Raw genomic sequence first — 72,089 nt, forward strand, 5'->3', positions numbered from 1 at the left:
GCGCTCTTTCGACGACCGGAGGGTTAGCGACTCACTCCACGGAGGTTAGGGTTAGGGTTAGAGTCGGGTGTCGAAAAGATGACATGTAGTAACAGCGACACGCTCCCGACGATATCACGATAAATTCAATCTTATTATTTTTAGTGTTTTTTATCACGATAAATGATAATATCGCGTATCGTCCCATCCCTGATTCAAATCATATCATTTTATTAATCGGTTAACCATGGCCATCATTTCTCTCTCTTCTCTGTTTACATTGATGTTCTTCTCTTACTCCTCTCCTCTCCTCTCCTCTCCTCTCCTCTCCTCTCCTCTCCCAGTTATTGTCTGCTGGGCATGTGCTTATTAAAATTACTGAGCCATTTGGACTTGGACACACGATTAGCTGGAGGGCGGGGAGACAAGGAGATGGGTAAGAGGAGAGGGAGAGAAGCAGAGGGGGAGAGGTGTGTTCGGTCGAAGCAAGCGCTTCCCTCCAAATTACATGAAATCGATGCTGTTGGATGGAAACCTTGTATGTCCAAAACTGTTCCTATAGTGAAAATTGCTGATCCACAAGCTCATTGAGACTTTGCAGACTGGCTATTTTTCACTAGCGACTCTCTTGTATGATGAAGTATGGAATTAATTGCGACCGTCAGGTCGCAGTTACTATCAAAACCTCCACCGGCTGTCAGTCAGTCCGTCAGTCCGTCAATCCGTCTGTCTGTCCGTCACGTCACGCCATGTCACACTTTTGCCCTACTCATATTTCTGCCAAAATTTGCCACACACTCCTTGGCTGCCAAACCACAACCCCCACACCTCATTTCTCACATGGCCCTCTTCTAGCGCCACCATGAGGCTGATACTTGCAAAACACATTTTTGGACACTGCTCCTACAGATTTTGCCCAAAAATCTCGCAAATCGGTACACAGTATGTCTACACTCATGTCATCAACATGGATCTGTCCTATTTAGCGACACCATCAGGCAGATCTTTTCAAACACATTTTTGGACACTGCTCCTACAGATTTTGCCCTAAAATCACGCAAAGCGGTACACACCATGTCTAGAGTCATGTCATCAACATGGATCTGTCCCATTTAGCGACACCATCAGGCCTATTTTTACATGCGACCTGACAGTCGCTTATCTCCCGATTAGGGAGTCTTACTGATTAAATATGGAGATACGAGTTTTGAGGTTTCTGCCCGACGTCAACGACACGTTATAGCACAGTGACATGAGGTTGGAGGATATTATATTCTTATTAGAGAAAGTGATGAAAGGAGAGGAGAGAAAAAGAGGATATTGTCTAATAACAGTCATGTTTTTGTTGTTTTGCCTCTCTCCTCTTCCTCCGTTCTCCTCTCTCTCTTCCCATCTTTTTCTTCTCCTCTGCTCTCCTTCCACCTCTCCTATAATTCTCTCTCTCTCTCTCTCTCTCTCTCTCTCTCTCTCTCCCCCCTAACTTTGACTCCATCCGCTCCTCCCTGCCTAATAGGGCGGCATTGCCATGGTAACATGGTGAGCACGCTGAGCTGGCATGAGCGGGAGAGGGATGGTGTGTTCATGAGTATCCCCCCTCTCTCTCTCTCTCTCTCTCTCTCTCTCTCTCTCTCTCTCTCTCTCTCTCTCTCTCTCTCTCTCTCTCTCTCTCTCTAACTAATGTTTTATGAATTACAGATTAATGCAACAGCCATTTGAAAGTTTAAAGTGGAGTGGTGCCGGAGATAAGATTAGATTGTGTTCCGGTAATGTGCGGTATAGGCCTACTTTTACCGTGTCAGTTCCAACACTGAATATAATAATTTACTGGTATATTATTCTCAAAAACTATTCCACGTGATTTAGTTTTCCTTTCTTTTTTACAACTTTTCTAAACACATGTCAACACGCACGCCGAAATGACACAGGCACTTGGAGGAGGCCTTTTGTACTCTATATGTGCGTAAGTGTGTATGAATGAATGAATGAATGAATGAATGAATGAATGAATGTAGAGAATGAATGAATGTATGAATGAATGTACAGTATGAATAAATGGACTCCTGCACATCCAAAATAAAACTGTTTACAAGGTGCAGGGAGAGAACTGCACACTCCGGGGAATAGAGATGGACAAATTAGAACTAGGGCTGTCAGAGTTAACTCAATTCATCGCAATTAACTCAACATTATGTTAAGCGCGATTCATTATTTTAATTGCAATTAATCACGTTCTTTCTTTTTTTTTTCTTTTTTTTTCATTTTAGTAATTTGTCCTATTCATAGTTTAGGACACAAACGGTGAGCATGCTCCTTATGTTTTGCTGTTATGTGTTGTGTATTTCCTTGGTCATTGTAGATGTTACAGTACCATTACTGTTGTTAACCTACATCTCATACAGTAGGGAGAACGGGGTAAGATGAACCGCTGGGTAAGATGAACCACCCCCTTTATCTTTAAAACTATACACGTGAGTTGTCATTTGACCTTAACATAAGAACACAAACATCATTTCCACCTGGATGTGGAGTTGACAGACACATGGGCAAAGTGGAAAGCATATTTCTACCCCAAAAAGTGTTTTTTGCTGGTCGAAGTATTTTTTTTTTTACTTTTGTGGTATAATGATTTTTATGTTAAAGCAAATGTACCCAGGTCTAAATGTATGCATGTTGGTGATATCCCAATGTATACAACTATGTGAATAATTTAGCTAAATATGAGCCTTAAGCCTTAAGCTAGCCAGGTTTTGTCAAAATCGTGGCGTGGGGCAAGATGAACCACATGCCTTGGGGTAAGTTGAACTATGGGAATCACCATTCATATTTTTTATTAGGTATTTTCTACTCAAATTATGCTGAATGATCTTTCATTTTGATGAATACACTAATTTAAGAGACGTTTTTAATATTATATTAATAATTGCAAACTTTATTTAATTGGTTTTAATAGTTTTTCTTACAGTTTAAATAACCGTAAGAAAGGAAATAAGACTATTTGCAAAAGGGAAATGCGTTATTAAAATATTTCTGATAAGTAAATACATTCTTTTGTTCAAGTTTAAACTGTTAAAGCTTAGAATATCACGTGGGTCAACCAGTGGCGTAGCCATGGGTGGGCCTGACTAGGCCTAGGCCCACCCATTTCGTTTTTGTGCCCACCCAAAAAAATAAAATAAAAAATAAAAAATTATATATTTTATTTTATTTTTTTTAATTTTATTACATATATTATATTTTTTATAGCATATTAAGTCATTTTGATGATAGTCGCATCCTTACAACAACTAAAATAACATAACATCATCATGTGGACGCTATAATGTGCAACAAGCGTCCTTCCCTGCTCGCAGCCAAGCATGTCTACTGTCTAGACTAGTGTGTCATGTAATTCTAATTTAGTCCATTTACTTCCTGTAAGTAGTCGACTTAAAAATAAAACCAATTGCTTATATATCATCATATTACGGCAGGGTCTTATTTTGAAATCCACCGTTACAGGAAATGCTTAAGCGTGTTGGGCTACTTGTCAAGAGTTGTTGCAGCCTGCACAATGTATACAGGATTCACGTGGATTATACTGACTCAAGCTTTTTGACTAATCTAAAGTTCATATTCATGATATGAAACCATGCTCCTGGGACTTAAAACAATACACAGCGTTTGAAAGCAGCAATAGGTGAGTGAGACTGGTTAATTACGTTCTGCTGGCTTGGCTGTTTTTGTTGTGGGAGAGGGAGAAGCGTCAGAGCTCTGATAAAAAGTTGACGGTGCAATTAAACATTTCGGTCTTTTCTCTTCATAGTTGTTTATTTTGTCTTGCACCAGTGACTAGGCTACTGGGTCAGTCTGCAATATCTCTCTGTGATACATTAGCGTTGTGCTCCGTGTGTATAGTCTTATACTAACAGGAGTGTTGTCAATTAAAATAAGCATCTCATGCCGTCATGTTACCGGCTTCTTCTCTAATATGCCATTCTGTTTTTGCACGGCTGGAATGACCCGCGCATCACTAGTGGACACCACGCATGAATTGATTATTTAATCATGCAAACCCGACCCAAATCGCACCAGAAGACCCGATCCGACCCGAAAAACATGGATTTTTTTTCGCGCGCCGCGCACCCAGGCCCACCCAGTTGGGCTCAGGCCCAGTCGCCGGTTCGATTCTGTCTACGCCACTGGGGTCAACTTACCCCTTTACTTGGATCAACTTACCCCTCACCTGGGGCAAGTTGAACCACATGACCACTTTTTTTTAATAAGTCATGTTTTTATGGTCCTTTGTCATAGACACTTACTTAAGATTTCAAATGATAGCAGACATCCTGAAATATGTCTAGATGTTTTGAATTTACTGCCATCTGACTTTTTCTTGCTTCCAGGGCAAAATAAGCAAAAAGTGGTTCATCTTACCCCGTTCTCCCCTACATCTTTACTAGCCTGACACTCAGCCTGAATTGACATTTCGTTTCACTCCAGTATTCAGTCTGAAAGTGCTTCCCTCCAGAGCTGATTCTGGGATGGGCGTTGCCAAAGAGGCAGTCTTCTGCGATTGGTTCACTGTCTGACCAACACAACAGTAGCAAAGCAGATGACGTAGTGTTGTTATGTGTGGCTGGCTAGTGGCTAGCCTGTTGCTTGCTAGTGCTACTTGCTAACCAAAGAAATAGCAGGAATAGGAGCACAACGAATTAGTAATCAAACACAACATAACATGTCTACTACTGATGTTTCATAGCGAGATCGATACGATTGCATTTTACTGCATTTTACCGCAACGCAATGTGTGCGGTTCCGTCTGGCGGCGGCGAATTGCACATGACTTCTGGGAAAACCCCACCCACGCTGATCACAAGACGCTGATTCACTACGCTGATTCACCGTGCGGATTTCCAAACGAGGAAAACCTCTTCAGTGAGAGCAACACCAGACTCCCTGAATCGCCAAAACACATTTTTAAAGGGGTGTGGCTAGCGATTCAGGGTATGAATCAGGCTACATCTTTACTTCAGCTACTTTCAATAAGGAGCTAAATGCTACTAGTAGATTGGAATGTAACAGGGAGTACTGTGTTCAATGCCCATGTGTTGTTTGTTGGGCTTGAGTTCATGATTTCAGAATATTTTTCTCCCTTGCTTTTGTTACTTGAAGAAGATTCTGGACAGTATTGTCATTGTTCCAATAATTATAAACATTTGCATAAAGAAAGGATTTGTCTACTCCCATGACCCATGTTGATAAGAGTATAAAAATGTATCTGTTTAAGGCAGATTTAGAGCGGACAAAAAATATGTTAGGAGACGAGATTTGGTGTAGAGGGAAACCAGATGGTCCTCAGTACATATCGTTTAACATTGTAGGTGAACTAATGTTGTAAAGCATTAGTGTGATCAAAAAGAGTAGAAAACAGGCTATATAAATGCAGTCCACTTACCATTCACACACACACACACACACACACACACACACACACACACACACACACACACACACACACACACACACACACACACACACACACACACACACACACACACACACACACAGAGGCCCTATTCTTAAGATGTGTTGCCATATAATGACAGAGAAAGACAATTCAAAATATTACACAGTCTCCATTATACCCCTTTATTGAGAAGTAAGCTTGGTCTCAGCTCTCCGAACTGTAATAAATGTGGCACAGAAGTTGGTACATATGCACATGTGTTTTGGAAATGCACAAAGATCCAGGTGTTTTGGAATGAGGTGAAGAACGAACTGGACAACTTGATTGGATATCCCTTGGACCTCTCACCTCTCCACTGTATGCTGGCGGCCAAGATCTCTAGTGCAAGGAGCAGGCTCAATGCTAAATTGATCACCATACTGCTCTATTTGGCAAGAAAGGCTATTCTCAAACTTTGGATACATGAAGACACTCCTACACTGGACGATTGGTATAGAGAGGTGTTGGGTGTGATACCGCTGGAAAAACTGACTTATACTCTTCGTGATAACATGGAAGGGTTTATAAGGGTATGGCAGCCAGTCTTACAAGCAGTGGTCCCCTTAGGGCTTCTGTGTACCCTACTGAACAGTCCAGGAAAAAAAGACTCTGGTTACCTGCAATATCCATCATGTCAAACCGGTGTCGTGTTTATTGTTTTTTGTCTGTCCTTTATTTTACTTTAATTGTAATGTCTTTTTCAGTACTTGCTATTGTCTTGTTGTGTGTTTTACAATGTTATAAAAAAATGGAGGTTCCACATACAGTGTACTAGTGTATCTACCGTACGTAAGCTACTGTAACAGAACCTCAATAAACAAATATATATTAAAAATAATGTGTTGCCATGTAATCCACATTTTGTCAGTGAATGTCACATCGACCTTGACTCGCACGTGTGGGTGTTTTTCATCGACATAATACAAAGTGGTTTTCCTGTGTGTGTGTGTGTGTGTGTGTGTGTGTGTGTGTGTGTGTGTGTGTGTGTGTGTGTGTGTGTGTGTGTGTGTGTGTGTGTGTGTGTGTGTGTGTGTGTGTGTGTGTGTGTGTGTGTGTGTGTGTGTGTGTGTGTGTGTGTGTGTGTGTGTGTGCGTGCGTGCGTGCGTGCGTGCGTGCGTGCGTGCGTGCGTTTATGTAAAACATTCTCAAGGTTAGTGATGTGTTGATTCTTAAAGAGTGGGTTCACCTACACAACACACTGTCCAGCTCTATTCTCTTCTACAAACTGTGCTTTATTGGCATGAATGTGTCATTGCCAAAGTGTTAAAGTATGTAACAAATACAAATCCATCATAATAAAATGGTACAACAGTAAGCAAAGATAATAAACACTTCAGTGTTTGTTAGTGTCGGCACCAATAAGACAAGATACGTTGTCCCTTCTCCTGACACAATGCTAAGTTCTGACCTTGCATTTGGGAGTTGAATTTCTCCCGTTTAGAATTAAGTGAATCTGCGGCTCAACCACTGCTGTCCATCAGTGACCTTGAATGGTGTTCAACTTTGTGAACAGTGATTATGGGCTGTTAAGTATGACATCATTTTGTAGGCAGAGGAGAATTTCTGCCCCCAGTTTCCGTGAATCGTTTTACTATTTTTACTATTTACACATTTTTCTTCTCTTTGTTGTTGAAAGGAAAGTGTTAGAATTATACTTTAGTCGTTATTTTTGTCTCGGATCTGTTGAAATAGCGAGGGACAGAAAATGCTCTGGGGGCAGAGTTCTCCTCTGCCTACAAAATGATGTCACGGCTTAAAAGCCCCATACCATTGTCGATTGCCTGGTGGTGGTCGAGGCTGCTAATGATGAGAGCAGAGAGATACCGGCTGGGACAATAAATAACCATTTCTGTCGAGTGTCATGTCTCTCTGCTTTTCTCTTTATTCACCTCTGTCTGCTGTCTGTCTGGTTCTTATCCATTTAAACCCTATGCCAGGGTGACTCAAATACAAATAATAAAGTTCGACAAATAAAGTTTCAATAAGACAAAGTTCCGCAAGGCCAGTCATGAGGAATATAAGATCTACTAATAATGTATCCACAACTTTCCAACATCCCATCGTGCATTGCGCAGAAGGCGAGCGGCATTTCCGGCGTCACAGCCGAGTGTGATCTACAAGCTCACACCGGTTGCATCTGCGACGCGACGTGAGCTTTTATGTCTGCTGTTAACCAGAAGTGTCCCGCAGATAATACGGAAACAGGTGGATACATTAAATAACTAAAAAGTTTAATAAAGATACAAGGTTTTGGGCACTCCGATCTTCGTCAGGTGTAACCGATGAAGGTCGTTACACTGTTGTATCTTTATTGAGCTTTTCTGGCTGTAAGTGAAGGCTTGTGTGAGGAATACTTTTTGTTCTCTTCTCATGTTGACTGGCTACTCCTTGTCCATCAGTGTTGCCAACTCCCCAGTAACGGAAGTAGCTAGTGGCTCTCCCAGAAGTAGCTGGAAGTCGCACATTGCGTGCACAAATTACCGCGCGCAAAATGTGGTAATACAAATGTTTTTTGGGGTAATATATTTTTAAATTATTAAAATTGGGTTTTTCACACTAATAGGATGCAATTAAAGTAACGTTTTGGAGTCTCTTTCTAAGTACAGTAAATCCGTAAAAAGTCTGTGTTTGTCTGCGTTCTTCCAGTTCGTACTCCATCCTATGGGAGGCGCTATTGCGCCACCAAGATCACAGAAACGTTTCACGTTCACTCCCGAAAGGTCAAATCCTATTGGCTGGAGGGCATGTCAATCATGTTATGACCTTCATAAACCGTGACTTCCCTGTCACTTCCTCTTTCCACTTTCCGCTCTCACTGAGACACCGATGCGATACTCACAACGCTCCTTCAACGAAATAACTACTAAAGAGAAGATTTAATCATCACAGAGTTAGCCTAAAGCGACAAAGTTGGATTTGTCCACGGGTTCCGTGACTTTTCTTCAGTCCTCGTTCCAGCTATCTACGTCCTAATCAGCGGTAAGAATTCTCCACCGCTTCTCAACTCGTGCGTTACGACTAGCTCTTTAGCCCGCGTTGCTAAGCTAAGCTAACCTGCACGTCTATACCGGCTCTAGCTACTAGCCCGGGTGCTAAAAATAGCTGAACCTAGCCAAACGATGAGTACACAGGAAGCGTGTTTTCCCGGTCCTCTCGCTGTCTGTGGAAACGAGAGGTGTCCCTACTTCCTCGCTCCAGACGACCCCCATCCTACCTGCGTCCGATGCCTAGGCTGGGCTCACGCTGTCCAGGTCCTTGCTCAACACCCGGCCTGCCAGCTGTGCTCCGGCCTTCCCCTGCCCATTCGGTCCATTTGGTTCCATTTGTTTTGCACACATTCAGAGTTACTTTCAGGAAAACATCCCATTGCACAAAAAAATTATCTTTGCATTTCATTTTGTCGTTGTGGCTGTGCGAGTGCACGCAACACACTGTGCGCTTGTAGATATCCACTTCTTTAGCTGAACTTTCGACCCAGAAAAGGGATGCCAGGGTCCAAGTTGTCAGCTGCACATGCAGAAAACACAGCTTAGACAAATAAAAGGAAACATTGAAATATTATGTATCAAATTAGCCAAAAATAAATAAGGTTGGAGGTGCGTTTTCTTTTTGATCGCGTATCCCATGCCTCTCTAAATATTCAGCAAATGCAAATAGCCTGTGTTCAAAGATACATTTGAGACCATCTGCATCACTCAACCACATCAAATCTAGCTTTTGAAAACCTGTTAAAGCAACCATAAAAAGCAGAGAGCCGATGGACGACCACCTAGAGCCAGGTCCTGCTGTTTTCTTCCCCTGCTGCCGTTGTGTAGCGCTTGCTCATCATGGGAGCTGTGTTGGATCTCTGTAAATACTAGTTCAGAGCAGCGACACGTCGGAAATGGTCACAGAATGATGCAGAGAAAAAGAGAATGATGCAGAGAAAAATTGCAGCAGTCCCAATCATCCCGTTACAGCAGGTCTAGTATTGACGGCCGATCGAGTCGCAAGAGATTCAACTTGTACAATAGCAAGCAACAAGTTGCAACACATTTCTGATCACACAAACACGTTGCTCCGTGCTCACATGAATCCCCCCTCCCATGATACTGTTGCAGGTGGTTGCAAGTTGCAACTCAGCTCATTGCGAATCTTTGGTCTGAACTACGCTCTATAAAGTGTCTCAAGACATTAAGACAGCTTGTTGTGATCACTTTTGCAAAATTATAGTAGACGTGTGTGTGTCGATAACCATCTGAATACTAGAATACGGTACTCAATACTTTCATACTTTCATACTTTGCATCAATTAGATGGAATCACTGCCCGTTGAGTCGATAGATAAATCCACTTGAACCATAACCCCGCCTCTCTCTTTCTTGTCCTCTTTCATCACTCTCTTCTTTTTCTTTTTTGCATGCTCTCTCACTCTCCCTGGAATTTACCTTAAACCAGCTCTAACCTGAGGTGTCGTATGGTCTTCCAGAACAACTTTGGTGCCGCCCGAAAGTCCATCTCCATGGACTCCCCGAACTCCTCCCACACCCGCTGCTTAGCCTCAGACACAGCTGTCGCTGCTGACCTTCGGGCCTGTTGGTACCCCGCAACTGCCTCTGGAGTCCCTTGGGATAACATACCCCGATAGGCCTCCTTCTTCAGTCGGACGGCTTCCCTGACCACCGCTGTCCACCAGGGTGTTCGAGGGTCACCGCCCCTTGAGGCACCTATAGGACCTTCTGACCAACACAGCTCACAGCTGCAGCTGCAGCAATAGAGGCTTTGAACATTGCCCATTCCTGTTCAATGTCCCCAACCTCCACAGGGATGTCAGAGAAGTCCCGCCGGAGGTGAGAGTTAAATTCCTCCCGGACAGAGTTCTCCTCCAGACGTTCCCAGTTCACCCGCACTACCCGCTTGGGTTTGCCGGGTCTGTCCAGAGGTTTCCCCTGCCAACTCACCACCAGATGGTGATCGGTTGACAGTTCAGCCCCTCTCTTCACCCGAGTGTCCAGAACATACGGCCTCAGATCAGCTGATACGATTACAAAATCGATCATTGACCTTTGGCCTAGGGCGCTCCGGTACCGCAGGTACACTTATGAGTGTCCTTATGTTCCAACATGGTGTTTGTTACCTCTAACCTCGCACACACACACGCTCACACACACACACACACACACCCACACACACACGCTCACACACACACGCACACACACACGCGCACGCACGCACGCACGCACGCACGCACGCACGCACGCACGCACGCACGCACGCACGCACGCACGCACACACACACACACACACACACACACACACACACACACACACACACACACACACACACACACCTCTTTCTCTCAAGGGCAGGAGACAATCAAAGAGAAGATTTAGCAGCTGACAGCTAAACCACCGCCATAGATCAAAGCGATAGATCAAAGATAGATATAGCTCTGGTCCAAAGCATTAGGTGTTCTCCTTAACGCTATGTGCCACCTACAGCTCTGGCCAATAACCAGAGTAAATAAAATAACTTTACGCCAAAATAAATTATGTTAAATGGAAGGTGGGGAGCTGACAGTATAGGCTTTCAACTAGGAATGTTACGATACACTCAACTCACTCAAATTATTTTCCAGACAAATGCAGACTCTTGCGATTGTCCATAGCAACCGTTGCTAAGCGGGCATATGGTCTGGCAAGCTTCCGTCACCTGTTGTAGCTGTCAATGTTATTTTTGCACGTGATAGGAATATAGGTGTCACCTGAAAGAGATGCAGGACACGTGTCACCTGCTTTTCTGCACTTTCATTTGTCTCTTTCTTTGCCTCAGTCTGGAACACAGATGTCACATGTTTCTTCTTTCCTCTTTAAATGTGTAACTTCTTATTTTCCATCATGTCTGTCTGCATCATTTTAAAGTACTCTCACTCTTAACAGTGGCCACTGCACAGGGCTTGATTTGTAAAAAGAAAAACACTCTGAACCGTTGTACCCTTTGTCAGTGCAGTACCCATGGCATCAGTAGTCCTATGATGTCATATTGATGGGCAAGTATGGGAATAAATGGAGCACGCACACACGCACACACACATGCGCGCAGACAGACAGACAGACAGACAGACAGACAGACAGACAGACAGACAGACAGACAGACAGACAGACAGACAGACAGACAGACAGACAGACAGACAGACAATGCTACTCAGCACTGCACTCACTCTAGAAGATGCACGTTTTTTTTTACATTTCTTTTTAATCTTTGATAATTTTCACCTGTGACGACATTCCCAAAATAGGGACGCCAGTGCTTAAAAAATACAGACTTAGTTCTTCAAGTTTCTTGTTTTTCTTTTATTCAGGATCATGATTTCTTATCAACAGAGAGAGTTATGATATTTCCTTATCCTTTCTCCTTTCCCCCATCTCATCAGGACGGCTGATTAACACTCCAAACAAAAGGGCCTGCCTGCATGCAGAGCCTCAACCCCTCCCTCCCTGTGGAGCCTTCACTGCACACCGCGCGCCATGCCTTCACAAGCACACAACGGTGCACCTCATATCCTCCATTGTATCCTGCTTACCCATTTAGAACGGGTACACATTATTGTGTATCATTATTTTATGCTTTAACTATTGAAAAATAGCAGATATACAAGCTCACAGCGCGGCTTGTAGATCTGCTATTTTTGAAAAATCGTGAAAATTAGAATTTTTACCCTATTCTATAAGTGTCTTTTGAATCCTAAGGTTTTTTTTGAAAAGTATGTTTCTGTGTCAGCAATCTGGCTCGCCATCGTCAAAGAAAAGATCCTTTTCAGTTAACTGGAGCTCAGTCTGTTCTTGCATGAGAGACTACTGTGTCAGTGGTTCTCAAACCTTTTCATGTGAAGGACCCCCAAAATGACATGTATTTGGCCACGGATCCCCATCTCAAAATATCTAGTTCCAGGGACCCCCCAGAAGCAAAATTTGAGTTACAAACGTTTGCTTTAAAAATACATATATTCAAAGATTTGCACACATTTTCACGACCTTTCCGAAAATAGCAGATCTACAAGATCGCAGCGCGGCACTCGGTGCAGCGCTGTGAGCTTGTATATCTGCTATTTTTCAATTGCTAAAGCATTCAATAATTCTCTGCCTAAATGGGTTAATTAGTGATTTGTATCACAGGGGAACAGAGCGGGATATCTATCTCTGACAACAGACTTTTTTTTTCTCTTCTTTTTTTACAACGCTCTGTTTGTGTCAGCGAGAGTTTATTATAGTGCTGCGGGATTATTATTAAAAAAACTTCAGATAGGATTATTGTCTCGATTGATTTCCTTGGTGAAGCCACCACATGTGCATGTGAGCGTGCGTTGTACTGTATGTGTGTACTGCGCTATATTTTATATACTGTATGTACTGTACTCCAGGGGTCCTCATAGATATTGCAGGGGGCCTCCAATTCTTTGTGTGATATATGGGACTTCTTCTTATTTTTTATTTTTTTTACATTAACCACTTGAACCCTCGCATCCCTATTCTGGGGGAGGGGGTCTATTTTCGGGGGGCAAAAATAGCTTGTGAGTGTGTAGATCTGCTGTTTTTGGCAAAGAGGTTTGGTGTGGAAGAGGAAAAGGTTGAGTTTGTAAATTATTGAGGGTTTAAGTATTTAAATGTCTGAAAACACATTTAACATGGATCCAATATGTAGGGGGGGGGGGGGGGGGGGTCCCTGCTTCATCTCTTTAACACACATTTAACATTAATCCAATGAGGGGTCCCTGCTTCATCTCTCTTTAACACACATTTAACATGAATCCAATGGGGGGTCCCTGATTCATCTCTCTTTAACACACATTTAACATGAATCCAATGAGGGGTCCCTGATTCATCTCTCTTTAACACACATTTAACATGAATCCAATGGGGGGTCCCTGCTTCATCTCTCTTTAACACAAATTTAACATGAATCCAATGGGGGGTCCCTGCTTCATCTCTCTTTTAGCTAAGGGGTCCTTGAAACACAGTAGGCTACAGTCAGCGGTGGAAACAAGTATTGTAAGTACATACTTAAGTACTGTACTTACAGTTTTGAGGTATTTCTACTTTACTTGAGTAGTTCTAATTTCAAATACTTTTACCTCTACTTCAACTACGTCTCGGATCCAACTATTGTACTTTTTACTCCATTACATTTATTTGAAAACTTTAATTATTGTTACTTTGTAGATTTTGATTCTTATTACAAAACGCACATTTACCACTTCAAGAACACAATGAACACAATTTTCCCGTATAGCCTGGCTGGGGGTGATGTTTGTCTGTTGTTTTGCCTGCCATGTTTTTAACCTGCTATAGTTTTTAACCTTCAAATAAAGAAAAACAAAGCTAAACCAAGGGTTTCATGCCCCCTTTAAATCCTTTTATACTCAGTAGCGCTGGGACTATTCTATTCTGTCACGCTGTTTTTCATGGAATCAAACTATGCCTTGTTTTTCCCCTTTTTTATTGAATTAATTACATATACTTTCAACTCCAACTTCAAATGTGCTGTTAAATTGCCCTTTTTAAACTGTGGAGTGTAATGTCTCACGGGGGTTTATGTTAATATTTGATATGTTAATGTTTGTTTTGCTGTCGGTAGTTGAATAATGTAGAGGGCTTGGACAGAGGATTGGCACACTCTGCTGTGTGCGTGTGTGTGCGTGCGTGCGTGCGTGCGTGCGTGAGTGTGAGTGCGTGTGTGTGCGTGTGTGTGTGAGCACTGTTTTAATAACCATTGTTCTCCATAGGCTTTAATCTCACCACGTGGCATTTTGTGTTTCGGTTTTAATTATTCGTTTAGGCTCAATGTGCAACTCATATGACTATGTTAACTGAATGACTCGTACTGTTTGACACATAATGCATGTGTGCGCACACAGAGCATACCAAAAAAAAGTCTTATGTACACATTTACACAGACCCGTACACACATAATTCTCCGACTATTTGGGCCAATTCATTCATTTATCTCAGTATTCTTCTAGCCTGAGATGGATGAGGCCAGGGTGTTGAGTTTCGCCATTTGGTCAGGTCGAGTAGGGCTCAGGCTGCAGAATTCCGTCTCTGTCCGGTTGAAACCACAGCATGTCCAAAACTGTTCCTTTATGTTTAGACCAGTTGTAGGCCAGTTGTAGGCCATGCTTCAGAGCCCGGACCAAAGATGTTGGAGCTTAGCTCCTTCCAGGAGCACCGTTCAAAAACAAACCCCAAAAAAGTGAACATTTCAACTACTCCGTGGCCCATGATGGGTATAACTAACGGACAATGAAATCTTTGTAACATTAACCTTGGTCCATCAGTATAAGACAGTGGTTCTCAACCTGTGGGTTGTGCCCCCCAGGGGGTCCCCAGATGATTAACTTAATGTGCAACATTGTCTTCTCACCCAAGAGTAAACAAACCAACATAAAGTTCAAGTGTATAGAGCAGGGGTCAGCAACCTTTTCGAAATGAAGTGCCATGTTTTTATTTGCTAGAGTGTCAGTGTGCCATGTCAACATAACTTTTAATGACAAATATGTTGACATATTTTGATTGGCAGGACATTGTTATAAGGATCATTAGACCCAGAGCAATAATCCACCTATTTCCCCGACTCCCTCCCCAGTCAGTGTTCAGAGTTTTAATGAATGTAGAATTCTGTGCAAGATGTAATTTGCTATAAATTTGCTAACTTCATTTAACTGTGCCAGTGTGCCTGTGATCACCCTTCCCTGTGCCAATGTTGGCACCCGTGCCTAAGGTTGCCTACTCCTGGTATAGAGGGTATATGCACATTACTAAAGTGACGACTTTAAAGGAGTAGTTCACCCCCAAAATGACATTTTTTCTATTGATTACTCATGCCATGGAGAGTAGAGTTCAATAATATGTCTTTGGTTTTTGTTACATTCCCAAGACAAAAATTTGATTCGAGTAAATTTACCTCCATTGATTCCGGATGGGGACCCGTTTCGAAATGGTTCGAAACGGGTCCCCATCCGGAACGAATGGGGGTAAATGTATTGTTATCACATTTTTGTCTTAGGAATGCGATAAAAAACTAAAAATATTATTGAACTCTAGTCTCCATGGCATGAGTAATCAATAGAAAAAGTCATTTTGGGGGTGAACTACTCCTTTAAGGACTTTTTAATACCTCTAAAGTGACAATTTAAACATTGGCCAAATTGTCAATTATTAGAGGCAGAAATTGTGAAAATAGCCTCGTTGTGAGCATGTAGATCGGCTATTTTCACTATAGAACCATGTTATACAAAATTTAATGCCTCAACTCTTAGTGCCCTTCAGGGCGGGGGGGGGGGGGGGGGGGTGGGGGGTCTCCAGTTAATATTATGATTATTTTGGGGATCTGAAAAGGTGGAGGACCACTGGTATAAGAAGCAGCACAAAACGACCCCAACATATGAAGCCATTACAGTATGTCTTTTGGTTCGCATTCTCAAGGTAAACGTTTTCTTTTTTTTTGTACTATAATAGCAATGCCACCGCAGAAAACCGGCCTGTTTTGTCCATGCTAGGAATGTACAAACTTGCTTTACGGTAATGTACACAAACATGACATTACATCATCTGATGGGTTCCTCCTTTTCCTTCACGATATTTTCACTTTTCATCTCTGAACTTTGTCTCCAATGAGTCAACTACTGTTTGCAGCTGAGGTAACTCCTTGTAACCTCGCAGGCGGTCTGCTCTTCTCCGCACCGGTGGATTGTTCCACTTTGATGCGAGCTACTTTCTTACCCTTTAGAGTAGACTAGGACTGCAGTACATGGGTGGGGGAAAAAATGTTATTTCCTCAAGCAGGTCCCAGGTGGCAGTAGGATTCATTCCACTGAGATAGCAGCCGTAATAGAGCTGTATCTAGAATTAAGGCCTGGGATATAATGTCAGACTGGTCACAAAGACATATTAATGTGTCTTGAACTTAAGGTCATGAACAATGTACGTTGGTTTCAGGTGGTATGGTCAAGAGCAGTTCTGTCCGGTTGAAACCACAGCATGTTCAAAACTGTTCCTTTATTTTTAGACCAGTTGTAGGCCAGTTGTAGGCCATGCTTCAGAGCCCAGACATTCTTTGGGGGCCGGACAAAGCCAGATGTTGGAGCTTAGCTCCTTCCAGGAGCACCGTTCAAAAACAAACCCCAAGATCGTCAAGAGCAGTTAACCCCTCAGGCAATATATAGCATCATCTGTGTGCTTCTGCATTTTTGAGCTAGCCAGACAAACCTGCCATTGCAAAGAAAATGTGCCCGTGGCAGATTAGGTCTGGCCCTGCTCAGTTAGGCCTAAATATGTCATGGCTCACAAGTTGTGAAGAACCAACCAGGGGCCCGGTATGTAAATGTCTGGCAGGCTTTAGGTCGTGAAAAACTTTTCCAAGGGTTTTCCCTTTGTATGTCATAAGTTTGACTTAAGCTTTCCAAGGGTTTTCCCAGGGTTTCCTGCACCACTTTACAAGCCAGGCGCTGCCCCTGGTCTGAAATCTTTAGCGCCCGGCCAAGACGCATAGTGGAAAGCCCTAAACGTCACCAGTGCATGCTTGTTTTCATCACATACACACGTCCATAGCAGCCCACCATCACAAATGTTCACCGGGGCTTTAACGGTGCGCGGAAGAGATGTATATTTCTTTTAAAACCACCATAGTACATTTTGCGATTTGGGACTAATATTACAGTAGATGGACTTCACATTTCGCCTACACCACGCTGCGCTGCGCCGCCGCCCGCAAGCATGTTTCACGGAGAGGAGAGGAGGAGAGGGTGGCTGGCACAATGCAGCCCAGAGGCTCAGGGCTGAGCCTTTACCTCCGCGGTGGAAATCCTGGCTGTTACCCGCGACTCACGTAGAAAAACTTGCAAAAGTATTTAACTCCAGCACGCCGAGCACGGGAGGGATGTGTTATGTGTTGTGAACTTGTGTAGGCTACTGCATGAGAATCACGCACCACTCCGTGAGTTAGTTTCACAGGACTTTGTGCGGGTGCTCAATAAAGCCTTCCGTTTGAAAAGCTTTACTATTTACGTTGGTTTAATGAGTAAGATTAAACATAGCAGCGCCAATACCACGTTACCTAACCCTACGACGATAGTATAGCGTCCGATCACTGGTCATCACCAGCACACAGTAGCACTAGCAAGCTAGGTAGCTATGTTATTGTTCGTCATGTCAGACCAACGTAAACCTGTTACCCCGGTCAATACATAGGCTTCAAAATAAGAGCCGGTCGGTGGACTTCAAAACAAAATAAGAGAACGATTGGTACTTAAATGTAAAGTAGCCTATAAACAAGCTCGCCAACGTTTGGTTTAGCTGTGTGATGCTGTGAGCTTGTAGATCAGCTATTTTCAAATAGCAGATGTACAGGGTCAAAGTAGCTAAACTGGTTTTGCTACACAATGTTGAATAAATGTGAATAATGATAGCATAATGTAGTTGCATTTTCCTTTTTCACACCAACTCATTAATATTTTGAGGGCAAAAATGATAGGTCAAAAATCGAAATATGTTTTGATTTGTTTGTTATAAGCAACTTCTCTCTCTTATTTAACTTCTCTTAATATTTTGAGGGCAAACATAAGAATTAATATAATAAAAATGAATCAAGAAATGCATTTTAATTAAGCTAATTAATTAATTAATTAATCAAAATTTTCCGCCCCCCTGGTCAAGACTTTTTCCTGCAGGAAACCCTGTTTTCCCATGGGGTTATTGAAAAAGAAAGCCACAAGAGGAATGTGGTTACAGTATTGTATAATGGCTGAGAGGGTTGGAGACACTCGGCTTTGCCTCGTGTCTCACCGCGCCTCTCAGCCGTTATAAAATACCAGGTAACCACATGCCTCTTGTGACTTATTGCTTCATGTTATAACGGCTGAGAGGCGTGGTGAGACACGAGGCGAAGCCAAGTGTCTCCAACCCTCTCAGCCGTTATAAAATACAGGTAACCGCATGGCTTATTGCTTTTCTAAAACGGTTACAATATGGCAACATGAAAAATCATAGGCATGTACCAATTATAACTGTTCTATTTCACTAATACTTCACTATTAATAATAGTTCACTACAAGATCTGCAAGAACATAATTCCCAGCTACAAGAAAGTAGTTCCCATCTTTTTTGCCAACAACACATGTGCAGATAATTGGTGCACTGTGGAACCCTGTGGAAAGAAATAACGCACCTGGGTTTGATATAAACTGATTCAAGGTGTGGATTATAGTCTCATATACCACAGCAATTAAAGGGAAACCAGACAATCAGAATCAAGGAATGGAACTAGTTGTTTTAGAAAACTACACATGACATGACGTCACAGGATATCAGTATACAATATATAGTGCAAAATGACACTAAAACAGTCAGTCAGTGAGATGAACTTTAAATTCCCATGCCACTGAGACCCTAGCAGCCTTAACTCTGGTGTCCACATTTTGTTTTAAAATACAAAATGACTACCCTTTTTCATCAGGGCTGGTATAATGAGTAGAGGAGCTGTGTTGGCGTGTAGAGCCTGTGCCAGTGCCCATACAAGCAGCACCATTTCAGTGCAAGGCCGTTGCATTTGATCTGAGAAGAAGAGCAAAAGGCAAAACACTTTATCTTGTTACAAGATACAGTATTTACCCATCATACTCTCTGGCAGAATGATGTCCCTCATTATATTTCGTGCTTGCTGTATCTCTATTCATTCAAAACATAATTGTTCGCCTTTGGCCGTTCTGGCCTGGCAGGGATAATACGTGAAATACGTGAAAGGAACAGTGAAACGGTGAAAGGAAAGAGAGATAATGTTTTATTAGGTACTTAGTGAGAGATAGGGAGTGTGTGTGTGTGTGTGTGTGTGTGTGTGTGTGTGTGTGTGTGTGTGTGTGTGTGTGTGTGTGTGTGTGTGTGTGTGTGTGTGTGTGTGTGTGTGTGTGTGTGTGTGTGTGTGTGTGCGCGCGCGTGCGTGCGCGCGCGCACACACACACACACACACACACACACACACACACACACACACACACACACACACACACACACACACACACACACACACACACGGACGCACGCACGCACAGATAGAGACAGTGTTTAATGACGCCTCTCCTTGGCGTGCAGGGAAGATCAAATCCGACAGCTAACAATCTGATCTTGATTACAGCTCATTGGCAAAAATGGCAACGTCCATAATTTCAGTCATAACATGTCGCTAATTCATTCATTCATTCATTGAAGATTTGTTTATTCTCGAAATTACACCGAGTAGTTAAACTCATTTGCGTTGTGTCAACATTCAAGTCATATGGCTTTATACAAAAACATATTCCACTTGGCTCAGCCGTTACGGCGGAATTAAGTTAACAATGACAATAGTGATTATCATAATTGTAAGGAAATGGCATCATCTTCTGTGCTTCTCATTTGTGCATTTGTGGTACTTTTCATATTGTAATATCCATCTACATTTTAACAAGTACTTACAATAAGCAGTTAATGGCACTTTGGTCTTGCTACCCTGCAGTGCTAAGGCAATCACAGGTGTCTAAGGTTTATTGTGGATTTTACAACGGCTAAGGAGCGTTGACACCTCCTTGCCGCCAAGACCGGTACCAAATATTTAAAGATAAAAAATAATAGACATATCCCATAATAGTTTTATGTGACAGTATAAATACCAGTTTTATTATTACAGTCAGATGGGTGGGAGCATGCATTTTCAGAGCATGTTCGTTTTAATGATCAGTCAATGGATTGTGTTCCAGCAGTGGACAACTGGACTTAGGTCCTATTTATTGTTATAGTATCACAAAGAAAACCCTTTTTCATTGTCATTCATATTCATATATTAATAAAATCTTAGTCTTTTGTCAATTATTTGGGGTCCCACTTGCAATACCATGGCGGTCCACCAGTCTCCCCGGTATCACCAGTATCACATGCTGAAGGTAGCTTAACGCCAGCTAGTCCGAGCGTTTCAGGCAAAAATCCTGCACTTTATGAAAGAAGCATGACATTTGGCACATAGTTAGAACATGCCATATGGACATTTTTGGGCAATAGGGCCATCGCAGATTTGTCTTGGGAAACTTGTGGGAGCCAATCAAAGTTGGGCTCTCATAGACTTTACTATACAGTACAATAATACAAAAAATAAATATGCTTTAAGTAGCATGTGAGGGGCCAAACTTGTTTTTCGGGATTCTGAATCCAATGCAAGCATTTGTTTTGCAGGAAAAAACATTCCTTGGGCTAAAAATGGACCCCATAAAACTATGGTTTAGTGATGAGTCATCACTTTTCACAGTTTTGTGGCAGCCGATTCTTGGAAAGGAATGTTTTTCGTGTAAAATAAATGCTTGCACTGGATTCAGAATCCCGAAAAACACCTAGTTTGACCCCTCACATGCTACTTAAAGCATGTTTATTTTTTGTATTATTTTACTCTATATAGTAAAGTCTATGAGAGCCCAACTTCGATTGGCTCCCACAAGTTTCCCAAGACAAATATGCGATGGCCCTATAGCCAAAAATATTCCATATGGCATGTTCTAACTGTGTGCCAAATTTCATGCTTCTTTAATAAAGTGCACGATTCCATCAAAATACTGCCTGAAACGCCTGGACTAAGCTGGACTGGTCCCAACGGAACACACAATCATACGTTCATGTACTGGTGATCTTACCCTTGGTTTACATTCAGTGGTACCCAAAACAGTGGGTTGGGATCCCAGTGTAGGTCGTGGATCTATTTGTATTGGTCCTTGTTTCCTGCATGAAAAGGAAAAAAGAAAATAAATGAATAAATGTGTGTGTGTGTGTGCGTGTGTGCGTGTGTGCGTGCGTGCGTGCGTGCGTGCGTGCGTGTATATGCATACATACATACATACATATACCGTATACAGTACATACAAACATATATAGAGAGATTATTTCTATAGTTTGTCAAAAATGTCAATACAAAATCAGTGTTTCATAAATAAACAAACAAATACGAAATGTTTTACAAAAGAATTTCATAAATACACATCAAAGATCTCTCATTTAAAAAAAAATATATATATAACTCTTAAATCTTTGTGATGTCCTAGGGAGATGTTGCATTTCTCTTTCTTCCGGGTCTCGAGCTAATATATTTGGGAACCCCTGGCGCACATGGGCTTATTGGAACGACTCCGAGTGCCTCTCTGTCAATCACAATGCCTGGTTTACATACGGTACATTGGAATGTGTTTGACCTCATCTCCTTTCATCTGAGCCCTCCTTCTTAGATAACCAAGAATAACGCCTCAAATAATCCATAAATACACCCTCATTACTGGCCAGTTATTTCTAATTAGCTGTCTCCAAAACAATGATTAGCATAAGGTTGTTATTTACATGAAAGCAGGCCAGCATCACGCGCGCGCACACACACACACACACACGCACACACACGCACACGCGCACACACGCACGCGAGAGAGAGTGTGTGACATGTTGACTTTGCCTGTTCCTTTCACTGGCTGATTATCTCAACCTTTGCGTATCGGTGCTGTCGAGCGGAAACCTTGTATGTCCAAAACTCTTCTTTTTAATTATTATATAATGTAGTGAAAATAACCGATTTACAAGCGCACAATGTTTCGCACTGTGGCGCGTTGTGAGTTTGTAAATCTGCACATTTGTACTACTCTTGTGCAACGCTCTTGCACTAAGTAGAGTATGATGAAGTAGGGCATTCATTTATTTAAAAAAAAGTTGAAATATGGAGATAAGAGTTGGTGGTGCCCGACAGCGACGAAACACAAGGCAACACAACACAACCCTCAGAAGGGAACATAAAAGAAGAAAAGGCTTGTATGGAAAATATGCAAATGGTGCCTGCAGTACTACTAGAAGCTCTACTTTGAACTAATTACATTCCTGAAGTGAATGTAGCTCACTGAATTGTTTGCAAGTCATTACTGCCACCTAACTAACATGGCCGACTCCTTCTGACTCACATATAGTACTCGCGTATCGTCGTTGTCGGGTGAAAACCTTGTACGTCCAAAACCGTTTGTTTTGTATTTATCATTTTTTAAATAATTTCAACTAGTGAAAACAGCCGATCTGCAAAAAAGATCTGCAGATCTGCAGTTTTCTCTACTTTTGTGCGACGGCCTTGTCTGATGAAGCAGGGCTTTACTTTGCGGGAAAACTTGGCAAATTTGAAACTTGGAGATACAAGGTTTTGGCCCTACAGTCTTGCAGACACTCTTATCCAGAGGGACTTACAATTAACAAGGTAAACACAACAAATGAAGAGAGACAGTGTAGTGCCTCATTAAACTAGAATCACAGGTAAACCAATAGCATCAGTCTAAACAATATACTATTAAAGAAAGGTGACAATTTGGCCTTAAAGATGGGGTGCCATGATTTTTTCCCCCTCTAAAACATGATTATGAGGTATTATGATTATACTAGGAGGAAGATTTTTTCCAAAAAAGTGTACAGAAAGAGTTAAAATTAGGTTTGTATGTGACCACACCCACCAGTTCATTAGTATGCCTGGTTGTGATGGTGGGTGGTGACCCAGCTGAAGTTAGCCACACCCCACAGTGTTGGGTGAATGGTAATTAGGGGAGGAGTTGATTCTGTGATGTAATTGTATCTCTGTTTTTGGACCGGCACTTTTGACCCACAAGGTGACAGCCTCCAGGGAAAAAACAAATACCAAGAGAATACATAATTGCTCATAACAACCACACCAGGGGGTCTAATGAAGTACTGTCAACCTACTAGACACATGAAAACCAGAAAAAGTACAAAACTATGGCACCGCCTCTTTAACTGCGACCATAGGTCGCATTTACTATGAAAACCCGCAGTGCATGTGCATCAGTCACTCACTCACTCACTCACTCACTCACTCACTCACGCCTCATGTCACGCTTCATACACTGTATGGCCAAGACAGAATTAATTTGCAAGTGTCCCTTTTGTGCCCATATATTAGAGATCCCTGATGTCATAAATATTAAACCCATATCTGGGAATGCCCATATACGGAAATATTGTGTCAGTCTCTGTTCTTTCAGCGCGGCCTCGCCCTTGTTCTACAAGCATGTTCAAATCAGATACAGGATAGGTGGGAAAAAATATTCCAATTTAACACCGCCCACACTCTTCCTTGGTGCCCACCTATCCTGTTAGCTTCAAATCATAATGTACTTTTATAGTATAGATCGTTGCTGTTCGGTGCTGTCTGTCTGTCTGTCTGTCTGTCTGTCTGTCTGTCTGTCTGTCTGTCTGTATGTATGTATGTGGGTGGGTGGGCAAGTTGGGACTCTGTCGAGGTGCCAACTTGTGCCTTGTTTTCTAAAACGGCTAGTTCCATTCCTTGATTCTGATTGGCTGGTTTCCCTTTAATTGCTGTGGTATATGAGACTAATCCACACCTTGAATCAGTTTATATCAAACCCAGATGCGTTATTTCTTTCCACTGTGTTCCACAGTGCACCAATTATCTGCACCTGTGTTGTTGGCGAAAAAGCTGGGAACTACTTTCTTGTAGCTGGGAAATACCTTCTTGCAGACCTTGTAGTGAATTATTAGTAAAATAGAACAGGGTACATGTCTATGATTTTTCATCTTGCCATATTGTATAACCGTTTTAGAAAATAAATAAGCCACGCGAGGGATGTGGTTACCTGTATTTTATAATCACCTGCCTCTCACCACTACATGCCTCATGTGGCTTAATGCTTCAATTTAGATCAGGCCGCATTTGTTGGTGGTGACGTCACCAAGAATGCTGCTCCCTCATTGGCCTAAGGCCCTGCCTTTGTACTGTCAGCCGGAAACAAACGGCACGGAACACAGCACGCTCTGCTGGTGCAAGTAATAAATGGAACCTGTGATTCCAAGCATACAGGACACAAGTTCAGCATCACCTCACTGTAAGAGGGCACTGTGAAACTAAAGAAAGAAAGAAAAGAAAGGTACCGTGGATGTATAGATCCTCTAGTGGAATTACCTCAAGAATATACCAAATAAATTAAAGAAAGTCCTTTTTTATTTTCAGGAGAGGCAATTTCAACTGCACTGGCTGAGTCCGCTAAAATGTCAGAAGGGAACGTGTTGACCTGCTTTTGTGTTCTTTTCACAACTTTACTGCTACACTTTGAACCATTACTTTCTACTATTGGTACAATTCATAGTCTCCTATATTGGCCCATGAGACACAGTCAGTTTCTCAAAGCCGTAGAGGTTGTTAATAAGGTCACGATAAGGAATAGAAGTATTACCGTGAATAATTCTGGGCTGAAATGTCAAGAGAGAGTTGGGCGGACATTGATTTTTTTTAAGTTGAAGTGACCTTTATTGCCATTTTCTAGGTGTTAGAAAATTATAAAAAGGATTTCAGGATGGTCACATACAGTATGCACGCTAAAGACGCTTGGTCAGGACCTCTTGATTGTAGATTGTCTATTTTCACCTTTTCTAAAGACTTATTTGGGGCTTTTTATGCCTTTATTGATAGGAGGTTGACTGGAAATGGGGAGGTCGGGACTGGAACTCGTCGGGATTTTTTGGTCATAATAATCGTGATATGAAATGTTCATATTTTCCCATCCCTGTTGCTGATGGGAAGAAATCTCTTATATCCATGTTCTAACGTTTTGTTTGTTGTTGTAAATGAATGCCCTACTTGATCATACCACAGCGTCACACAAAAGCATCAAACGTAGCAGATCCACACTTCACGCCTTGTTCTGATCTTGTAGATTTGCTACTTTTACTATTTTTGGATTTGAATCCTAAAAAAGTACAACAGTTTTGGACATGATGAGGTTTCCAACCGACAGCAATAATATTAATTTGTGCATTAAATACCTAGTTAGTGAATATGTATAACTTTGGATTTGCGTTCATGAATAATAAAGTTGACCTCTGAACAGCGGAGTGGCGGTGGCTTAACTAATCTGCTGTTAATTGGTGTTTGTTGTGCGGTGTGTTGAACAGAGAATGTAAATTACTTGATTTTAATAACCCGAATACATCTTGTGATGTGTGCGTGTGTGTGTGCAAGTGTGTGTGTGTGTGTGTGGGCGTGCTGAATGCACCCAGCTGGCACACGACGTCCGTTGACGTTGATTTTTGGTTGGATTTAGGTCGCGACGTCAGCTAACCAAAATCCAACGTTGGACCAACGTCAACTTCCAACGTTGTATCAACGTATTAATTTGACGTCAATTGACGTTGATATTTGGTTGGTTTTAGGTTGTGTTGGTAACTGACCAATAACCAACGTCTGTTCAACGTATTATCCCAACGTCATCCTGACGTCGAATACTGACATTCTGTTGTCGGATTTTTGACCAAACCTCAATGTCTGCCCAACGTTATTTTACTAACGTCCACACAACGTTGCAGTCTAACATCATCAGACGTTGACATTTGGTTGGTTTTAGGTTTTGTTGGTAACTAACCAATAACCAACGTCTGTTTAACCTATTAACCCAACGTCAGGTTGACGTCGAATACTGACATGCTGTTGTCGGATTTTTGACCAAACCTCAATGTCTGCCCAACGTTATTTTACTAACGTCCACATAACGTTGAAGTCTAACATCATCAGACGTTGATATTTAGTTGGTTTTAGGTTGTGTTGGTAACTGACCAATAACCAACGTCTGTTCACATATTATCCCAACGTCATCTTGATGTCGAATACTGACATTCTGTTGTCGGATTTTTGGACAAACCTCAATGTCTATCCAACGTTATTATGACAACGTCCACACAACGTTGCAGTCTAACATCATTAGACGTAGATATTTGGTTGGTTTTAGGTTGTGTTGGTAACTAACCAATAACCAACATCTGTTCAACGTATTATCCCAACGTCAGGTTGACGTCGAATACTGACATGCTGTTGTCGGATTTTTGACCAAACCTCAATGTCTGCCCAACGTTATTTTACTAACGTCCACACAACGTTGCAGTCTAACATCATCAGACGTTGACATTTGGTTGGTTTTAGGTTGCGTTGGTAACTAACCAATAACCAACGTCTGTTCAACCTATTATCCCAACATCATGTTGACGTCGAACACTGACATGCCCTTGTCGGATTTTTGACCAAACCTCAATGTCTGCCCAACGTTATTTTACTAACGTCCACATAACGTTGAAGTCTAACATCATTAGACATAGATATTTGGTTGGTTTTAGGTTGTGTTGGTAACTAACGAATAACCAACGTGTGTTCAACGTGTTTTCCCAACATCAGGCTGATGTTGAATCACTGACATGCTGTTGTCGGATATTTGACTGAACCTCAGTGTCTGTCCAACGTTATTATAATAACGCCTACACAACATTGCAGTCTAACGTCATTAGACGTTGACATTTGGTTGGTTTTAGGTTGTGTTGGTAACTGACCAATAACCAACGTCTGTTCGACTTATTATCCCAGCGTCATCTTGACGTCGAATACTGACATGCTCTTGTCTGATATTTGACCAAACGTCAATGTCTGCCCAATGTTATTATGACAACGTCCACACAACGTTGCAGTCTAACATCATCAGACGTTGATATTTGGTTGGTTTTAGGTTGTGTTGGTAACTGACCAATAACCAACGTCTGTTCGACGTATTATCCCAACGTCAGGTTGACGTTGAATACTCAGATGCTGTTGTCGGTATTAGACCAAACCTCAATGTCTGCCCAACGTTATTTTACTAACGTCCACATAACGTTGAAGTCTAACATCATCAGACGTTGATATTTGGTTGGTTTTAGGTTGTGTTGGTAACTGACCAATAACCAACGTCTGTTCGACTTATTATTCCAGCGTCATCTTGACGTCGAATACTGACATGCTGTTGTCGGATTTTTGACCAAACATCAATGTCTGCCCAATGTTATTATGACAACGTCCACACAACGTTGCAGTCTAACATCATTAGACGTAGATATTTGGTTGGTTTTAGGTTGTGTTGGTAACTAACCAATAACCAACATCTGTTCAACGTATTATCCCAACGTCAGGTTGACGTCGAATAGTGACATGCTGTTGTCGGATTTTTGACCAAACCTCAATGTCTGCCCAAAAATTATTTTACTAACGTCCACACAACGTTGCAGTCTAACATCATCAGACGTTGACATTTGGTTGGTTTTAGGTTGCGTTGGTAACTAACCAATAACCAACGTCTGTTCAACCTATTATCCCAACATCATGTTGACGTCGAACACTGACATGCCCTTGTCGGATTTTTGACCAAACCTCAATGTCTGCCCAACGTTATTTTACTAACGTCCACATAACGTTGAAGTCAAACATCATTAGACATAGATATTTGGTTGGTTTTAGGTTGTGTTGGTAACTAACGAATAACCAACGTGTGTTCAACGTGTTTTCCCAACATCAGGCTGATGTTGAATCACTGACATGCTGTTGTCGGATATTTGACTGAACCTCAGTGTCTGTCCAACGTTATTATAATAACGTCTACACAACATTGCAGTCTAACGTCATTAGACGTTGACATTTGGTTGGTTTTAGGTTGTGTTGGTAACTGACCAATAACCAACGTCTGTTCGACTTATTATCCCAGCGTCATCTTGACGTCGAATACTGACATGCTCTTGTCTGATATTTGACCAAACGTCAATGTCTGCCCAATGTTATTATGACAACGTCCACACAACGTTGCAGTCTAACATCATCAGACGTTGATATTTGGTTGGTTTTAGGTTGTGTTGGTAACTGACCAATAACCAACGTCTGTTCGACGTATTATCCCAACGTCAGGTTGACGTTGAATACTCAGATGCTGTTGTCGGTATTAGACCAAACCTCAATGTCTGCCCAACGTTATTTTACTAACGTCCACATAACGTTGAAGTCTAACATCATCAGACGTTGATATTTGGTTGGTTTTAGGTTGTGTTGGTAACTGACCAATAACCAACGTCTGTTCGACTTATTATTCCAGCGTCATCTTGACGTCGAATACTGACATGCTGTTGTCGGATTTTTGACCAAACATCAATGTCTGCCCAATGTTATTATGACAACGTCCACACAACGTTGCAGTCTAACATCATCAGACGCTGATATTTGGTTGGTTTTAGGTTGCGTTGGTAACTAACCAATAACCAATGTCTGTTCAACGTATTATCCCAACGTCATATTGATGTTGAATTCTGACATGCTCTTGTCTGATATTTGACCAAACGTCAATGTCTGCCCAACATTATCATGACAACGTCCACACAACGTTGCAGTCTAACATCATCAGACGTTGATATTTGGTTGGTTTTAGGTTGTGTTGGTAACTGACCAATAACCAACGTCTGTTCGACGTATTATCCCAACTTCAGGTTGACGTTGAATACTCAGATGCTGTTGTCGGTATTAGACCAAACCTCAATGTCTGCCCAATGTTATTTTACTAACGTCCACATAACGTTGAAGTCTAACATCATCGGACGTTGATATTTGGTTGGTTTTAGGTTGTGTTGGTAACTAACCAATAACCAACGTCTGTTCAACGTATAATCCCAACGTCAGGTTGATGTCGAATTCTGACATGCTCTTGTCGGATTTTTGACCAAACCTCAATGTCTGCCCAACGTTATCATGACAACGTCCACACAACGCTGCAGTCTAACATCATTAGACATAGATATTTGGTTGGTTTTAGGTTGTGTTGGTAACTAACCAATAACCAACGTCTGTTCAACGTATAATCCCAACGTCATATTGACGTCGAACACTGACATGCTCTTGTCGGATTTTTGACCAAACCTCAATGTCTGCCCAACGTTATCATGACAACGTCCACACAACGCTGCAGTCTAACATCATTAGACATAGATATTTGGTTGGTTTTAGGATGTGTTGGTAACTAACCAATAACCAACGTCTGTTCAACGTATAATCCCAACGTCATATTGACGTCGAACAATGACATGCTCTTGTCGGATTTTTGACCAAACCTCAATGTCTGCCCAACGTTATCATGACAACGTCCACACAACGTTGCAGTCTAACATCATTAGACGTAGATATTTGGTTGGTTTTAGGTTGTGTTGGTAACTAACAAATAACCAACGTGTGTTCAACGTGTTTTCCCAACATCAGGCTGATGTTGAATCACTGACATGCTGTTGTCGGATATTCGACCAAACCTCAGTGTCTGCCCAACGGTATTATGACAACGTCCACACAACGTTGAAGTCTAACATCATCAGACGTTGATATTTGGTTGGTTTTAGGTTTTGTTGGTAACTGACCAATAACCAACGTCTGTTCAACGTATTATCCCAACGTCAGGTTGACTGCTTAACTTACAATGCTGTATGCATTGCAAAGGATTATGCTTTGCTGGGGATAAAAACAGAACATCTCTGGTTAAAGACCACATAAAGTATGCAGTTTAAGGGACAGTAAGGTGTCATTACAGTTAGGGACATCTGAATGTTTATGAAATTAAATTAATTTGGATCATAGCATTCATTGACTATCAGTGTCTCTCTTGAATGTAATGGTAGTTACAGGTAAGCATGAGCATTCAGTTAATCTTGGATGTGAACAAGACCAGTATAACGGGGGAGTTTATTGGCATGGACATAGTGAACAAGGTATCTAGCAAGAATGTCAAAGTTCCTTGATAAGCAACCCCTGAGGACACTAGCCACTTCATTGGTCCAGCGTACCATTACATTGGCTCAACAAAAAACTAAAGATAGGCCGCAACAGTGCCGATTATAAATGAATGTGGGTTGTCCTTAAAGTCCAAGACCATTTCAATTTCAATGTTTTGAATCCTAAATAAGAGCTAGTGTATCTAATCTGAAATGACAGGAATTTAGAGGACAAGTAGGCCTATATTTCTTCAGTGGGGGTATAACAAAATGCATTGTGGCCTAAACTCGGGCGATAAAGAGAGAAAGACAGACAGACAGATAGGCACACCATGATGCTTATCTAACAGTACACAGCAGAATGCTGTGACAATGACCTCTGAATCTTGCCTAGAGTCCATGATTAAAGGCATATCATTCAGCCACAGAAGGGCTTACATAGGCTAGAAATGGCTAACTGTTAATGGAAAGGTCTTGACCTCAGCTGTAATAGGTCATTGTTGAACATCTATGGGACACCATCAAATGGGGTATACCCATTTAAAGATAAAAACAACATATCCCATAATATCTCCTGGCACAGGGATCATCAATGTCTGTACATTGACACATGTGGCGAGACTTGCCTTTGACCATGGTAGATTTTAGATTTTGTTTTTAAATAACAATGTTGTAATTTTGATCATGAGACTAAATTTCTGTCCCAGTCTCCAGGGTTTCTTCAGGATATGTATGACACTATATTCCACTAGTACAGTGGTTCTCAATTTATTTGTATTATTATTATTTTTAAGGACCCATAACTCTGAGAGTGTTTATGGGTCCATTTGGTTCCATACACTCTCAGAGTTACAGACCTGTAATGTTCGATTTGGACCGCATTCAAGGAACTTTGAGGTCCCTCTCAACCTGCTTTGAGAACCACTGTGCTAGTAGACATTTGAGACTGGCTCTTTGTGTGCTACTGGTAACATTATTGTCCACTCCATGGCAAAAATATCATTCAGACAAAAATGTCCACCGCAAGCCAGCCTGGGGTATCCACAGTTTAATACCGCATACTATTAACTATGAAGTTTATCAATGTAAAACATTATAGATGTGACATAGAACAAAGTGTACAAATCAGCCCAACATACACAACCCATTATGGACGGGAACCCCTGTTTTATCCCTCAGGCGTTTTTTTCTGAAAACTTAGGTCAGGCTTTAGAAGGTATCGACCTTATGTCTTAATGGTTTAAAAACAGTAAAGATATATGGAATGGCAACCTGATATTAACTGCATTTGTTCTCGAAGTGGGGTCCTTGAGGGAGTTCCAGGGGGTCCCCTGCTAAATGATAGTTAGGAATGAAATGGACCCTTATGGGTAACTCATAGAGTGTACAAATGGAACCAAAATGGACCCATTAACATTGATTTTACAATAAATTGGGGTCTCAGATAGAAATGCCATAAAATGGAGGTCCGTACTTAGACTAATGCATGTCAAACTGGGGTTCTTGCAATTAAAATAGTTGAGAATCACTGCTTGACTCATCAAAATCTTCTCTAATGGAAATGTTTCTTCTTTGAAATGTTTGAGATCCACTACCATACTGTATTCCTCAATGCTTCAGAAGCTTAATATAAAACTATCCTGCTTGAAATGAGTATAATACAATAAAAACATCATCCTGACGTCAACCTGACGTTGGGATAATACGTTGAACAGACGTTGGTTATTTGTTAGTTACCAACACAACCTAAAACCAACCAAATATCAACGTCTGATGATGTTAGACTTCAACGTTATGTGGACGTTAGTAAAATAATGTTGGGCAGACATTGGTTATACAAGCAAATTATCATCTGTAATTAAATCTGATTAAAACACATTTTAATGCCTATCTTTTGGGATATTATAGTTTGGAGGAAACATATGAAAGATGAAGGGAGCCATCTTTGTAGTTACAGAGAGGAACACAATATATGTGTGTTTATGGAAAGCAGTTTGAAAATCAACTACACTGCCCACAATGCAATTGCAAATGCCTGATTGGCTGTGTGTCATGTGACTGTGATGTGGCCAGCTACCACTGGCTCTGCTGAGAGCACACCCCCACTTTGAATCCAAACAGCCCACAGCAGTTACGTTTGTCACCAACAGCAAGCATTGAGAGCTGCTTGTCTAAAAGTGATTTAAGATAAAACTAAACTAAATAAAATCACTGTTGATTGTTGAACAGGAAGATAGGTTGCTGCCAGTCTATTTGTGGGATTATATCTACATTATGGAGACTTTTTGCACACAGAGAAGGAGTTTTGGAGCAGGGAGATGACACAGGTATGTAAAGCTATTTTAATTGATTGCTTTTGCTTCCAGTACTTTTTACAACTTCACTATTTACAATTCATACTCCAGTGTTTTCAGCCCTTTTCATGTCAAGGACCCCAAAATCCAAAATGACTATTTGGCTGCAGACCCCTTTTAATATGTGACAGGAACCCTCATTCCTGTAAAAAAGTTTCCATTATATAATGTTTCCAAGGTCCATTATTTATTCAGCAGTTAAATAGTGTTATTGTGACAGTAATCATTGCTATTTATATAGTGTTTGTTTAGTAATGTTAGGTTGGTTCCAGCCTTCCAGGTGGTCCCCAGCTAAATGATGGGGAGTTGATAACCAAATGGACCCCTATAGATCTTTTAATTACTGTAAAATCAAACCAAATGTACAAGCTAAATTATTTTTTACACATGATCTGTATTCCTAAATTATTAGGTATGAGACTGAGAGGCTAAATCTCACTAAATGGTGGTCCATGGCTCAAATGCATAATTGACAAACACTGATTTTGTGCCATGGTTCTCAAAGTGGGAGTGGGAGCTAGAAGTGATTAACAGGAGTGTGCGTGTGTGTGTGTGTGTGTGTGTGTGTGTGTGTGTGTGTGTGTGTGTGTGTGTGTGTGTGTGTGTGTGTGTGGTACATGGCTCATTTGTAATGTATTTTGTAGTCTTTCAACTTTTGTTTTTCTTCTGTCAACAGAAAATTCCAACGTCGAAAAGAAAACCAGTCTATGCAATATGGTAGGTTAAGTCTCCTCTTACCACCCTTTAGCAAAGTCCTTTTTAATCCAGGAAATCCAGTAGTAATCCACAATAGGAAAATAAAAGGTATCTTCATCCTGTGGTATAATATCCAAGATCCAATATAGAATACAGCATGACTTTTGCATGAGACTTCTCCTTCTCTTCTTACCCTGTACTGCCAAAGCTGCACTTCACAGGTGTTACAAACACGTCTGAATGCCAATCTACTGCAGCCAATCACTGCAGGAACTAGTCAAGTACTAAATAATATACTGTACATGCTCATATTATGCAATGTGTTCTTGTAGATAATTTTGTGTCTAATGCAACATTGTTGTTTGATGGAGTATGATAAAATCTAACCTATTCATTTCCTTTTTCACTCTCTCTCTGTTACATGAGGTGTCTCTGTGGTGGTATGAGGTGATCCTGGGAGCTAAGCCAACCAGGTAATTTACTTAATTAATAATGATTTATTTGAACTGAGAAGCCATTCTACAGCCTCACATTGTGTGTGCTTGTAGATCAGCTATTTTTGTGACTTCGGTCCATTATATCTCCCCTTTAATGATTGAATGATTGCACTCTCCCACAGTAATAAGGAAAAGAAAAAACAACACATGTTGACCATTTTTACACTTTGTTAATTTTAAGCTCAGTGTCAGGGAAGCCCACAATGAGAGTAAATGCCAGCAGAACAATATTGCAAGCCATTTTGGCAAAACCTTGATCGGCGCTACCCACACGTTAGGTTGTGTAGCTCATGCCTCGAATGCCCGATGCTTACAAGCTGTACTTTGTTGTAAAGGTGACGAATCAATGATAAAAATGATATAAAACAATACAAATTGGTATTATTAAAGGGGAGATAATGGACCGAAGTCAAGTTTCCTTTCTTTTTGTGCTGATTTTATTTCCTTTCTCTCTGTGTCTCAGGTGCCGTACGTTGGGTGGCTGCTTGTTCTTGTGACGCAGTGTCCAGTCCTGTCTTATGTGGAAGCAAACATGTATGAACTAGTCACTAGTCTGTTTTCACTTCTCCCTCTCTCTCTCTCTCAGGTGTCTGCTGTGCTTGTCCCGCCTTTCCTTTGGGATAGACATGGTGGTTTCTACTCTTGGGAGATAACAACCAGGTAGTCTGATCATTGTTTTGTACTAAATAGCCAATCTACAAACATGGAACATTATAACGCTTTGATTGGGTGTCTAACCTCTCTTTCTCTCTCAGGTGGCGTGACGTGTCTGATAGTCCTTTCGGACCTGGTGCCAGTGGTTGACAGGATAGAGGATGGCGAGAGGAGCAACATCTCTGTGATGACCAAGCTTTTAAGACCTTGGTAGGCTTTATATGAGTCACAGTATAAAGTGCATGTTTCAACATGGAAGAAGAGGAGGTTCGCACACTGTTCCAGAGCTCCGGTAAATAGTTATTATTCTATCCTAATAAACTATTTACTGGAGCTCTGGAACAGTGTGTGAACCTCCTCCTTCCATGGTGTGTACATTATATATTCCTTGGTTCGGCACCTGTAAATCTTTGGAGATGTGCTTGCTTCCCTCTCTGCATGTTTCAACATACAATATGAATTAACCCTTGTGTGATGTGGTTTTCAGTGTCTGCATAATTATTTGTTTAATTATTCTAGGCGATGGCCTGTCTGCATGTTTTCATTTTTTCGCAGCTTAACCACTGGAACCCCCTCTTATGACAATGTCATGATATGTGAAAATTATGTGAAAATAAATAAATACAATTTTGCATGAATGTAGCTTAGACCTGCTGTTGCTGAGCAGATTTGGTGTAGAGGGTTTAAAAAAGCGGACCACCCTGGGCCACCTGATCAACAAGGGATCAAGAGATTATATGCCATGTTTACAAAAGAACCTTACCCTACTATATTGTTCACAAAAATGTAATATGTTTTTCTTCAGGCTCTTCGGTAACCACATGAAGGGGGAAAAGGAAGGTGGCTTTGGAGAAGACTGATGTATTTTAGAGCAATACAAGGTAACTTCATGTTGACCAAGGACAGACAATTGGCACACACCAATCTGTAAATAATGCAATTGGGCAAAACATGTCCTTCCCTTTGATACAATGGCAAGTGTCTTTGATTTGGTGTCTAACCCAGGGGGTTTCAAACATTTTTGACTCGGGTCACCTCGCCCCTGTAAATAATATTTTAATCCACAGCACCCTTGAAGTACACTGTAAATATTTTGAATCTTACACCATTGGAGAAATATCAGTTTCCATTAGAACTGACTGAAAATAACTTTATACTTTATGTTTAACCACTTGAACCCCAGCATCCCTATTCTGGGAGGAAGGTTCACCAAAAATAGCCGATCTACAAGCTCACAGCGCGTCGTGACATGTTGTGAGCTTGTAGATCTGCTATTTTTGCAGAAGAGAGTTGGCCGTAGATGGAAAAATAACTCCTCACAAATCAGGTCAGTTTTACTTAGTGAACTGATATTGATGTAGTGATATTGATGATCAGATTATTCTGAGACACCCCTGGACTGGCATCAAGGCACCCTAGGGTGCAACAGCACCCACTTTAGGAAACCCTGGTCTAACCTATTTCCTTCTTTCTTCTCTCTCTCTTAGCTGGCGTGATGTGTCTGCTTGGGTCCAGTCGTTGAGAGGATGGAGAGAAGAAGCACCTCTGTGACCAAGCTTTTTAAGTAAGTAAGAAGTAATGCACAGCATAACACAGTATAAGGTTTGGGTGTTCTGTGGTTTTCAGTGTCTTACAATTTAATTCTTCTGGGTGAGGGCCTGCTTAACCAACTGAACTCTTGTTATTTTAAGGTTATGAGGGTGAACATGATGTGAAGTTTTCAAGTTTTTGTATGCATTGTGACCTTGTAGACACACCTGTAAATAATTTAATTTGCAAAACATGACAATGTGGTGGTGTAAGGTTATGACAGCATGTTACATATTTTGTATTCTCTTTTTCTACAGATGCCGTCATGACGTTCAACCCAGAAGCAGAGGACAACCTAAAGCAGCAGAGGCGGGAGACACAGGGGAACTGTCCATTTCAAGAGGGACACTATGGACTGATATAACTTGAATTAGTTCTGGTTGGACCTAAAACCTGGTATCTCACTGGACATGCAGGCAAGAGGAGGCAGCGGGGGACACAAACGCATGCACTCAGAACTGATTGAACTGACACTGTGAATTCTGGGGGATCTTGGTAGTTCTGTTTGGACCTACAGTTTAATCTGGCAACTCACCGGAATACATTTTTTAAATTATTTTTTGTAGTTGTGAACTCACCGGAATATATTTTTTTAAATAATTTTTGTTGTTGTGAACTCACTGGATTATATTTTTTAATTATTATATTTTTGTTGTGAACACACCGGAATATATTTTATTAATAATTTTGTTGTTGTGGGACATATGCAAGTAAAAAGGAAACTGTCTGGAAGTTCTCTCTGAGGTAGGCTGTGCTATTATTTCATGTATTTCTTTATTTGTCCAGTGTTAAGGTAAAAAAAAGGTGAACTGTTATGTTCTTTTCTGGATCAAGCTTAATCAGACCTAGTGACTGCTGTGTGAGCTACCCTCTATTCACTATTCAGTACTTGACACAATTTGGTGTCATACTGTCATATGTCTGGAAGTTGATGTGATGTTAGCGTTGGTTTTCACGCCCTGATGTTTTGCATTTCCAACTTTGGTCATTGATGTCAACCTAATGTTGGGTTTTGACAGCAATGCACCTCTTGCTTACATGTCTAACCAACATTGGAGGATGACGTCTTGCCAACGTTGGGTTATGTTCATTTAACCAAATTAGAACTTGTATCCAAATTTGGAGTTGAACCAGTAATCGTCTACATAACATCTGAGATTAACATCAAGCTGACGTTGGATTATGTCAGTCCAATTTTATTCAACTAAAATAACTTTTATCCAACGTTAGGAGACCAACCAAAATTCAATGTCAAGATAACATCAGATGCTTACATCAAATCAATGTTTGCCTTATGACGTCAATCCGATTTACTTTTCAACAAAAATACATTGGGAGTCTAACCTTTAATCAATGTCTACATGACATCAGAGATTGACATCAAACCAATGTTGGGTCATGACGTCAATCAAACTTAAAAACCCAACGTTGGGAGTCTAACCTTTAATCAACGTCTACATAACATTAGAGATTGACATCAAACAAATGTTATGTTATGACGTCAATCAAACTTTGATTTTCAACCAAAATACAACCGGTATCCAACGTTGGAAGTCTAACCTTTAATCAACGTCTAAGTAACATCAGTGATCAGGTTATGACATCAAACCAACATCGGGTTATGTCGTCTAACCAACGTTAGGTTATGACGTCAGACAAACTTTCTTTTTCAACATCCAACGTTGGGAGTCTAACCTTTAATCAACGTTTACGTAACATCAGAGATTAACATTAAATCAACATTAGTTTAAGATGTCAAACCAACATCAGGTTATGACGTCTAACCAACGTTAGGTCATGATGTCAGACAAACTTTCATTCACAACGAAAATACAACTGGTATCCAACGTTGGGAGTCTAACCTTTAATCAATGTCTATATAACATCAGAGATTAACGTTAAATTGACGTTAGTTTAAGATGTCAAACCAACATCAGGTTACGATGTCTAACCAACGTTAGGTTATGACGTCAGACAAACTTTCATTTACAACGAAAATACAACTGGTATCCAACGATGGGAGTCTAACCTTTAATCAACGTCTATGTAACATCAGAGATTAACGTTAAATCGGCGTTAGTTTAAGATGTCAAACCAACATCAGGTTACGACGTCAAAGCAACATCAGGTTCTGACGTCTAACCAACGTTAGGTTAGGACGTCAGACAAACTTTCATTTACAACCAAAATACAACTGGTATCCAACATTGGGAGTCTAACCTTTAATCAACGTCTATGTAACATCAGAGATTAACGTTAAATCGACGTTAGTTTAAGATGTCAAACCAACATCAGGTTACGACGTCAAAGCAACATCAGGTTCTGACGTCTAACCAACGTTAGGTTAGGACGTCAGACAAACTTTCATTTACAACCAAAATACAACTGGTATCCAACGTTGGGAGTCTAACCTTTAATCAACGTCTATGTAACATCAGAGATTAACGTTGAATCGACGTTAGTTTAAGATGTCAAACCAACATCAGGTTACGACGTCAAAGAAACATCAGGTTCTGACGTCTAACCAACGTTAGGTTAGGACGTCAGACAAACTTTCATTTACAACCAAAATCCAATGGTCATCCAACGTTGGAGTACAACGTTGTCCCAACGTTGTACTGACGTCGTGTGCCAGCTGGGCATGCTGATCATTGTACGGTAAGTAGTATGCAAGAATGTACCAATAGTGATGGTATGCTCTTTCATGGTATGGTCACCGTCTGTCTGTCTGTCTGTCTGTCTGTCTGTCTGTCTGTCTGTGTGTCTGTCTGTCTCCATGCAGAATCCCACCAACAGTTCATCATCAAACAGTGAGTTTTAGTAAAAACGCAGCCTGCTATGATCTCTTTAGCAGCACACTAAGAGTGTGTGTGTGTGCGTGTGTGCGTGTGCGTGCGTGCGCGCGTGCGTGCGTGCGTGCGTGCGTGCGTGCGTGCGTGCGTGCATGCATGTGCGCGTGTGTGTATGTTTCCGTGTGCGTGTGCGGGTATCTCAATCTAGGAATCCTTAATTGGAACAAAAACGTTTGAGAACTAGGCTACTGATTTAGAAGGCATTTGTAGAAGTGTGCACGCGTGTGTGTGCAGTGCAGTGCGCATGTGATTGACAGATCGGAGCCTGCAGTTAGTACATTGCTGTCTGGAGAAAGTACTTTGCGTGCATTTCATAATTGTATGATTCAAATTATTATTATTATTATTATAATTAATTACCCATATATAGCCTTTATTTATTTATTTATTTATTTATGTATTTATGTATTTATTTATTTATGTATTTATGTATTTATTTATTTATTTATTTATTTATTTATGTATTTATTTATTTATTATTTTTGTGGAGCCAGCCCACCGTTATAACATGTGTTGGGTTAAATGATTTCAAAGCATAAGATACATTTCCAAACTACTACGTTGAGCTCAGAAAGACGCAGGATCCTGACATGAGCTGCAGTTCCAAAAAATACATAAGCAAATTATAATTCATTTGATCCTCTGCTTTAATAATGAAAAATACACAAATTCACCAGACATATTTTGAACTAGGAGTGGTGTCACCTTATTTAGGGTGTTTTATGCCATTTAGGGTGGCAATCGTTTTGTCTAGCGAGCAGTTCACATAAGATTGATCAAAAGAATTTACAAGCTCAGTGAACTAGCGTTCTGCTGCAGCATCTAAGAAACACCTTTGGACCATATACTTTTAAAAACACCCAGTAATGATCAGAGACAGGAATATGAGACACGCAAATGTTTAACCCTTCTGACACTATATACTGTAGCAAATCAAGCATACTGTCATACCAATGAGTGACTTCTGTTATACTGTATGTTCTAGGGGGCTTTCAAGTAGATTCATGAATAATGAATGACAAATGATTAATGAATTTCATGGCCTTGGAGGTAGCACATGCAAATATTGAAATCTACTTTCAAAATTATTCAGAGATATTTGGTGATAATGAGAGCAGTCAACTCTGGGAGATTCTGGGAGAAATATTGATATGTGCCTCAGAGGCTTGTTTATTGTATTATTCAAAGGATGAGAACTTAACCAGGTCAACCTTTAGGCTTTGTACAACTAAACCGTTCTCTTTTTTCCTGTCTCATTGGCTGATAAAATCTGTGTTTTTTAGTTTTTTGGCGGACATTCCGCAATGCTATTTATGCAACTTTTCCCTCTCTTTCTACAGACAAGATTGAAACAGAGCTCAGCTAAAAACAGATGTGGCTGACAGGAAATGGTTAACATAGAGTTGCAGAATGAGTTGAAGGCACTGTGTTTAGTTTTTCACTATAGTGGAAAGAGTTACAGGCACTGAAATATGAACTCCTTTTTTAAGTAGAACTAGAATGTGGGGAGGGTTTTTAGGCTATTTAGGGCTGTGGTTCTTAAAGTGGGGTCCGGGGACCCCCAGGGATTCTTGAGGGTGTTCCCGGGGGTCCCAGGCAAAATTATTGATATAACCCTTACGAGTCTATAACTCTGAGTGTACTTGCTCAGGGTTAAAGGAGTAGCTCACCCCCAAAAAAGTATATCAAAGAGACACCCCATGAAGCCTTGAATTCAAAGAGATGTTTTTGTTTAGTTTTTAGTAATTTAGTGTCCTGCTGAAAATCTCCATGATTTTAACTCTTTTTTTTTTTTTTAGCCAAAGCTTTCGGGATATTTAAGAAGGGCGGTAGTGTGCCGGCAGTTTCCCGAAGCCGAACTAGTCTGGGATATATACAGTATATCACTTTATATTATTAATCGTTACAGTACCGTCAGCGGAGTCCGTAGGTGAAGCCCCGACACGCGGATCACTTCCATTCGGCGATAACGTGCACACACAGCGAAAATCCACCATAGGCTCCCATTCATTGTGCTCGAAAAAAGTCCCTTTATCTTCAAATAACGTCTGGATCAAGCTTAAACCACATCTTTTCATGGCCCAAAACTCACTACTTTGTTAGCTTAATGCTAGTAATAGCTGCTCCTCACAACATCCGGGTATCCGTTGAAACGTGTGACGTGAGCTAAAACGTATATTTTGAAACTGGTTTCCACCCCTGCTTTGGAATTAACAGAATATTTTTGGAAAATCCCTTGAATATGCCTTTGTTTTTTGCCTTTGGTTGTCTCAAACATGGCATTACATTATAAATGAATTGTATTTCTAATAACATGTAGTGATAGTACTGCACAGGCCAGAATGTGGCCTAATTAACACCTATGCTACATGGCAAAAAGAACACATTTGTTTTGCCACACAACGCTCTTGTCCAACGCAGTTTAAACCAATCAGGTGTTAACACATTGGTTGACAGTATGCAGTTGGCGGAGAGGGAATATTTCGTTTATATGCACAAGCAGTTTTATCCACAATAATGGCCGGGAAGAAGTATGTGTTTAATAATGAATGGCTTTTGATCGCCACACATAATAAATGACTGGCTCAAAAGAGAGACTGAGACCCGAGCCACGCTGGATGCAGGCACCAAAACGTTTGATATTGGCAACAAGCAGTGTTCTCTTCAGCCAAAAGCATAAAAACAACCAAAAGGCTGCTGAACAGACTGCCAGTGTCTGCACATATTCCACACCCCATAGATTCCTCTGATGAAAGAAGAGCCACGACAACAGTTTTTGATAGAAAAATAATGCCAAGCACCAAACTCCAACTCCAACAGGGCACACTGAAAGGGCTTCCTGTATTAAGCCCCATTGCCAACGCAGTAACCTGAACCATGGGGGTCTGGCAACACATTGATCTTTTGAGTCTCAGCTATAAAAGTTTGGGAACCAACTGATTAGAGAGTATATATGCCGCCAACTCCTGTTCACAGAGAATTATCTCCACAGGGCCAGAACACCAATGTATGCAATGTGGCAACATGGAAATGCCACAGTGTGTGTGTGTGTGTGTGTGTGTGTGTGTGTGTGTGTGTGTGTGTGTGTGTGTGTGTGTGTGTGTGTGTGTGTGTGTGTGTGTGTGTGTGTGTGTGTGTGTGTGTGTGCGTGCGTGCGTGCGTGCGTGCGTGCGTGCGTGCGTGCGTGCGTGCGTGCGTGCGTGCGTGCGTGCGTGTTCGAATTGTGCGAGGCCGCAGTTGTATTATGTGTCTTAATAGCATATATCGTTGCAGTGATGCAGTCTGGCAGAAACCTTTCACCTTTTTTGTGTTTTTCATAAACTACTAAAGCTCAAACGTGTCGCATCACGGTGTGTTGTGAAGCTGAAGATCTGCAGTTTCCACTATTGTTGAACAATTTTGAACGTTATTGGGAAAATAGGGACATCAGGTTACTCTGCGGGTGGTGGCATTAATTTGTGACAAAATGATAACTACCATTTGCTGAAAATTAACTGTTTTGGACCATATATTATGTAGTGGTTGAAAGAAAGAAGAACCATTTTGCCAACAAAACACACACGCACACGCGCGCACACACACACACACACACACACACACACACACACACACACACACACACACACACACACACACACACACACACACATTAGGGTTGGGTGTCAGGTCATCATTTAGGCCTCATTTACAGCTGCTATTAACCACCTAAGCCCTTCATACTTCATACTTTGTCGCACAAATAATAAGTGAAATTATCTGATTTACTGAGAGCTATTCTCACAGTTGCCACTCCAAAAACCTTTACATCCCCCAAACCATAAATACAGTGACACTCTCCTGTATTGTGTCTGTTGCCTGCAGTGTGCTTGGTGATGCACAGCCCAAGACAATTTTCCGAAAGTATCAATTGCTTTAAATATCCTCTTTGTCCCTGCTGGGGCATAAGGCTGATTGATTGTAAATCGCACCCATTGTGGAAGATGTCAACCCTTCTCATGTCCTGTTTTGTTACTCTCCATGGACCCCAGAACCATCCAGCAGGCTATATTGGCTATACCGTATACTGTGTTGTTTGGAATTCCAGATGTTGCAAAGTTGGCTTTGTGAAGATGCGTCTTCATGTATCTTTGGTTTGCACTTTCACTGTTGATATGTCTTCCAAGGAAAGTATTCAATGAATCGTCTATCAGTCCCAGCCCATGAAGTATAGTATGTACAGGCTATATGGATTGCAGTTCAAACATGTCCGACTCTGTTTAAAATATCATGGCCATTACTATTATCGTTGTTATTGTGAGGCACTAATCCCACTTCTGAACACACACATTCTATTTGTCTGTCACTATATTTCACTTATTCTCTCGCTCTCTCCACCCAAAATGTCAAGTACATGTTGACAGCGATGTCCTTATCCCACACTGTTTTAAACACCACTCTTCACTTCATTTAGTGAGTGAAATATAATTTGAGATTGACGATAAGAGCTCATCAGCCGTAGTCATGTTCTCCGTGCTCTGACAAAGCGGGACTCTAAATGTCAACAACGTTTCGATTTTCAAGTGTCCTCGTGAAAAGTTGATGGAAAATACACATGGCAGTATTAATATTTTCTTTTCTGTTTTCACTTCATTCATTACTTATATTTTACGAACTCGCTCACTTCCACACCATTTTTCACCATCATCACGAATCAGATGTTCTGTGTACTACAGGAAAGGTTCTGACCATAAATAATACAAAAAATAAAAACTAATAACGCACCTGCGCATGGTATCAAACACGACACACATGCATATCTCCTTGTATGGGCCGTTCTGTCCGTGACGTTATCTCAATACATGGAGTTCCGTGCACGGACACTCATGCGGACATACCGTAGGGACCTACACTGCCCTACAAAGGCAGAGTGCAGTAACTACGTTCACGAATTTCACTGAAAAATGGGTTTAAAAGTGTTACAGCTGATCAGCCAAATGAGATATAGACATACAAGTGATATTACACTGAATGTATATTTGTTCTTGAGCTAATTGTTCATCCCCCAATATCATGAAGGCTGATTTGACCTTTGGGCGACAAAATCAAGTTGGTGTGTCCGAAAACGTAGTTACTGCACTCTGCCTTTGTAGGAACACACAAAGCCAGACATGGGAGCGGTTAGTACCGCTCAAAAATCCATATCCACGAGTTTCCAACGCCCCATAGTGCATTGCGCAGACGTCTGTACTGAGCTTCCGGCGCCGATTTACAAGCTCACAACGGGTTGCATCTGCGACGCGACGTGAGCTTGTATGTCTGCTGTTAAACCCGGAAGTTTGGTCCCGATAGTCTCCAGTAAACTCCCGCGGAAACTTGTGGATACAGTAGTTGCCCATATAGAGGGTATGCATCATATGACACTCAACTAGACTGAGTGGCAAAACATAAAGCAGCATGAAGCATTGGAGTTTGGATGCACTTGTTGGGAAACTCCTGCTGACTCCTCCTCACTCCTACTGACTCTGTTTATAGTGTACCTTCCAGGTACGATGATGTCACTCGCATACCCAGGCGTGTCACACCAAATTCTGGGATCTGGGTACAAGGATTCACTGCGGGCCCCCCATTGATGTTCTTCATAGGGGGAGGGGTTTTAACGTATTTAGACTGGGAACGCATTATTACGCATTATTTTGTGCTTTAACTATTTAAAAATAGCAGATATACAAGCTTGTAGATCTGCTATTTTTGAAAAATATTGAAAATTTGTGCAAGTCTTTGAATATTTCAAATCCTTCTGAGGTTTTTTAAAAACCTATGTTTCTATGACAGTGGTGCTCAAACCTTTTCATGTGAAGGACCCCCAAAATTATATGTGTTTGGCCATGGACCCCCATCTCAAAATATTTAGTTCCAGGGACCCCCCAGAAGCAAATTTTGAGTTACAAATGTTTGCTTGAAAAGTACATATATTCAGATATATGTAAGATTTGCACACATTTTCACAACTTTTCAAAAATAACTAATAAAAGTAACTCAGTCCCACTATTGTGTTCACATAGATCCTCGACAAAGCCAGATGCACCACAGTGAATTCAAACTCTCAACCTCTGTGGTGGTGGGCAGGGACTTTACCACTGCGCCACCCGAGTGCCCGTTCTAGTGTTTCTGAGGATGAGCTCTCTTTCTCTCGTTTGCTCAATCTCTTTTTTTTCCTCCTTTGACGAGAAATATTGTATACCGCCATGTAGGCTGTGCGCTCTACACGTACAGCCCGCAGATACGATTCGACAAGTTCACTATACCTCACTGGCCGCACCAAATCATTCCGTTTATGCACTTTTTACACACAACAGCTATAGGCTGCAGGATATCGGGCAGCTTACCCACCTTGAACAGGCAGTGTAGAAGCTGTGACTTCAAGCAGTGCATTATCCCTCTGTTCTCTGCCAGATCTTATAGGCAGGGTTACCTGGTGTTCCATGTGTTCGCTCTCTAGCCCAAGGCCGTGTGATTCTGCTCCGCGTTCTTGTTTTCAGAGTCTTGGTGGGGTAACTCGTTACAAGTAACGCCATTACTGTAGCTACCGTACCGTGGTGAAGTTTTCAAATAAACTACCGATATTTACAAGCAATTTTACAGAAAAACACGCCCAAAATCGCTTATAATAAGCGGATGTTGCAACACTGGTCTACGACTGACCCTGTCACTTCAATTTTCAATGTGTTATTTATTTCTGTGGTCAATAGCTTGTGAGGAACAGCGGTTCTAATTAATAGGCTTGATGGTGGTATTACGTATGCTAATGACCGCCCACCATCTGTCTCTGTGGGATAACACCAAACACACAACATGATAGACAGCTCTGTGTGTGTGTGTGTGTGTGTGTGTGTGTGTGTGTGTGTGTGCGTGTGCGACATGTGCGTGTGTGTGTGTGTGTGCGTGCGTGTGTGCGTGTTAAGGGGAACACACACTGGATGCGGAGGCGGCGCGGAAGCGGCGCGTCAACCGCGGGTCTGCCGCCTCGTCTGCCGCGCCGATACGCCACTGTTCTATTTTTCCAGCGTTGCCGCGCGGTGAACATGTTCTCCCATGCTTCTCCCCACCGGGGGAAATGGATGTGCTGTGTGGCAGCGCGCCGCATCCAGTTGGGGTTACCGTGCGGCACTAAACGTGCGTCGATACCGCGACGCGACGCTGCGCAGCCGTCCGCGTTCAGTGTGTGCTCCCCTTTAGAGAGAGGTTGTATTACTTTACTTGTGAGGGCCAAATCATACAGTGAGATCACAAGGTAGTCTAGTTTCTGTCAAGGCTGAGTAACACACCCTGAGGGGGAAGCCTTTCAGCGGCAACACAACCAAAGGCAGAATACTAGACAGTCGAACACACCGCGGAAAGACACAATGCAACACGGCGTAGCGACGCGGAAGCAATGGCGGCGCGCAGCAGTTGCTGCACGTCCGACGCGCCTAACAATTTATCTAAACACGCTGCTGTTAGTAGTGCTATTCTACTCTACAAAATGTGCTCGGGAATCAGCATGCAGTCTGACCAAGCTGGAAAACCTCCACTACTTGGAAGGGGACACGACAACAGCTACAAACAAGCAGTTTGGCTATGGCTCCACAGCGACGCTCGTCCACCTCCTGCAGAGTGCGTGGCGTCCACTCATTGCAAAGGGAAGCGGAGGAGAATACTGTGGAAAAGTTATTTCCATATGCCTCATGCTATCGGGCGATATCCATCCATGCCCAGGCCCGACACCGGGAGTCCTCGGAGCCCTCACCACCGTGGCTAACGAGGCTAACATGGCTAACAACAACAATAGCCACCGGTTAACGCCGCCAGCTTGGCTCCAGACGCCCCTGTTACCGCAGCTAGCGGCTACCGAACTGTTAGCCTGGCTTCATCTACCCCCACCCGTGTTCAGAAGGCTACTCGGTCTCGACCTGTTGACACAAACGGCGACTACCGGCCTGACGACATCACCAGCTCTAGAGGCTGCTACCACCGTGCCTAGAAGCCTCTGCAGCGGAGCTAGGCCGCTGGATATCGACCCCGCAACACCATCACCTGGGGCTGTGGCCACCGTGCCTAGAGGCCCCGGGCAGCGGGACACCGGCCCGAGGACATCGCAGGCCCCCGAGGCTGACTACACCGAGCCCAGAAGTCTCTTGGAAGGAGCTGGGCCGCTGGACATCGGCCCCGCTATACCACCAACACCATCACCTGGGGCTGTGGCCACCGTGCCTAGAGGCCCCGGGCAGCGGGACACCGGCCCGAGGACATCGCAGGCCCCCGAGGCTGACTACACCGAGCCCAGAAGGCTCCTGGAAGGAGCTGGGCCGCTGGACATCGGCCCCGCTATACCACCAACACCTGAGGCTGTGGCCGTCGTGCCTAGAAGTCTCATCAAAGGAGCTGGGCCGTCATCTGGGACATCATCATCATCATCATCGTCATCAGCTGGGGTGGCCACCGTGTCTAGAAGTCTCTGCACCGGAGCTAGGCCGGTGGTCACCAGCAAGAATAATTCAGCTCTGGACAATGACACAACACGGTCCCCCCCTCACCCGCAACCCCCAAAGCCACCAATGGCTAAGGTAAAATACAGAAACCCAGTTTTTAAAAAACATAGAAAATGTAAATTTTTTAAAACACTAAACCAAGCTAAAATTGTGTGGGACCCCCTATGTAAACCCAAAGGTTTGTTCTGTGGCCATCTAAACATCCAGAGTATGGTAAATAAGCACAGTGAGCTAGAAAATCTGCTTGTAAACTCTAACATTGACTGTTTAGGTCTGACGGAAACATGGTTAAAGCGGTCATCCCCAGATGCCTTAGTGAGCATGCCTGGTTACAAGGTGTTCAGAAGGGACAGAGTAACTGGGAAGGGTGGGGGGGCCCTGCTTTATATCAAGAACACCTTACAATGTAAGCAAATTGTATGGCCCACTGAGATCCAGGCCGAATGTGTAGGTGTAGAAATTACACTATCCACAGAGATGAAGTTCACTCTAATTTGCTTATACCGTCAGCCATCAGCTAAAGTAGAAGTATACGACCAGCTAAAGACCATCCTCACGGCGTGTGATTTTAATCAAGAAGTAATACTAATTGGTGATACAAATGTTAACTGGGACGATAAAAAAATAAGGAAAAATCTTAAACTGGTAACAGACCACTATAATCTGACCCAATTAATAGAGCAACCTACAAGAATAACCAGTCACTCAGCAACCAAGATAGATTTACTGTTTTCAAATAAAGTGGAAAGAATCGCTAAAACATTTAACTTTGTGACAGGTCTCTCTGATCACAACATAATATTCTTTTCCAGAAAACTCTCAAAACAGGCGTTTAGCAAAGCTCAGTCCCAGCCTATAGTCAAAACAATCCCAAAACATCTGCAACATAGCCTTGAGGTTGCCCTACAAGGGCTTGAGTGGGATGATTTACACTCATGTGATGATGTTGAGACCGGATGTAATATCCTGCTTTCCAAAATTGGCAGGGTAATGGAATCTTTCACCAGAGGTGGTAACCAGAGGAAAGGGAGAAAAATTACTCTACCTTGGGTCGATAAAAAATGTAGAGATCAAATGAAAACCAGAGATTTACTGCTTAAAAAGGCATTAAAATCTGGCCTGACAACGGACAGACAGCTATTCACACATGCTAGAAACAAAGTCACAAATTTCTTAAGGAAGGCTAAAGCTGGATTTTATATCTCCATCATAGAGAGTGCCAGAGGAAATGGAAAAAAAGTGTGGGAATACATAAATAAACTGACAGGGAAATACTATAAGCAGGATAATAACAACTTAGAACTTAAAATAGATAATGTCCTGGTGAAAGATCCCCACACGCTTGCTAGCAACCTAATGCTGTTTTTTCTAAACTCTGTGTATGAAATCACACAGTTGTTCAGACCCTCTAAGTTTGTTTCACGCCCTGTTCAAAATGATCTCCCCATTTTTAACTTGGAGGAAGTCACAGAAAACGAGGTGACAAACATTGTCAGATCACTGAAAGCATCCAAAGCTAAAGATGCACACGGGCTTGACACAAACTTTCTTAAAACAAATATTGACTCTCTGGTGGCACCAATCACACATCTGGTAAATCTGTCCATAAGAAAATGCACTGTCCCAACTCAGTGGAAAGCTGCTGTTATAACACCTATATTCAAATCTGGCTCAAAAACGGACATATCAAACTATAGACCCATAAGCATCTTACCTGTTATATCAAAAGTGGCTGAAAAGTGGATTGTAAAGTCTATTGTTAAACATCTAGACAAAGGCTACACCCCTCTGCATCCTATGCAGTTTGGGTTTCGAGCCTTCCACTCCACTGAGTCAGCAAATTGCTTATTCATTGAAAAGTTAAAGTGTGCTTTGAACAAGGCCCCATGCGCAATGGCAGTATTTTTAGATTTCAAGAAAGCATTTGATTCTGTCAGCCATCAGGTCCTCTTGTCCAAACTAACACATTTCAACTTGTCCCCAGAGGCCATTAAATGGTTTACATCATACCTATCAAATAGAGAACAGTGTGTAAGCATAAATGGCATCAAGTCTCCTTATCACACTTGCTCGGTTGGTGTCCCCCAGGGATCAATAGTAGGACCAATTCTGTTTTCTCTGTTCATAAACGACCTACCTGATGTATGTAAAGATGTACATATCCAGATGTACGCAGATGATGCGGTTATACTGACTCATGGAAAGAGCTATGCAGAGGTGTCAACGGTCTTAACTTCTGTTCTGACCAGCGTTCAGGACTGGCTTACAGACTCATGCCTGCTCCTGAATGCAAAAAAGACGGTCTGCATGGCTTTTTCCAAAAGACCAGTTGTGATGGAGTCATCAAATGTGTTTCTGGGTGGAGAGGAACTTGAACTTGTGCCAGAGTTCAAGTACCTCGGGGTCATGTTAGACTCAACCCTAACCTTTAAAAAACATGTAAAAAAGGTTACAAACACAATCAAGTTCAACCTTCAGAACTTTAAACAAATCAGACCTTGTTTGGCAGTTAGTGCTGCTAAATCTTATCTCCAATGCATGATCCAATCACACATTGAGTACTGTTTCACAAACTGGTCTTGCACAGGTATAACGATTCTCAAACCCATTGAACAGCTATATAAGAGTGCGCTTAAGGTATTCGATAGGAAACCCCGCTCATATCACCATTGTAATATTCTTCAGAGGTACCGTTTTTTGAGTTTCGCTAATTTTAAGGTATTTAAACAGGTCAGTATCATATATAAGACCCTAAATGGTCTATGCCCACCTCCCCTAAAGGAATTCATAAAAAGGAAGCCCGATAGAGGACTCAATACTAGAGCAATCACTAGAGGGGATTGCGAAGTACCGTACCGGGTAACCGCTTTTGGAAAAAACACCCTTTCAGTGCAGGGATGTTCAATCTGGAATGGCCTACCTCTAACAATAAGAGACTGTTTGTCATTTCCATCCTTCAAGTTCAATCTAAAAAAATGGTTAGTTGACAATCAAACCTGTGACCATGTATAGTTTTAAGAGTACAGCTCATGTCATGTACGTATATTTTTAACTTTTCTTTTCTAATGTAGGGTACTGTTAGTAATATGTGTTGTTTTGTTGTTTTCTCTTGGTTGAGGAAAAATAGTATTTGTATGTATGTTCTTAGGCGCCCTCTCCTAATGTAGGGTTACTGTTTGTTGGTATGTATTGTTTTGTCTTCATGTGGGGACTACGGATGAAATTTAGCATTCTTGCTAATTCCGGCTTATTTACATTGCTTTCATGTAGTGTTCATTAATATGCATTGTCCCGTCTAAATAAACAAATAAAGTAAAGTAAATCTCCCCATAAGTATAGACTGATTTCTCAACCATAACTCCGGTGTCAAGCGACACTGCTCGGCCCAGCGACAACGCAGCTACACTGTAGCGCTCTGGACAAAGGTCTATAGTCAAATTTGAGAAAAGGTATACAGTGCAGCATACATGGGCAACTGGTGGCCCGGGGGCCCCACCTTCACTTAATGTGGCCCTCAGGTTAATACCAGAATACTGATATATTATTGATTTCAGCTTCTACAATTCCAAACATGACTTGCTTTAATTCCGTCAGTCTGTATTAGTAGCTTAATGACCAGTATAGTTTATTTTTTATTATGTCCAGTGTATTTGTTGCGACCGTCAGGGAGCAGTTTACTATGAAAACCTCCACCGGCCGTCCGTCCGTCCGTCCGTCGGTCACACGTCACACGTCACACCTTTGCCCTGCTCATATCTCCGCATCAGTATGACATCACACCACATGTGTACACAAACCTTTGTGTACGTTGTTGTGGCAACAGTCTTTTGTTGCTGGTTTGTTAGTGTACGTTAGCAACCACCTTAGCAACCATGGTTTTACCCTAGCAACCAACTGTTTACCCTAGCAACCAACTGTTTACCATAGCAACCATGTTTTTTTACCCTAGCAACCAACTGTTTACCATAGCAACCAGATACGCAGAGCAGGGATCTCCATATATGGGCATAAACAGGTGACATCACACTGATGTCAGATACTCAGAGCAGGGATTTCTCCATAATATATGGGCATAAAAGGGATTCTGTTAGGGATCTCCATATATGGGCATAAAAGGGATTCTGTTAGGGATCTCCATATGGGCATACAAGGGATTCTGTTAGGGATCTCCATATATGGGCATAAAAGGGATTCTGTTAGGGATCTCCATATATGGGCATAAAAGGGATTCTGTTAGGGATCTCCATATATGGGCATAAAAGGGATTCTGTTAGGGATCTCCATATATGGGCATAAAAGGGATTCTGTTAGGGATCTCCATATATGGGCATAAAAGGGATTCTGTTAGGGATCTCCATATATGGGCATAAAAGGGATTCTGTTAGCTGTTAGTGATCTCCATATATGGGCATAAAAGGGATGCTGTTAGGGATCTCCATATATGGGCATAAAAGGGATTCTGTTAGGGATCTCCATATATGGGCATGAAAGGGATTCTGTTAGGGATCTCCATATATGGGCATAAAAGGGATTGTATCCCAGATGATGCCCTGTTAGGAGATCCACACTAACAGAATCCATATATGGTCCTACCGACAGCTGCTATAAGCCAACCCTGGCGATAAGGTCTGAGTCGAAGAAATGCTTCTTTCCTGGCAAGAATTGCCCCTTTATACTGTAGGGCTCGTTTGTGTATTGTATGACATCACGCCACATCATCGGCTGAGGACTGTGTGATGTCATCATATCTCCATATATGGAGACATAAGTTGCTCATGCCCAAATATGGGCTGGTGAGGTCAGACTTAGTGTGATGCGTAGGTTATCGCCATATATGGAGATTCAACTTCAATGAGTAACCATGGCAAACTGTCAACTGCCCGTATGTCTTGATAATTGGTAAAACAAACTTTTGGCCTATTTGTGGAGATAAGCGACCAACGGTCGCTTATCTCCCGATTAGGGAGTCTTACTGGTATTTAGGTTCATAAAGTTAACATGAGTATATAACTAAATGCGTTTGAAATTAAATCAAAATGTTACATTTCAGTATTCCAATTAAAAAATAACCAAAAATAATTCAGGATTCCAATTCAAAAGAAGCAAAAATAGCAGATCTACAAGCTCAAAACGCATCGCAGCGCGATGCGTTTTGAGCTTGTAGATCTGCTATTTTTGCTTCTTTTGTCGTGCTTGATTTTGTCGTGCTTGATACTCTGTCTCTGGTGAGCATCTCTAAAGGTCTGTCAGCTGAAGCAACACAGCCTTATCTCATGTGCGTGCACACACACACACACACACACACACACACACACACACACACACACACACACACACACACACACACACACACACACACACACACACACACTCTATATCCTTTATTTGGAAGAGAGAAAAGCCTTTCCCTGGTGGTGTTGATACAATGGTTATTCAACTAACCGCTAATAACATTTAATCTCTAATTACAAAACAGCTCATCAATATTCCAAAGGCTTTTGTATTTCTAATTATATAGCATACGCTTTCTACCACTAATTAATATTCCAAAGGCAGAGAGAGAGAGAGAGAGAGAGAGAGAGGGGGGGGGGGGGGGGGGGGGGGAGAGGGAGGGGGGAGAGAGAGGGGGAGAGAGAGAGGGGGAGAGGGGGAGAGGGAGAGATTAATTTGTACACATGTGACTACATGGTTATGTGTGCAATTTGATATTGAAAAACGGGACACCCGAAGAAGGTGTCTCTTATTTCCAAGAAAAATTAGGGACTGACAGAAATATTGCAATCTCATTATCTCACTGTATATATATATATATGTTACAGGATATTTGGGTAACCCAGGACGTTCATTGTAAGAGCGCTCGTTTTGTAGTTCACCACACACTAATCACCACCAGATGGCGACGTCAGCCACTGGATAAGAGAGTTACGTCACGCTTTGAACTCGCCGCAGACCGGAAGTGTTTACTCTTTATTTACTAGCCTAGCCTAGCCTAGCCTAGCCTAGCCTAGCCTAGCCTAGCCTAGCCTAGCCTAGCCATTAGCTCCATTGTAGTCACTTGGACAGGGCGTTTAACGTGCGCTTGCCCAGGCCTTACGGCCTGGGCATAAATATAACGATTGCATTCACCACGGCTTCGTAACTCGCGCGGCGCTCCGCCGGCCGCGCGGCCCTGGCCCGCTCTTCGCGGCCACTCGCGCCTGCGGCGCTCGGGGGCGAAGAGCAGGACCAAGGTCCGCTGGCCTTCGCGCCGCTTGGGGCTTCGTGGACCCAGGGGGGCCTCGTAACTCGTTTGGGCTTCGTGGATACAGGGGGGCTTCGGTAGCCGCTCGCAGTGTCGTGGACAATAGAGCGGCGCACCGCCTGGAGTACGTTGTATTGGCGACCGCTTGCTCCGCCCCGTGCCGCACCACGAGTGCTCCGCGTCTCGAATGTCCTGTTTCTCTTTAAAACCGTGACATATATATATATATATATATATATATATGTAATATACCGAATACCTCACACAGGGTATTTTTTCTACACATTCCAAGTGAAATGAACACTCCATTTTTTTAGCAGCTGATAAGAAACTGGCTGTGAGAGGTCTTCCAGGGTCTTCTATTATTCATCCTCCATTACAGCCTCTCTGCTGCTCTGATAAATGAAAGATTAGCTTTGTGTTTATTGTGTTTCCCTGTTAGTTTCCCTGTCTGTCTGCAAATTATTACTTTCTTCATTATTGCTTCACCCACTCTTATTTAATAAGCTAATCGCAAACGCAATTCATTATTTGCAGTGTGTGTGGGTGGGGTGGGGGAGTGGGGGGGCAACCTAGCCTGATACTTCAGTCCGCACATCACCACCCCCTGTTGGTGGGTGGTGTGTAGTGTGGACTGAACCCAGAGATATTTTATTTTATTTCAAGCGCGCCTAAAGAGCGGGCGCATTGAATGGGCCAATCAGGGCTGTAGACTTGAGGCACGTGGTAGGCTGCTCCGGTCCCAGCCCCCTCCCTTCGGAGCTGTTCTGCCCACGTGAGAGTCCGTAGTGGACTCTGATTGGTGCTCTTCTGCCCACGTGAGCCGCTAGTGGACTCTGATTGGTCCGTGAAAACTGTCATGGCGGAGTCAGACTCGACTCGAATTCTTTTAATAAACTATACAATAGTGCTGTTTCATTACGTTTTAATAGCACTAACGTAAACATGCAGTCATATAATATGTTATGAGAAATAACGTATTTTTGCAATGTCACGCCACGTCGCCGTCGGCGACACACGGGGCTGTGTGTGTGTGTGTGTGTGTGTGTGTGTGTGTGTGTGTGTGTGTGTGTGTGTGTGTGTGTGTGTGTGTGTGTGTGTGTGTGTGTGTGTGTGTGTGTGTGTGTGTGTGTGTGTGTGTGTGTGTGTGTGTGTGTGACGTCAATAGGCTTTACCCCGCCCCCGCTGAAGTAGAATCTCCGTCCCCAGGCTCAGACTCAATCCCATAAACGAAGTGTGTGATTGAGTCTGACGCTTGCAGTCAGGCTAGGGGCAACCTAGCCTGATACTTCAGTCCGCACATCACCACCCCCTGTTGGTGGGTGAAAACGAAGTGTGTGATTGAGTCTGACGCTTGCAGTCAGGCTAGGGGCAACCAGGCAACGAAGTAATCCACATAGCAACATATGGTACACAGTCATGCAGACATAAATCGTATTTTTGCGCTCACTATATTGAGGGTTTAAAATGTGTCATTCTACTACATGACAAGGCTGTGATGTTTTTCGCCCTGATTATTGTCTCTGCCAGGAGAGTATGTTTTAGCCCCTGTCCATCCGTTCGTCCATCCGTCCGTCCGTGTGTGCCATTTGTTACCAGCTAATCTCCGGCGCTGTTGAGCCGGTCACGGCCAAACTGTGCACACACACTCCCTGGATGCCAATTCAAAATCTCTGACCCACATTTCTCACATGGCCTTGTTCTAGTGCCACCATGAGGCTGATCTTTGCAAAACACATTTCTGTACACTACTCCTACAGATTTTGTCCACAAATCATGCAAATTGGTAGACAGTATCTCTACAGTCATGTGATCAACATGGATCTGCCCATATTCCATCGTGATTGGCTAGAATTGGCTTCCAAAGTTTGCAGAATTCACCCTTTGTTAGCCTTCTGATTGGTCCCTGACCTACCAACCAGCAGGCTCTATCTGCCTTGTCCCGCCCTCGTTCTGCCTTTTTTATGTTGAATTTGCTAAAACATAATTTTTGGATAAATAAAAACATTTAAAAACATGCTGAGTCACTATACTACCACTGAGCAGCTCCATTTTACTGAAACCAAGTTTGAATTAAACACACAGAATAACAATACAAAGCAACTGAATTAAAATGGTAGTGGATGGAGTGTCCCACCGAGTGTCCCACCAAGGCACTGCAACCAATGGGTGTGAAGAGGGGCGGGACAACGGGCGGGACCTGACAAAGGTTGATTGCTCTGTTTTGAACAAAATGCCTCAAATCATGAACAAAGTGTGCAATCTTGGAGAAATTGGGCATGCACGTTCATACTAGGCAGAGGAAGAAATGTCACTTCAAATTTTTCAAATCAGCCTCATGGTGGCGCTAGAACAGGTCAATTTGTGTTTTTCCACCTCCATCTCCACCGATCAGTGGAATGCTTTGTATGCACACTCCCTAGAGACTAAGGAAAAACCTTTGCCCTGCATTTTTCACATTTGCCTTTTAAAGCGCCACAAATTCTTTGCTATTTATCCCATCAGATTTTCTCCAACAATCACGCAAATCAGTACACATATAGTATCTCTATAGTCATGTGATCAAGACCGATCTGTCCAATATTTCATATTCCATCCTAATTGGCTAATTGGCTAATGGCTTCCAGTTTGCAGCTTGTGATTAACGTGAAATTTGCCACACATATTACCACTAGGTCAAGGAACAAATGCCACCCTTTTCACATTGGCCTGTTATAGCGCCACCAGCAGGTAGACTTTTGCTAAACACATCTTTGGAACACAATGCTTCAAATCATGCATGCGGCGTCCAATTGCCGTGAAAGGCCTAAGATTGGCGAAGAAGACACGTCACCCTTTTCACATTGGCCTATCATAGCGCCACCAGGACGCCTGACCTGTGCTTGCTTTTATTTTGTCTGTATGAACAGTATATGATTCGATTTTGTCTACTCTTTTTTTGTGACCGACTTTCTATTTAATGTTATTCTTTAAAAGCTTTTCATTACATTACATTATTAGTTTTTTTATGTTTATTATATGTTTATGTTTTTTGTCTACTCTGTATGTGACATGTATTTATGTTGGAACCCCCTAAAAAATTAGGGCGTTCTCAAGGGGTTCCTAATAAGAAACTTCCGCAAGCCTTCCGTTCCAGTGAATCGATACAGTGGATAGTAATGCCTCCTCAGCCATTCTCCTCGCTCCCTCTCTCTCTCTGTAATGTCACTTTTACTCGTTATCTCCATGCCTCTGTCTGTCTCTGCTTGCTCTCTCTTTCTCTCTGTGTCACTTTGCTCTTTCTTTGGACATCCCCAGAGTCCTTGGGCTGTCTGGCAGGCTGCTCTGATAGGATAGCCCCCTCACCTGAGTGGAGTGGCTGACAGTGTTGCCCAATTTTGCGAGAGAAGTAATCGGTCAGGGCTACAAAAACGACTATAGGCCGCATGGTCGCAAGCACGAACAGGGGGGTTCCTTCCCAGATAAATGACTTAATGCAGCATCAAAATCTGTTTTAATTCATATTCATATTACTTTCGGTGTCCACATTTCAATTGTTTGCAAAGCTGGAGTGAAACATGACGTGTTCTAATTGATTTAATAGCTGCATTTAATAATACTTATTTCCCGTTTGATCATAAATCCAGTTATACAATTAGGAAAAAACAACAAAACAACAACAAAAGATCTGCTGCGTGAAGTAGTGAAAGCAACTCTCCATGAAAAACTACAGACTGAAAAGAGGTTTAAAAAACAAAACAAAACAAAAAAACAGAAAAGTGCTGCAGCCTACAAAAGAATGAAAAAGGACTAAACCTAAAAGATAATTGTTCAATACAATAAAAATCAACAGAGAAAGCAGAATGGATAAAAATGCTAATTAAAAGCAATTAATTTGTGTTAATGCTAATTAAAAGGTACATTTAAGAGATTGTCTGGCACTTAAAGATGTTTACTGAGCTCGTTTCTTCGATTTCTTGAGGTAACGTTTTACCACTTTTTAGGGGCATAATAAATAAATGCTGCATCGTCAACTTTCTTGGGGGTTTTGATTGTAACCTCCAACATAAGTTCTTAAGGCTTGAGGGTGTATAGATTGTCAGGGAGTCAGTAAGGTAGGCTGGTCCCAGCCCATGTAGTGCTTTGAAGTCAAGTCTAAGTGACACATGGGGAGCCAGTGCAAAGCAGTTGAGACTGGAGTGATATGCTCTCTCCGCTTTTGTCGGGAGCCTTGCAGCAGAATTTGGAATGAGTTGGCATCTCTCTATAGACATTTTGGGGGAGCTTGTAAACGGTGCATTGCAGTATCACTAGAAATAAAAGCATGAATTTGTTTTTCATCATCCCACTGAAACCTGGCTGAAATTTTTCCAGAATCGTTTCAACCGAGAAAGGAGGAACCGAGTTCACTCGATAATAGATAAATCACTTGCTAGTATTTTGCTAACAAAAAGGACAATGGATATTGGTGTATAATTCCAAACAACCCTCTCCTGGGCAACATAAGTAATTTCCTCCTGGGAGATCCTGAGTCGCTCCCAGGCAATTCAGCAATAGCAGCAATTCTTTAAGATGCTTATGTCTTATTGCGAGCCCACCTAACTGACCACTTAACACGGCAGCCGAAAGTGAATTGGTCAGATGGGTGGGCCGTGTGCATTTTCAGAGCATGTATTTTAATGAGCAATCAGGTGATTATGTTGCGGCCTGGATCAATATATACTATTATTACGACCATAGGTCGCAGTTTATGAAACCCGGAAGATCCTGTCCGTCAGTGAGTCAGTAACCCCTCTACATGTCTATAGCTGACCTGTTGTGACATCACTTTGTTGACTGTCACGCTCCATATATGACCAAGGCAGCCTGTTCTGGCAATCCTATATGGAGATCCCTGATGTCATCAATATTAAGCTCATATTTAGCAATGCCCATATATGGACGCTCCATATGGCCAAGACAGAATTTATTAGCAAATCAAGACTGCTGATTATGCCCATGCATCAATATTTAGCCCATATCTGGGAATGCCCATATGGACAAATTGTGCCAGTCTAACCAGTGTGGTTGCCGTGACACGATTCACACTTGCAAATTAATTCCGTCCTTGTCCCTTTTATGCCCATATATGCAGATCCCTGTCCCGATGTCGTCAATATTAATATTTCCCATATTTGGAAATGCCATATGGACGCTCCATATATGGCCATACATTTGAAAATCAAGACTGCTGACTATCATCACCTGGATCTCCATACTGTATATGAATTCCCTTTAGGGCGAGGATCTCCATGTATGGAGAGCCGTAGGTTACACATAGCCACAAAGTAACTGACATCACGGACAGAACTGCCCATACAAGGAGATATGGACGTGTGTCGTGTTTGCAGGTGCCTCCTGCAGGGCAACCAGACTAGTACTTGTCCGACTTCATTCCATCCATCCATCCACCCCCCACTTCAGCCACTTGTATGATGAAGTAGGGCAGTATTTCTCAAAGTTGATTCCAAGGACTCTGTGGGTTCCTTTAGGTTGGGGTCTGAATGGACCCATAACAGTCTGTGACTCTGACAGGGTACAAATGGAACCAAATGAACCCTGGCGGGTCCATTTGGTTCCATTTGTACTCTGCCAGAGTTAAGGGGAGGTTTTCTGCCATTGCAAAAAAAAAGAGAAAAAGTTGCCCTCTGCAGTTTTGTCTGGCACCACTCAGTTTTCATTGGATTTCACTCCCTCCGAAGTAGTGAGGGACCAATCAGGGACCAATCAGGGACCAGTATGGGGCGGCTTTATCACCAGAGGCATGTCTTTTAATCTGACCCTTTGAAATGCAGGTTCAATAAAGAGATTCCAGACTAATATCTATGCAGCGATAATGCGCAGTCAATCTACAGTACAATACATTTACAGTTCATCCTAGTTCTTTTTTGAACATTGTTAGTTGCTATGTTTTTTTTTATTCAGTTTTGTATTATATTTGTTTTCATTCATTCATTCATTCATTCATTCATTCATTCATTCACAATGAATATAATGAGCAATATAGGCTACAATCTTTTGGCAGTGATACATTTCCAGCAGTTAGCCTTAGCAGGCCTCCACCGGCTGTCTGTCAGTCTGTCAATCTATCAGTCTGTCCGTCACACGTCACACTTTCCCCTACTCATATCTCCGCCACCGTTGCCCCTATCCATGCCAAACTTTGCACACACACTCCTTGGCTGCCAAACCACAACGTCCACCCATTTCTCACATGGCCCTCTTCTAGCGCCACCATGAGGCCGATTCTTGCAAAACACATTTTTGGACACTGCTCCTAAAGATTTTGCCCTAAAAGTACGCAAAGCGGTACACCGTATCTCTACAGTCATGTCGTCAACATGGATCTGTCCACTTTCCCATATTCCCTCCTGATTGGCCACCATTGCCTTCTAAAGTTTGTGTATGCGACTTTGCGGTCGCTTATCTCTCGATTAGGGAGTCTTACTGGTGATACTAGTGGACATCCAGTCCATGAGCTAAAGTGCTAGACTAGTGGGTGAGCAGATCATTAAGGAGCCATCCAGGAACTGAGCAAAAGACATGGTTGGTTATGTAGCTTAATGGCTACTGGCAAAAAGGACTGAATGACTCAGTCTCAGTGCCAAGGGATGATGAGTCTGTGGCTGAAGGTGCTCCTAGATCCTCATATTGGCTGATGGGAGGTGTTCTTCATCAAGATAGCTTCCAAGTATGGATATTCTTGGGTCGTGGGTCTTCAGCAGGGGGTCCAGGACACCTTGGGCGTCCTCAGTTATTACAGGGGGGCTGCAAAAATATTTGTGTGATAGGAACTTTTGAACCCCAATATCCCCGGGGGAAAACATTCGCAGAAAACAGCCAATCTACAAGCTCACGACGCGGTGAAAATCTTGCGTGGAGGCCTGGCGGGGAGTTATATATCATTGTGTCGGGTGAAAACCTTGTATGTCCAAAACCGTTCGTTTTGCATTTATCATTTTAAAAATGATTTAAACTAGTGAAAACAGCGTGTGCCATATGATGAAGCAGTGCTTTACTTTACGGAAAAAAAAAATACAAATTTGAAACTTGGAGATACGAGGTTTCTGCCCGACAGTGACGATATGTTACCATTGTTGGTCAGGGTTGGTGGGGCCAAACTCCAAAATATTGTTTTGCTTTGCACGTAAAGTTCTGCAAGGTGGCCTCAGCCCTAATATGACGTTCTAGTGCTTCTCCGTTTATTGAGGAAAGCATGTCTAGTGGACGCTGAAGCTGTTTGTCATTTAAGGATATAGCATTTCCTTAAATCACCCCACTCTGAAACAGCTAATAGCTGCCATGGCTACAGTGTTATGAGCAATTTTTAATTGTTTAGTCACGCTCTCAGTGGCGACCCTCAGGGTTCTGTTCAAAGGTCTCTTTGAAACCCGTTTCTGACTCATGTTTATCTGCTTGCTGTTATTTATTTAATATCCCTTTGTAGATGACAAAACAAATATGGGATACAACAGGGTTTTGATAAGTTTGAGGCAAATGCAGACATATTGTTGAACATGTTTTATTTAATTCATGTAGTACGCACGCACACACACACATGCAAACACACTCACAGTCTCTCTCTCTCTCTCTCACACACACACACACACACACACACACACACACACACACACACACACACACACACACACACACACACACACACACACAGTAATAATCTCAGACTCAGACCCATTAGTGGCATCCATCTATCTATTCCCTTCAGCAATTTTATTGCCTGATCTTCCCAGCAATCAATTAGCTGGGACACACACGCACACGTGCGCACACACACACACACACACACACACACACACACACACACACACACACACACACACACACACACACACACACACACACACACACACACACACACAGGAACCACAGGAATTCTCGTGCGTTGTCCTGTTGACCGTGTACTGTCCACCTAGTGGCAATGCAGCGGTAGCTCGGGACACTATTTTTTCAACTGTGGCCAGTTTTCAAACGCACTACCCTAGCTCCCTTATTCTGCTGAACGGGGACTTAAACCAGGTGAATGTTGCTAAGGGCCTGTCTGATTTCTCCCAGTATGTGATGTCACTTGCAAAACAAGAGGTGAGAATACTCTTGACCTCCTGTATGCTAATGTTAGGAACGCATACAGTTGTGTCTCCCTCCCCCCAGTGTGTGGCTCTGAACACTCCATGGTGAAACTGGAGCCCTCGTATCTTCCTGTCGTGAAGAGAGTGCTTCCATTCATCAGGGAAGTTCAGTGTTGGACGGGGGAGGTGGAGGAGAGACTCAGATTTGATTTTGAAATGACAGACTGGGAATCATTTTTCAGTGAACATGGGGATGATGTAGATAGCCTCTGTCAGGTTATCACTGACTATATCTGCTTCTGCGAGAAGGTGTGTGTTCCTACTAAGAAGGTTCGCTGCTTCTCTAACAACAAGCCGTGGATGATAAAAGAAATCATTCACCTCCTTAAGAGGAAAAGGGATCTGTTCCATGCAGGTGACTGGGAGGGCGTGAGGGTGGTGGTGGAGGAGCTTAAAACAGTCAAGGCTCAGGCAAAAGGGAGCTACAAAGCTAAGCTGGAGAACTCTCTGAGGGAGAACAATACGAGACAAGTGTGGGGTGGTTTCAGGAAGATCACGGGTTATGGCTCTCCAGGCTCTGCCAACTCTACTGTGCCAGGCACGGAGGAGCTGGCAAACGAGATGAACCGTTTTTTCAATCGGTTTGACGGAGCTCCTGTTAATGTTCAACAAGCAGCGGCTGGGTCAAACGGTGACCTCGGTTGCCGCCCTCTTTCTTCCCCTGCACCATCAGAAGTTCTCAGATGATACCGTGGTGGTCAGCAAGATCTCGGGTGACAACACGGCTGAGCACGATGGTGTGGTTAGGGACTTTGTGCAGTGGAGCGAGGCTAACCATCTCAGGCTCAACGCAAGCAAGACCAAGGAGATGGTGGTGGACTTCCGCACCTCCAAGAGAGTCCCCCCGGTGCCAAGCACCATTAACGGTGAGGTGGTTGAGCTCGTGGATAACTACAAATTCCTCAGAGTACAACTGAATAGTTCACTGGACTGGTCGGACAACGCGCAGGCGATTCACAGCAAGGGGAAAAGCAGGCTGTTCCTCCAGAGAAGACTGAGATCGTTTGGGGTGTGCAATAGGATGCTACAGATGTTCTATCAGTCTGTCATGGCAAGTGTCCTCTTTTTTGGTATAACATGCTGGGGTGGCAACAACAGAGCAGGTGACACGTTTAACCTAAACAGCCTGGTGAAGAAAGCAGGCTCTGTCGTTGGGTCCTCTCTGCAGGGGGTGGAGGAAGTAACCAGGGTGCGCACAGCGAGGAAGCTAGATTCCATCTTGGAGAACTCCTCCCACCACCTCCATCTAGAGATCACCAGTTACTGGAGTAAGAGAGGAAACGACCGCTTTACCTACCCAGGACGGAGATGTGAGAGATTAGGAAAATCTTTTGTACCGGCTGCCCTTAAGCTGTACAACGAGACACATAACGGACGCTTGAAAAGGTCTCCCTTCCTAACTTAGACTGACACTGATTTTTGACATTGCACTATTAGGTTGTGTTGGTAGTTTCTGAGTATTTTTGCTTTATTTTACAATGACAGTGAGATACTTGTTTGCACTAACTAGCATTGACTGCTATGGTCTCTTTTGCAAGACACTTTATGTATATATACTTATATATTATTCGCCCCCTCTATTGATGCACCTTCTCTTTATTGGTACTGTACTGCTCTTGTCTTGTCTTTTTTTTTTTTTTTTTCCCTCTTATCTATCTTTTCTTACGTCTCTGTAACTTTGTAAATAACTGTATACTGCTGTGCTTCTACTGGACAACTGAATTTCCCCCTTGGGATAATAAAGGTATCTATCTATCTATCTATCTATCTATCTATCTATCTATCTATCTATCTATCTATCTATCTATCTACACACACACACACACACACACACACACACACACACACACACACACACACACACACACACACACACACACACACACACACACACACACACACACACACACACAGGTAGTAACACCACAGAGGCCCACACTAGTGTGCTGTCTGCAGTGTTATAAAGTAACTAGTACTAAGTACTGCACTGCACTAAGTACACTTTTGTCAAAATAGCCGATCTACAAGCTCACAATGCGACACATTGTGAGCTTGTAGATCTGCTATTTTCAAAAGATTTGTATATATTAGATAACTTGAAATGGGACATTCTGCACAATGAGTACTTTTACTTTTAGTACATTTTGATACCAATAATTCTGTACTTTTACTCAAGTAAATGTTGAATACCGGACTTCTACTTGTAACAGAGTACATCTAAATTGCAGTATTGATACTTTTACCTAAGTAAAGAATGTAAGTAATACCCCTTTAAGAGTTGAGGCATATATATAACACAGTTATATATACATGGCAGATCTACATGCTCACAACGCCTCGTTGTGAACATGTAGATCGGCTATTTTCAATTTATGCCTTTAATATTTGACAATTTGACCATTTTGGCGGTACAAAAAATTCCTTAAATTGTCACTTTAGATAGAAATGTAAGATGCCCTCTATACACTTAAACTTTATGTTGGTTTGTTTACTGTTGAGTGAGAAATCAATGTTGCACATTAACCCTTCCCAAGCCACAGGGAGCCCCTTAAAAAACCCTGAACAGAAGTACTGCCGCTCCATCTTCTATTTATTTATAAACATGTTTAAAAAAAACAATGCACCAAATGAGAACAACACGTATTGGAGCGCTCGGTACGAGCGGACGATACGTGTACAAAGTACGATTTGGGGCCGGGGACTTACATTCATGAAGCTGTAGGGAGAAGTCCTCCATTCATTTGCGTGGAGCCAAACGGGGGAAACAGCGATAAAAAACAGCGCCCGAAAGTACATTACGTCCTTGATCCACGCACAGCGATCTAAACACATGTAATCCACTCATTGTGAAGCCTTGATTTCGTCTTTCGTCTGATCGAAAAAGACTCGGAGAAACGCTGGGCTAACGGCTCCAGCCAGTATACAGAGCCACGTAATGGCGCCTGTGCATTTCTGCTGGGTCCAGTTGCAGATGACGTCACATGATCACTTAAACATTAACCCTTCACACGGAGCCTTAGAGAGACAGAGAACGACCCGCGAAAATAATTATCATTAATTTCATTTTTAATGACCTAGTACGGAAAAAGACGAGCGGCTTATTGAGCCGACCGGACAAGTACGGGCAAGTACGGCCGGCTTGCAAAGTGTTTAAGTTAATCACCTGGGGACCCACAGGTTTAGAACCACTGCTGAAGAGGGCCCTGCCCGCCATTGCCGCGGTGTAAACAGTAGTATAAAGTAACTTGTAATACATTTACTTAAAGGAGTGGCGACACCGGCCGAAATTTAACATTATGATACAGTAGGTCACGTGGTGTTTCTTCAAACAGTCTGAAAAGGAGGCGGGGCCGTATCAGTTAGCAGTGAATGTATACTTCGTCTGTCGTGCCGTGCCGCGCACAACGTGATAAGTTGTTGTTAGCGTGTAGCAGTGCCGCACCGCAAGGCTATTTTGGAGAGCTATTGTGTGTGTGTACACACACACACAGGCTACACACACAGAGTTTATGAGCCACGGACCTCAGTTCTCCGAGACAGCAGGACATATGTCTGCTAAAAGGGCTCAGAGCTGCCGAGGAGGAGGAGATCGCTGGACGCTCGTTCTAAGCTTGCTCCGGTGTCCCGGCCAGGTCCTCCAGTCAGGTTGGAAGACACAGCAGGGTATGGCCGACAAAACCGTCTCATATACGGGGAGAAGCGTGTTGACCCTCGTAACTAATCTCTGACACCTTTTTTGAAGAAGACATGTACTTTTTTACCGGTCTAACCATTGATTTTATAGCGAATGCTATATAATTTTTACCCCTAGAACTGATAGTTTTAAAGTTGGTTTAGAAAGTCGGAAACACACCTCGGACAGCTTTTTTTGGGGCAGTTTCAAAAGATAATGATATGGATAATTGACTCCGCCCCTCCCCCCATATTAGCCCAATCAAATTAATTTATTTCAGTTACTGTACAGAAAGTACTACTTTCAGTACAGTAACTACAATAAATTAATTTGATTGGGTCATGGGGGTACATGACATCATTAAAAAAATTGGTTAATTTGATAGCCTTAATTAGCTGTTTTGGCCATGTCACTCCACCTTCAAGTAGGCCTACACTGTACTTAAGTACAAGTTTGAGTATTTGTATTTCCCATTTTCAATCATTTTACTCCTACTCCACCACTGGCTGCAGTTTACACCACAGAAATGGCGGTGGCGCTCTCTAGGGAAGCGCTCAGGAAAACGGTCTGTAGTGTTCTATTTCCTGTGCAGCTCAGTGTCTATAGAGCAGTGGTTCTCACACTTTAAAATGTCAAGGTCTTCCCTTAACTCTGTCAGTATCACATGAAACCAAATGGACCCGTCAAGGTCCATTTGGTCTCATTTGTATACTGTCAGTTACATACTTGTAAGGGTCAATTTAGACCTCCCTAAAGGAACCCAGAGAATCCCTGGACCCCACTTTGAGGACCACTGCTCTAGAGTAATGCCTAATTTATTCTCTGCCTTATGAAAAAGAGATGAGACAAAACCTCGGTTTATACCGAAAATAGACGAAATCTGCGACGCGTTGTGGCCTTTTAGTTTGTCTTTTTTCGCTCCCCGACAGTGGACAATGATGGACCCTAAACTAAGCCTTTAGAACGTTTCAGACCAAAATCGCAGTATTCTCAATTAACTTTCTCAAGTTGCTCTGAATAGGAGTAAATAGGCATAACTTAGGCCCAAATGCCTAAGTTGTAATTGTAACATAACAATTCAAAGGAGCTGTTTAGATAAATACAAAAAAGAAAGTATTAGATTTGTGTCAAATAAAAAGCCCCCTAGATTGATGCATATCCATACAGCAGTTTTGTCCATGATGAATTCAGCATTTGGAGAAAATTGCAAGGATATAGATCAATAACAGCAAATCAATGACCCTGCAGAACCCTTTCTGAAGCATTTTTTTCCCCCTGCGTAGTTCATAATAAGTTTTGCTGGACAGCCTAATTGGAAAATCTGTGTTTGATTGTCAGTGCTGCTGTGGGCTGCAGGTCAATATCACAGCAGTGTTGTGAGGCTGAGCAGTTGTCTCTCTATGGGCTCATGGTGTCAGCCAAGCAGCACTGAACCCTGAGCCCAGTGAAGCTACCCTTTTCTCCCCTCAGCCCGTTATCAGCCCAATTATCTGTGTCGGTGCAGGGTTCCATTCTCTTGAGCTCTGAATACTTCTTTGTACGACAAATTGCGAAAATGGCCAATCAACAATCTCACAGCGCGTCGTGACGCTGCGCTTACGCCCCCGGGGCACCCGCACCTCCCCTGACCGCATTTTTTTTTCTTCCTCTTTCTGTCTATGTAGTGTTTAGAGCAGGGTTACTACAGCGGGTCCTTCAAATTTTGTGTGATAGGTACTTTTTTCTCCTTTTTTATATTAACCACTTGAACCCTAGTGTCCATATTCTGTGCACTTTAGCCAAAAATAGCAGATCTATAAGTTCACAACGCCTTGGCTATTTTCGGCAAAGAGCTTTGGTGTAGAGGTGAAAAAGAGCAGACTAAGTACAGAGTTAAAGGTCAAGTTTATTAAGTATTGACAAGTGGTTAAATATCTGAAAACACAAATTGACACGAATCCAAAATACACTGATGATTGTGCTGTCAAACAATGAAACTATATGGAATCTATGAAAAGGTTGTGGGGGTCCCTGCTTCATCTCTCTCTCAACTAAGGGGTCCTCAGCCTGAAAACGTTGAAGAGATTTTAGCGGTGGGTTACTGTGAATGCGTTCCTGTGATGTGTCAATAACTGTGACTCATCATGAGTATGTGTGTATGTCCTTTACCTCAGCCGCTGTAGCTGGCTTTGCTCTGACACTCAGGGACACGGGTAAATGCTTCAAACACTTGTATTCCATTTGCTGCTAGCCACAGGCCATTAGTCCTACGGCTCATTTTTCCAACCTCCGAAAAATCGTAGGTTTGTCTGAGGTTAGGCTGTCAGAGCACTAAATGAGGACATGAACAAAATAAATAAATAAATTAAAATAAGTGAGGGTACTGACCAGGCCTATAATGTCATCGTTTTAGGGGCATGGCCATTTGGCCTTTGGTGGTGTACATTTTTTTAGGGCACAAAGGCCAAATGCTAGGGCAGGAAGGCCATCAAATAAAACAAGGTTTAGTCCATAGAAAGAATTAATTGAATTTAAGGGTGAAGGATGATTTTGAAATGTAGACTATCTGAAGTGAAAAGAATCTCGGCCCTGCACAAATCAAACTTACAGCATTGATCAGGGGTCATCAACCCCTGGGCTTGTGATGAACATTTTCCTCAAAATATATTTTTGCCACAGACAAAAGGAGTGGTCAATAATATTACCATGAATAAAATAGAGGGAGAGGGGTTTGTCCTCATCCCTTTGATTTGTTTTAGTAAGTACGAAAGCTGAGAGGGAAGGCTTAGAGCAATTTATAACACATTTTCCAACATTGCTTTAAAAGTCAAGTGTAATTATTGTTATTATTTCCATGGCCATTACTTTTGTCTACTTTTTCCAAATGATGGCTTTGAACTTTACAAAGCACAAAAGATAATTAGAGACAGTGAGAAGAATTGTCACATTGATTGACATCATCCACCAGTCAGTATTCATTTGCTTAAAAAACCTGGGCTCTTTATTAGTGTTAATTTCAGTGTTAATAGAGCTGCAAAGTTTGACGTCATTTACACATCCTACCTGGGTCCTGTCCCCCCCCCCATTCTGAATTCTTTTTCATATCACATCATGTACGAACTGTGTTCCAAACATAAACAAATGATCTCAGCGGTTTGACTCATATGGAAAAGAAACAACTGATTGTGAGAAAATGCTAATGTTACTGTAAATTAGTACATTTTTGCCAGATATATACTGTATCAAATGTTAGTGACTGACTATCATAAACCATACAGAGCCACCTCCCCGACAATATCGTGTAGACAGTTTGTTTATTTTTGGACCACAATGCTTATATGAGACGATTTTAAGATGACTCAATTTTATTCTCCATTGAAAAATTACCACATATGTATGTATGTGTATGTATGTATGTGTATATATATGTGTGTATATATAGTGACAATAAGAATATAGTGACAAATAAGACCTTGATTCTCAAGGCTTAGTAATAATGTGTGCCATCTGACAAATGGTACATGGGAACAAGGGGACGTCAGACTAATGGCATGGCACCATGCTTAGTCCCTACCCTCACCTTCCAGTTGACCCCATGCACGTTCTTCCTCAGCCTTTGCCGGGGGAAGGGGCTACTATGTTACAATGAAAGAAAGAGGCAAAACATTTAAAAAAAAAGCTGATCTACAAGCTCACAACGCCTCGTGGTGCAAGGTGTTGTGAGCTTGTAGATTTTCAATGTTTAGCTGTGGAACAGAGTCAAACTAAATATTAATGCCTCAACTCCTACAATTCCAAGTGCTTGTCAGGGTGGGGGGTTGCAGAGTCTTCTGGCAGGCCTTTCTGTGTCTTCTTCCCCTGCTCGTCAGATTCATGATTCAGAAGTGAGGGCTCTTAGAAATGAACAGAGTCATTGACCTTCATCATGCTGCTGTATTCCATACGGTAAATGGTGCATTCATAAAGTGCCTTCATCCAAAGTACTTTACAATGGGCATTGCTTTCGCCTATTCACACACCGACTGAGGAAACCGGGAAAGGCACCAACCTGCTCATCGGGAGCAGTTCTTGGGGTCCTTGCAGTTAAAAGGGTTGAGAATCACAGAGTCTTACAGGAACTTAAGTCCTCCTGTGCCCCTAGGTTCCCGCAGTGACTCATCCGTCTATACAGGAGAGCGTGCGTTTAGCATCAAGCAGTCCTTTTCCTCTATAAATATACTTCTATTTCTCCTGACTTTCACGCTGTGTGAGAGGGAAGGTGTTGTCCCTGGCGGCCAGTATATACCATGATCATTTGTCAAGCCTGTATAGTCGTCAGTGTTAATTAAGCTCTGAAAGTAAAAATATATAATATACTTTATTTGCTTATTAACAGTACAGGTAGTACAGTCAAAAGGTTATGCTAAAAAGATAACACAAAAAGCCCCATCACATTACATGGGCTTGTTTCTGTTGTGGTCCTTTGTACTAAATTCATTTGTAATACAAACTCTGAGCTACACATGCATGGAACCTTCTGGGTCCATTTGGTTACATTTGTACCCTCTCAGACTTAAATTAATGTTTTTTAACAAGAGCCTGATGAACAAACGATCTGAAAACAGCGTTGGCAAACATGTCATGGATCCACATTTCAAAGAATTATTAAATCATTTTATAGCCAAGTAATATTGTGTTCTGTGCGGTACTGTGGATGCACTTATCTATGACACAAACAAGAGTTTGAATTCATGCAATTCAGTTGTATGAACAAAATGTGCCTTGTCCGTAAGGGCCTTAACTCTCCTACTGCCAGATTATTTATTTATTTATTGGGTCTGGTGCCATCAAAAAGCGGCTTACCTTTGCGACGTTATAGTAGATAGATAGACATTTTTTATTTTTTATTTTTTTTATTGTGCAATAGTGCACTTTTGTCTGCCAGGCAGCAGAGGGCGGCGTCATGCGAGAATGAATGTGAATTTGTTTGTTATGTGATTCAGACCAGTCACTGGCCACAGAGCCTCACAGCCAGAGAAATCAACAAGGAAGTGAATTGGTCTCCGTTGATGTTAACGCATAATGGATTTTTTACACCATCACCGCGGAAAATGTGTTTACAGTACACGGCGGCGCGACCCCTCATCAGCTTCAACAAGGTAAACGAACGAACGAACGAACGCGAACGAGCGCTGTATTGGCGCGGAGGTCTCTTGAGAATTGGGGCGAACAGGAACGTTCAAAGCGGTATAAGAGTTAACACTGACGATTTTACTGTGGCTTTTCTCTTGGCTTTCCACTTTGTGCTTTGCCAAAGTACAGTAGCTGAGTTTGGCTCAACATAACTCTAGAATAAATCAGAATCTGGGAAGGATGCTTGGAACTTATGAGGGGTCTGTGCTGTGAAGCTGTGTGGATATCTAATGTTTAATGGTCTAGTGGTCATAAAACCACTGTGTCACATGTCATTCGTCTGTTAACTAGCTAGCATACAGGCTAATGATTCCCCCAGGCCAGGGCTCCATACTAGGCCCCCTCCTGTTTTCGCTCCAAACTAAATATTTTTGACGATGAGATACAGCGAAAAAGTGAAAATAGCTGACCAACAAGATCAACAGTATGTCAACATTGCAGCGTTTTTCGAGGTTGCAGATGGGCAATTTTCAAAATTGACACCCCCTGAAAAGGGGCACTAGGGTTCATGTGGTTTAAAAAAGAAGTGTGATATTTCTAAACGCAAAAAGGTTTTCAAAAGGTTTTTTGAATGATTCCCAAATAAACTGAACATTTAAAAGTTTTATTGGAATTTGTAGGTGAAAGTATGAACGTCCAGGGAGGAGGAAGGGTCCAACATTTTGGGGAGAATAAATGGGAAACAACATGAATAGGCGCTCTCCTATAGTGAGCCCGCTAACAAGCACTCTGTGGCTGAACGAATAATGCCAAATGAATGGAGCCTACCCAGACCTAATGGGCCCAGCGAGAGAACTGTACCCATTCGCATTCTTTGAACTATGTGCTGTGTTCGACTTGTGTCAGGGGTTACTGCGTAAAGGCTCTCTTGTTATTATTATTATTTTTTTGTTCTCCCCTGGGCCTGGGGGCTTCTGCGGAAGTACGGTATGAGATGAGATGTTTGGATGGCCAGAAGGAGGAGATTGCCTTCTCAGTTATGTTGCCGTTGATGTTGTGGAACAGGATCATGAGGACTTTATCCTCAGTTGACACAAGTATTTGAGAACACCCCCTCAATATGTCAGTCAGTCAGTCAATCAATTGACCAAGAAAAATACAAAGATTGAGGTGACATTCTTATTCATGAAGGCTTTCAATGTGGCAGTTGAAAAGATAAAAAAAATAATGGACAATGAAAAGAAGGAACAAGAACAAAATTGCATGTTAATATTAGTGTAAATAAAAGAAACAGTGGTGTGAACAGGCTGTGGCTGGGGTGATGTGTGTCCTTGCTGATACTCTCAGCCTTGGCTACACATCGTTTATCTTGTATTTCCTGGAGGGAGGGAAGCTCACCCACGTACTCACCTGGCGGCACCTTCCTGCAGTTGCCCTTAATCATGCTTGAGTCAAAGAATACACCGTCTGTCATTCTCTCTATCAGCCTCTCTATTCCTCAGTCGCATGTTACAGTCGTGTATCACAAACGGTTTCTGTGCATCCGGCCCCTTATGGGTCCTTCTAATCTAATGCATACACCATACTGAGCTTGATAAGAAAGTCCCTGCTTTCCCCATCCTTCTTTCTTCCTTTCTCTCTCTCTCTCTCTCTCTCTCTCTCTCTCTCTCTCTCT

The 72,089-nt window shown here is 42.3% G+C and overlaps 1 long non-coding RNA gene across 1 annotated transcript; it reads left to right on the forward strand.

Moving 5' to 3' along the window:
* Nucleotides 1–32,322: 32,322 nt before the first annotated feature.
* LOC308309163 lies at nucleotides 32,323–36,282 on the forward strand. Its single transcript, XR_013963316.1, has 7 exons — nucleotides 32,323–32,421; nucleotides 33,125–33,617; nucleotides 34,228–34,301; nucleotides 34,397–34,505; nucleotides 35,101–35,176; nucleotides 35,783–35,859; nucleotides 36,143–36,282. It is a non-coding gene; the product is annotated as an uncharacterized lncRNA (long non-coding RNA).
* Nucleotides 36,283–72,089: the final 35,807 nt, after the last annotated feature.

The sequence above is a fragment of the Nannobrachium achirus genome, assembly GCF_963921795.1.
Source record: "Nannobrachium achirus genome assembly, chromosome: 23".
Lineage (NCBI taxonomy): Eukaryota > Metazoa > Chordata > Actinopteri > Myctophiformes > Myctophidae > Nannobrachium > Nannobrachium achirus.